Source organism: Balaenoptera ricei, chromosome 3 (assembly GCF_028023285.1).
Source record: "Balaenoptera ricei isolate mBalRic1 chromosome 3, mBalRic1.hap2, whole genome shotgun sequence".
Classification (NCBI taxonomy): domain Eukaryota; kingdom Metazoa; phylum Chordata; class Mammalia; order Artiodactyla; family Balaenopteridae; genus Balaenoptera; species Balaenoptera ricei.
The window spans coordinates 166,351,692-166,419,320 of record NC_082641.1 but is presented as its reverse complement, the minus strand read 5'-3'; the positions used below and the strand labels follow the sequence as shown (position 1 = coordinate 166,419,320).

General features: G+C 54.6%; 6 protein-coding genes across 14 annotated transcripts in view; 2 read left to right on the top strand and 4 right to left on the bottom strand.

Annotated features, from left to right (window-relative positions):
• The window catches only part of IBA57 (iron-sulfur cluster assembly factor IBA57), a 70,059-nt gene extending 57,664 nt beyond the window's left edge, over positions 1 to 12,395 (bottom strand). For 3 of the 4 annotated variants that reach the window (XR_009502509.1, XM_059917950.1, XM_059917952.1), the window contains exons 1-3: positions 12,047 to 12,395; positions 1,877 to 2,220; positions 1,199 to 1,441 (exon numbers count right to left, since the gene is read on the bottom strand). Coding sequence is in view for 3 of the 4 variants with exons in the window: in XM_059917950.1 (XP_059773933.1) it covers positions 1,199 to 1,441; positions 1,877 to 2,220; positions 12,047 to 12,387 (928 nt within the window). In the remaining variant the exon portion in view is untranslated. Of the gene's footprint in view, positions 1 to 61; positions 1,442 to 1,876; positions 2,221 to 12,046 lie in introns of those variants that run through there. The other variant, XM_059917951.1, reaches the window with a different exon arrangement.
• Positions 12,396 to 20,486: 8,091 nt separating this feature from the next.
• Positions 20,487 to 21,791, bottom strand: GJC2 (gap junction protein gamma 2). The gene has a single exon (XM_059919695.1). The coding sequence runs from the start codon at positions 21,774 to 21,776 to the stop codon at positions 20,487 to 20,489; it is 1,290 nt and encodes a 429-aa protein (XP_059775678.1). The 5' UTR covers positions 21,777 to 21,791.
• An 8,262-nt stretch (positions 21,792 to 30,053) lies between these two features.
• Positions 30,054 to 39,545, bottom strand: GUK1 (guanylate kinase 1). Of its 2 annotated transcripts, XM_059917944.1 has the most exons (8): positions 39,066 to 39,542; positions 32,821 to 32,934; positions 32,533 to 32,574; positions 32,324 to 32,420; positions 30,938 to 31,076; positions 30,779 to 30,863; positions 30,509 to 30,594; positions 30,054 to 30,368 (listed from the first exon to the last, which is right to left on the bottom strand). In XM_059917944.1, exons 1-8 carry the CDS (start codon positions 39,124 to 39,126, stop codon positions 30,333 to 30,335), a joined length of 660 nt encoding a protein of 219 aa, XP_059773927.1. In that variant the 5' UTR covers positions 39,127 to 39,542; the 3' UTR covers positions 30,054 to 30,332. The 2 variants fall into 2 exon arrangements, with proteins under 2 accessions (XP_059773927.1, XP_059773928.1); XM_059917945.1 differs by lacking the exon at positions 30,509 to 30,594 and having other exon boundaries at positions 39,066 to 39,545.
• MRPL55 (mitochondrial ribosomal protein L55) lies at positions 39,231 to 43,292 on the top strand. Of its 3 annotated transcripts, none has more exons than XM_059917948.1 (4): positions 39,231 to 39,461; positions 40,211 to 40,291; positions 42,453 to 42,657; positions 43,062 to 43,292. In XM_059917948.1, exons 2-4 carry the CDS (start codon positions 40,266 to 40,268, stop codon positions 43,209 to 43,211), a joined length of 381 nt encoding a protein of 126 aa, XP_059773931.1. In that variant the 5' UTR covers positions 39,231 to 39,461; positions 40,211 to 40,265; the 3' UTR covers positions 43,212 to 43,292. The 3 variants fall into 3 exon arrangements, with proteins under 3 accessions (XP_059773931.1, XP_059773930.1, XP_059773932.1); XM_059917947.1 differs by having other exon boundaries at positions 39,232 to 39,461; positions 40,214 to 40,291; XM_059917949.1 differs by lacking the exon at positions 39,231 to 39,461 and adding an exon at positions 39,500 to 39,883.
• A 1,874-nt stretch (positions 43,293 to 45,166) lies between these two features.
• Positions 45,167 to 47,411, top strand: C3H1orf35 (chromosome 3 C1orf35 homolog). The gene is made up of 8 exons (XM_059919694.1): positions 45,167 to 45,347; positions 45,438 to 45,588; positions 45,724 to 45,769; positions 45,861 to 45,940; positions 46,160 to 46,232; positions 46,416 to 46,501; positions 47,008 to 47,130; positions 47,213 to 47,411. Exons 1-8 carry the CDS (start codon positions 45,254 to 45,256, stop codon positions 47,268 to 47,270), a joined length of 711 nt encoding a protein of 236 aa, XP_059775677.1. The 5' UTR covers positions 45,167 to 45,253; the 3' UTR covers positions 47,271 to 47,411.
• Positions 47,412 to 48,716: 1,305 nt separating this feature from the next.
• ARF1 (ADP ribosylation factor 1) lies at positions 48,717 to 67,069 on the bottom strand. 3 transcript variants are annotated; one of them, XM_059917943.1, is made up of 6 exons: positions 66,963 to 67,035; positions 58,741 to 58,878; positions 50,608 to 50,792; positions 50,422 to 50,532; positions 50,188 to 50,312; positions 48,717 to 50,033 (listed from the first exon to the last, which is right to left on the bottom strand). In XM_059917943.1, exons 3-6 carry the CDS (start codon positions 50,753 to 50,755, stop codon positions 49,872 to 49,874), a joined length of 546 nt encoding a protein of 181 aa, XP_059773926.1. In that variant the 5' UTR covers positions 50,756 to 50,792; positions 58,741 to 58,878; positions 66,963 to 67,035; the 3' UTR covers positions 48,717 to 49,871. The 3 variants fall into 3 exon arrangements, with proteins under 3 accessions (XP_059773926.1, XP_059773924.1, XP_059773925.1); XM_059917941.1 differs by lacking the exon at positions 58,741 to 58,878 and having other exon boundaries at positions 66,963 to 67,069; XM_059917942.1 differs by lacking the exons at positions 58,741 to 58,878; positions 66,963 to 67,035 and adding an exon at positions 66,869 to 66,956.
• Positions 67,070 to 67,629: the final 560 nt, after the last annotated feature.

The following is a 67,629-nucleotide window of genomic DNA, read 5'->3' as shown; positions in this document are numbered from 1 at the left end:
ATAAACAAATAAATAAAGTTAAGGGGTAAAAAAAAAAAAAAAGAAACCAGAGTTCCACATGGGCCAATTGTGGGTCACACTTTAATAGCCACTCTGAGGCATCAGGTAGGACACCCAGTAAGCGTGAGATTCACGTCGCGGTGGGAAAATGGAGGTCAGTGGTTTAAAGTGGGGAAGTAAGTCCTCCCCTTACTGTGAAGACACGACTACATCAGAAAACAGCAGCACGTAAGCCAAGCAGAAACTCTGCACCCTGGGCACTGCCGTCCCAGGGCAGCCACTCCTCCCCTGAGCTCGTGAGGGCTATGGCGGGGAGAGGGGGCTGCCAATGCCATCGTGGGGCCGAAGCTGTGGAGACGTGCTACCCCGGCATAAAATGGTACTGGGGCTCCCCCAGCTGGCACCCCTGAGCACAGAGGTACACTTGGGAGGGCTCAGGTGGGTGTGAGCAGTGCACGTGCCTCCACTCGCAGACACCGCCACTCCACCTGGCCCCAGGAGATTCCCACCCTGAGACATGCCCCCAAGCCAACAGGGTAAGACCATTCCCAGAGCCCACTTGCCCCTTCAGCCACCCCAGACACTGAGAAGCCTCCTTTCTAGGCCTGACCAAGCAGGCTCAGAGGGGTGCGGACAGCCCAGAGGCAGCCTGGAGCATCCTGCCCTTGGGTGATGGATGAACTACCTCTAGATCTATATGGTTTGGAATCTCATCCAGGGCCTGGTGGAAGCTGGGCCTCTGCTCAGCACAGAGGCAGGCGCAGGACTCACCAGTCCTCAGGAGGGCTCCTGATGCTCCAGCCACAAAGCCACCAGGAGAGGACAGCCAGCCTGAGCATAGGACCCTCCACAGGAAGCATGATGGGCTGGGAACACCTGGGCTGCAGCAGCATGCCCCACCATGCCTGCAGCTCTGGGAGGCCCACATATACTTGGGGACCCTCCAAGGGGGTATTCTTTCAACTGGGCCACCCTAGGAAGTGGGGGCTGGCCTACAGGGTGCAGCAGATAAACAGAGGCCCTGTACAGGACTGCAGGGACATCCAGGGCTACTTAGTGGATGTGGGCCACCAGTCTGGCACAGATGCAGTTAGGGCCACAAGGCCACTCTCAGAGGTTCTGATGTGGAGAGGACCCTTGATTTTCTCGGACCGCAACAGAGCCAGACCCACGTCCCCCAGGCCTGCCCTGTACTTGCCGGCTGCCTGCCCCGACTTGGTGAGCACAGAGGTGCCAGGGGCAATGCTGCCCACAGGGAGTGGGCCTGAGAGCTGTACTGGGAAGAGGCGCTTTCGGATGACACCCATGTGGTGGGTGCGAGCCGTCAGCTCCTGGCCGATGTAGCAGCCCTTGGTGAAGCTGATGCCATTCATGAAGGCCAGGTTAGACTCCAGCGGTAGGGCTACTCCTGGGGGCAGGTCGTGGACCCCCTCGGGAACGCCTGTAGAGGTAGAGGGAGGCTTGGTGAGATCTAAGGTGTCCTCCAGAGCTGGGGGCTCAACCAAGAGTGGCCGGGGGTACTGGCCTGTAGGAGTCCCACCATCTGACCCGCCACAATCCTCTGGGTCCCTCCTAGACCCCGTTCTTGTCCCTCCCCATCCTCCAGGTCCCTACTCCAGCCCCCCGCTCTGGTCCCTGGGTGAGCACCTTGGTCTGGCCCTCAATGCTACCCACTAAAGACGAAGACCCTACCCCTGACCCCAGAACTCTGCTCTCTCCCCTGGCTCCTCCCAGTGCCTGGGCTCACCACACAGTTTCCCCAGGGCTCTGTGTCACACCCCTCCGGTCCCTTCCCATCCCACCCTGTCCTTCCCCCCACATCCAGCACCACCCCTCTACCCCCGACCCTTCCCCAGGTCCAACCCCATGTCCATACCTTGCTGGTACCGGTGTCGGTGATAATCCTGGAGGTCCCCAAGACGGCCCCCGGGCACCAGGGCTGAGCCCTCATCCTGGGAGAGGAGCCGCCAGCCCATGCGAGCAGTCCGGGGATCACGGGTGAGGATGGTGGTGCACTCGGCCTTCTCCTGAAGCAGCACAGCCCTGCCGGCCTCCTCAGGGACACAGGGCAGCACGGCCCACACGCGCAGCTCGGGGCAGGGCTCCACGGTGACCCTCCGCCGGATCTTGTGCAGCACCAGGTGCCTCTGCAGCGCACCCAGCACTGAGCTGTCACACTCCAGGAGGAAAGTGGGCTGCTCGTGGGAGCCCTCAGGGAGCCTGCGGGGAGAGGAAGGGGTGCATGGGGGCGGGCAGGGCACACCGTGGGACGCGCACGGAGTCAGGCCGCGGCCACACGTGGCTGTGCCTCCCAAGTGCACCTCGGTCCACCTAGTAAAGCTGCACAGCACAGCACGTGCTGGAGACCTCATGGCCACCACCCCGCCCTGCCCAGGGTGGAAACCCCAGGAAAGTCTGGCAGGTGGAGGAGAGGGCTTGGCCCAACAGGTGGGAAGCAGGGCCCTGGGACCACAGTGGTGTCCGGTGCGCAAGGTGAGGCGGAAAGGCACAGACGGCCACACTGAAGTCCAGGATTTGCCTCCTCCAGCCCTGAGAAGCCACTGAGAAGCCAAGGGTCCTAAGGCAGGGCGCACAATGGATTTCAGGAGGGATGTGGGCAGGCAGGAAGAGCTGGGAGGACAGCAGACAGCTGACGCAGATGAGATGCATGGTGAGGCCACACCCTGCCCAGGCCCACCTCCCACCTCCCCTAGGGAAGCTCCGCAACCTGATCAGGGCACCAGAACCATCCTAACCCTCACTTCAGGCAGCCCACATCCACTGGAATGACCCCAGATCCTGGTGTCATTGACGGATGGATGATGGGGCCCTTACAGACAGATGAGCACAGAGGAGAGGCCAGTGCACCCTCAGACATGGTGGAGGGACCTTAAGTGGAGACGTGCAGGACCCAGAGGAGTACATGGCTGGAGTCCTGGTTATAGATGTGGCTTGAGCAAGGACCCACAGCTGGATGGGAGCTGAGACACAGAAGCGGGTAAGACCTTCCAGGAGCACATATAAGAGAGAAAGGTCATCAGCTGGTACCCCAGACCCCTCTTCCAGAACCCATCAGCTGTGCCCCCAACCCCCTCCCCAGGCAGGAGAGAGTTAAGTGCTGCCCTGGAGCAGCCAGTCACCCCCCGAGGAAAGAGCTACAGAAGCTTGCTTGGTGGGTTCACCTTACAGCACAAACGCTGTCATGTCCATGCACATAACTATCAGCCATGGGTCCAGTAAGGACAGGCACAAGCATGTGGAGAAAGCGGAACACCGCAGGCTGCAGCAGCAAGTCAGGTTAGCGCCTCACCTTCCAAACAGTCCTCAAAGAAGGTCAGAAATGAGATCAGCTGAGGGGTGGGAAAAGGATCATTTACGGACGGAATTAAAATGCCAGAAAAAAACAGAAGAGTTCAAAGGCGCTGCCTCAGATAACCACATGGAAAGAAGTTCAAAGTCACTTATCATGAAACAAAGGCAAATTAAAACCATGATGAGATACCAGGGCACAACTATCAGAAATAAGAACATCCAAGGCAGTGAGGATGCAGAGAAGCTGGGTCACTCAGCCTTGCTGGTGGGCATGTAAATGGAACAGACATTCTGGAAAATGGTTTGCAGTCCTTTATGAAACTAAACATGCAGCTACCACACAACCCAGCCATTGTACTCCTGGGTATTTATCCTAGAAAACACCCCAGGTGTTCACATAAAACCTGTGCATGAACGTTAGAGGCAGTTTTATTCTTAACAGCCAAGAAATGAAACCAAAATATCCTTCAATTGGTGAATGGTTAAACAAACTGTGGTCCATTCCCTCAATGGAATACTACTCAGCAGGGAAAAGGAACAGACTACTGATGAAGCCAAAGGGCATCAAGGTGAGTGAAACCCAATCTCAGAAGACTCTGTTTGTACGATATTCCTGAAATGACACGATCATAAAGATGGAGAGTGAGCAGGGCTGAGGGGATGAGAAGGGCAGTATGGCCACAGAGGGCAGAAGGGAGCCTGATGGTAATGGAACAGCTATGTCTTGATCGAGGTTACACAGCTGTGATCAAATCACAGCTGCATGCATGAGAGCACATGGAAATCTGGGAGAACCTGAGTGCGCCCTGTGGCTGGCCCATGTCCGTCCCCTGATTGTGACCCTGGACTATAGGAGGCAAGATGATGCTACTGAAGGAACTGGGTGAAGGGTATATGGGACATCCCTGTTCATTCTTTTGTGGCTTCCTGTAAATCTATAATTATTTCGAAATAAAAAGTTAAAAAGAAAGAAGAAAAAGGAGCTGTCTCTGGAGAAGATTGGTCCATGCCGGTGAGAAGGAAGACAGCAGTCAGTCAATTTTCATCAAAAGCCTTTTAGGGCCTCCCTGGTGGTGCAGTGGTTGAGAATCTGCCTGCCAATGCAGGGGACACGGGTTCAAGCTCTGGTCTGGGAAGATCCCACATGCCGCGGAGCAGCTGGGCCCGTGAGCCACAACTACTGAGCCTGCGCGTCTGGAGCCTGTGCTCCGTAACAAAAGAGGCCGCGATAGTGAGAGGCCCGCGCACCGCGATGATGAGTGGCCCCCGCTTGCCGCAACTAGAGAAAGCCCTCGCACAGAAACGAAGACCCAACACAGCCAAATATAAAATAATAAATAAATATAAATAAATTTTTTTTAAAAGCCTTTTAATGTTATTAGGTTTTTTAACCATGGGCAGGTACATTTTTATTTTTTAAATCTCCGATAAAGGAAGCAGACAGAAACAGTATGAAATACTGGCAAGGGGAGGAATTGGGCATGGGTGGATAGAATGTGAGGTCGTAGGGGAGAGTAAACCTCGGAGGGAAGAGGGAGAGATGCGGGTAAAGCCATACCCAAGGAGGGAGGAGGCCCAGCATGGGGAGGGCCCCGAGAAGGGCTGGTGAAGGGACCACCAGGATGCCGGGGTAGACAGGCCCCAGGCTGATGCCCCCATCTCACTCATGGGGCGGATGTTCCACGGGATTCAAGACAAATTGGGTGGGGCAGGGCCAGGTTCTGGGCTCAGACACTTTCTGAGCTACCTGTGCAAATGGCCATGTGCCATTCAGCCCCTCAGGACCAACAAAGCTGCAATGCACCCCTGCTCCCCACCACCCCAAATCAGACTGCCTGCTGCCCCTGATGCAGCTGAGTAATGGGGGACAGGTCAGAAGAAGAAGGGGTGAAGTCGGGTGAGCCTATGCTCGGGGCAGCTTTCTTGGCCGGCATGGCCAGTGTGTGGGCTGGAGCACTCTCTGAGGGCCATCCTGGGCACTGCTGAGCGCTGAGAGCACCCCTGGGACCAGCCCACTAGATGCAAGGAGGATCCATGCCTGAATGACAACCACAAATATCCCCAGACGTCGCCAAGTGCCCCTGAGTAGAGCTGCCAGATAAAACGCAGGATGTCCAGCCAAATTTGAATTTCAGAAAACAGTGAATAATGTCTTTAGTATATGTATTTCCCAAACACTGCACAGGTCACCTCCTAAAAAGTCACCCGTGTCTGTTTGAGATTTGCCTGGGGAACCCACAGTTTTATTTGCTAAGCCTGGAAGCCCCTCCTAGGGGCACAACCGCAGCAGCAGGAAAAGGAAGGCCGAGGGGCACCTGCAGCCTCCGCAGCCGGCCTGGCGGGCAGGACCTGGATATAGCATGTGGTGGCAGTGCAGTCCCAGGTGCCCATCCTCACCCTCCCTCCTGCCCAGGACGCAGGCTGTGTGAAAACCCAAAAAGCGAGGGTCAAGCCCACCGAACCCCTCACCCAGAACGCCCAGAGTGCCCTCCTCCAGCAGCCCAATGCCCCGCACAGGACCTGACACCCCGGTACCCACCACCCCCATAAACACAGGGACCTCACTCCTCGAGTGCAGCCCTGGACCCAGCTCTGCCCAGGGCCGGGGTCTTCACACATAAACAGATCCCCTCAGGGGCACTGCAGGTACCAGGTCATGAGGCATGGGCAGGCATGGGGCACAAGGGGGCTAGCAGCTAAGGGACACACAGGTGCACAGAGACCAGACCCAAATGCCTGTCAAGGAGTGGCGACACTCACCAGGGGCCCTGGGCTGCTGCAGGACTGTACATGGAGGACCCTGTCAGGCTGGCATGCTCCAAGTCACCTAGGGGAACAGCCTACAGTGTGCCCATGGGGGACTGAGTACATGGAGCCCTACACGCTCCCCACAAGGCAGGAAGCAGACAATCCAGGGGCCCACAGAGCACGGCCGCAGCAGGAGGGCATTAGAGACGTGGGTTAAATGGAGGCTCAGTGGGGTTGCCATAGGAGCCATGACGTCCTGGGCAGAGATGCACTAGCCCCACTTCCCGCCTTCCCTCTGCTGGGTACACACAGACCAGGAACCTGCCGAGACCAGACTCAGCATGGAGCCAGCTGCGATGAGCACCAGGGGAACCAGGCATGGAGAGAAACAAGGGAGCAGTGGGCCATCCGAATCCTCACCAGGCAACCTGGCGGGATGGCCCCCAGAGACACCCCCCAGAAACCCGCAGACAGAGACTTCAGTGTGTCCCACAAGAGCCAGAGCAGCCCAGGACCAGAACCTGGAGCATCTCCTCTGCAGCCAGCACTTAAGGCCTCCATCATGAAGACAGAGGCCCAGGAAACAAACACATGGTCAGAATGAGGAAAGAGTTTCAAAACACAAAGCCTCAGCTGACAGGATGAGGAGTCAAGCCACAGACTGGGAGAAAAGGTTTGAAAAGTCACATCTGACAAAGGACTGTCACTCAAAATACACAAAACCACTTAAAACTCAAATAAGGAAACAAACAACCTGATTAAAAATGGGCCAAAGACCTCAACAAACACCTCCCCAGAGATAGACAGGTGGCAAACAACATATGAAATGATGCTCCACGTCGTATGTCATCGGGGAAAAGCAAATTAAAAGAACAAGCTACCATTACACACCTATTAGAATGATCAAAATCCAGAACACTGACACCACCAAATGCTGGTGAGGTTATGGAGCAACGGAAAGCCTCCATTCATTGCTGGTGGGAATGCAAAATGGTGCAGCCACTTTGGAAGATACTTTGGTGGTTTCCTACAAAACTACACATATTCTTACCTTACAATCCAGCAATCACACTCCCTGGTATTTACCTAAAGGAGATGAAAACTAACCGCCACACAGAGAAGCCTGTACACAGATGTTTATAGCACCTTTATTCATAATTGCAACAATATGGAAGCAACTGCTGAAGTCCTTCAGTAGATGGATACATAAACTGGTACATCCAAACAATGGACTATTATTCAACACTAAAATGAGCTATCAAGCCCTGAAAAGACATGGAGGACACTTAAATGTATATTACTAAGTGAAAGAAGTCAATCTGAAAAGGCTGCATACTCTAGACTATTATTCAACACTAAAATGAGCTATCAAGCCCTGAAAAGACATGGAGGACACAAATGTATATTACTAAGTGAAAGAAGTCAATCTGAAAAGGCTGCATACTCTATGATTCCAACTACGTGACATTCTGGAAAAAGTGAAACTATGGAGACAGTTCCAGGTCCAAAAAGATCCTTTCAGTGGTTGTGAGGAGTGAGGAGGAAGGGAGGGTTGAATAGGTAGAGCACAGAGGATATTTAGGGGCAGTGAAACTACCATATATATTATAATAGTACATACAAATTATTATACATTTGTCCAATTTGTCCAGCAACAGCAGTGAAACCTAATGTGAATTAAGGACTCTGAGTAATTTTGGTGTTAATGTAGGCTCGTCGATTGTAAATAACATACTACTTTGGAGGAGGAGGTTGATAACGGGGGAGACTATGCATGTGTGGGGGCAGAGAGTATATGAGAAGTCTCTGTACGTTCCCCTAAATTTTGCTATGAACCTAAAATTGGTCTAAAAAGTCTACTTTTTTTTTTCTTTTTTTTTTTTGGCCATGCCACGTGGCTTGCAGGATCTCAGTTCCCTGACTAGAGATTGAACCCAGGCCACGTCAGTGAAAGTTCGGAATCCTAACCACTAGGCCACCAGGGAACTCCCTATAAAGTCTACTCTAAAAACAAAAAGCTTGTTGGTAGGAATGTAAAGTGATACAACTGCTATGGAGAACAGTTGGAGGTTCTGTAAAAAACTAAAAATAGAACTACCATATGACCCAGCAATCCCACTACTGGGCATGTACCCTGAGAAAACCATAATTCAAAAACAGACATGTACCACAACGTTCATTGCAGCGCTATTTACAAGAGCCAGGACATGGAAGCAACCTAAATGTCCACTGACAGATGAACGGATAAAGAAGATGTGGCACATATATACAATGGAATATTACTCAGCCATAAAAAGAAATGAAATTGAGTTATCTGTAGTGAGGTGGATGGACCTAGAGTCTGTCATACAGAGTGAAGTAAGTCAGAAAGAGAAAAACAAATAATGTATGCTAACACATATATATGGAATCTTAAAAAAAAAAAAAAAAGGTCATGAAGAACCTAGGGGCAGGACGGTACGCAGACCTACTAGAGAATGGACTTGAGGACACAGGGAGGGGGAAGGGTAAGCTGAGACAAAGTGAGAGAGTGGCATGGACATATATACACTACCAAACGTAAAATAGATAGCTAGTGGGAAGCAGCTGCATAGCACAGGGAGATCAGCTCGGTGCTTTGTGACCACCTAGAGGGGTGGGATAGGGAGGGTGGGAGGGAAGGAGACGCAAGAGGGAAGAGATATGGGGATATATGTATTTATACATTTATACATGTATAAAGCTGATTCACTTTGTTATAAAGCAGAAACTAACACACCGTTGTAAAGCAATTATACTCCAATATAGATGTTTAAAAATAAAAATAAATAAATAAATAAATAAATAAATAAAATTGAGTAGTTTGAAAAAAAAAAAAGAAACGAAATTGAGTTATTTGTAGTGAGGTGGATGGACCTAGAGTCTGTCATACAGAGTGAAGTCAGAAAGAGAAAAATACCGTATGCTAACACATATATATGGAATCAAAAAGAATGGTACTGATGAACCTAGTGGCAGGGCAGAAATAAAGACACAGACATAGAGAATGGACTTGAGAACACGGAGCGGGGATGGGGAAGCTGGGGCAAAGTGAGAGTAGCATCGACATATATACACTACCGAATGTAAAAATAGTTAGCTAGTGGGAAGCAGCAGCATAGCACAGGGAGATCAGCTCGGTGCTTTGCAATGACCTAGAGAGGTGGGATAGGGAGGGTGGGAGGGAGGCTCAAGAGGGAGGGGATATGGGGATATACATATGCATATGGCTGATTCACTTTGTTGTACAACGGAAACTAACACAGTATTGTGAAGCAATTATACTCCAATAAAGATCTATTAAAAAAAACAAAAACAAAAAGCTAAAGCTTTGTCTGAGAGATGCTCCTACATCCGGACCAGGGTGCACTGAGGAAGGAACAACTCAAGGATGGGAAACTAGAAGCGTGACAGTTTAAATGAAAAATTCCAGGGAGTTCCCTGGTGGCCTAGTGGTTAGGATTCCAGGCTTTCACTGCCGTGGCCTGAGTTCAATCCCCGGTCCGGGAACTGAACTCCCGCAAGCTGCGCAGCATGGCCAAAAAAAAAAAAAGAAAAAAGAAAAATTCCAGAGAGGATGCAGAGAAAACACCAGGAAGAGAGCAAGCACGAAGAAAGCAGGAAGGTCCCAGGCTCCCAGGCGGGACAGCCAGTTGCCAGTGTGTCCCTCTCTTCAGAGAGCAGACCTCAGTGAGATCAGATGGAGGTAAAGGGCCAAGAGCAACCAGGAGGGGAAGGATCACATCCCATGAACTAACAGCAGGCATCAGACCAGAACAGAGGCATAGGGATGGGGTGGAATGCCAGCAGGCTTGGCACCCCATGCCCCAGAGCAGAACTGCGAGAGATAAATCTGGACATTGTTTACCAAGCCCCCAGGCCCAAGAGCAGCCATCTGAGGGAGTGTTCTCATGTCTTCTCTCCTCTAACTGCTCAGGAGAAGTGGGGCCACTAACTCAGGTTGTCTCTTTCTGATGGAATGAAGACCCCACCCCACCCCTCAGGGCGGCACTCCCCACAAAGGACTTTGAGTTGGAATCTCAGAAGAGCACCTAGGGTCAGGGGGCATCATCACAGTGCACTCCAATTCCCTCAGCACACAGAGGGCAAGTGGCACAGCGATACCCCATTCTCAGGAATTAACAGAGAGAGAAAAACAAACTCCTCTATAGGATAAATCAGGGCATACACAATGTGTGGAAAGAGCCACCACATACATGCTTGGTGACAAGAACTGCTGGCCCAGCAGCTAAGCAAAAATGCTTCAGACCTGAGGAAAAGTATGAAGAGAAAAAAAACCCTAGAAACAAAAAAATTTTACACTGTAGAGTGACTCATGAGGATATAAATTCATTATAACAAGAATGCAGAAAGATGTAAAGGCAGACTGGAGACTCAAGTAAGAAAATTTGGGGACCAAAACAACATCATTACAACACTGATAGATTAACTGAAAATTCCTGACACAGAGGGTTTAAGATAATCAAAGAACGCAGTTTCTAAAAGAGATTAAAGCAACTACTGGGAAGGTAATAATTACATAAAACAGATAATGACAACAAACCTTTTCTGTAAAGAACCAGACTGTAAATAATTTAGGTTTGCGGCCACACGGTCTCTACCACATTATTATATTATTAATTATACTTTTGCCATTGGAAAATGAAAGTAGCCACACAGTATACAAACAAATGGGCATGCAGCATTCCAATCAAACTTTACTTATGAAAAGAGTGAGCTGGATCTGCCCAAGGGTCATACTCTACTGACCCCTGTTCCAGAGTCAAACAGCCCACCAAGTGCCCAGCAACATGACGTGAAAGAAGACTCAAAATACAACACATCGTCATAACACTTCAAGACATCAGGATGAAAAAGAGCCCCGAAGAGTGTCCAAAGAAAAAGCAGTCACACACAAAGGCTCACAAATAAAAAGGCACCAGGCTTCTTGACAGCAATGCCAGTTGTGGCTTCAATGTTTTCAGGGACGATTTTCAGCCTAGAGTTTTATGCCCAGCCAAGCTATCAGATGAAACCATCTGAAGGAGTCAAAGGTCCACCTGAAGTATCCTACCTCTCGACAAGCCACTAAAGAGCATACTCCTCCAGCAGGCAGGCACTGAGGAAGATGCAGACAAGAACCCACAATAGAAGAGGGACATTGGAGTTTCCAGGGCGGTTTCAGGCAGAGCAACGACCTGCAACTGCATGAGAGGTTCTAGAAGAACCAAGTCTGAGAAAGCTAAGCAAGTGAAAACCGAAAGCTCTATAGCTCTAAAGGCCACTGACTTGGCTTGTCCTGATAGTCATGATAAAATCAGCCTAGACTCATGTAAAACACCAAACGCTAATAATCACTGAATACGGAGAGATTTCGGAGAGAAATGTGTGTACACTGGAGAACTCGGGAAGTAGTGGCACAAGCCAGTCGCGCAGAGGCTGCTCCCTGCAGTGTGGCTCCAGATGCCACGACCCCTTCTCCGTGCAGTGGGTCTGATCAGGATCAGAGGCCAGGCGCAGGGGCGCCCAGGCCCTCCCATGGGTGAGTGTCGCTGGCCCATCCCTGGGTGCAGGCTCCAGCCCACCTAGGGCTGCCCTGCCCCGGTGCCCTCCCCCAGGTGCCCAACCCCAGCCCACCCTGTGTGCGCGCCTCCCATCCTCAGGTGCCCTCCCCTGGAGGCCCACCTCGGCCCACCCTATGCACAGGTTCCCAGATGTCCCTTCCCCTGGATGCCCTGTCCTGCATGTCCTCTCCTGGATGTCCGTCCTGGGCCATTGGTAGTCCTCCCCTAGGTGCCCCGCCTCTGGGTGTCCTTAGTTCCGCCCCCTGTCCGCCCCTCCCCTGAGAGCCCTCCATGGGAGCCCATCCTCCAAGCCTTCTCATGCCCGCTCCTGGGTGCCCTTCCCCTGGGTGATACCCCCTCCTCTACCCCGGTCCTCCAGAGCCTGTGCCCCAACCCGCTCTCACCCATAGAGAATGACGTCATAGAGGGTGCGTCCCTGGACGTTGAGAAAGTGGGCGTAGCCCGAGCGCGCCGAAGTTGAAGCCTCGCCGGCCGCAGGACCTGGAAGCGGCAGCTCATTGGTCAGCAGACCCAGGAGAAAGGGCGCAGAGTCCGGCCCGCGCACGCGCACCAGGGCGCGCTCGCCCAGTAGAAAGCAGGTCCACGCCGCGCTGCCCGCGGCCTCACCACCCTGACAGCAGGAGCTGTGGGCCAGGCGAAGCCTCGGGGCAGCGCGCAGCCGCCAGCTCCAGGCCCGGCCGCCGCGCCCTGGAGCCGCACCCCTGAGCAGCGCTGCGGCCGCCATCTTGGGGAGGAGTGAGGCGGCGGGAAGGGGCGGCCCGGGCGGCGGCGCGGGCGGGCGCGGGCGGGCGCGGGCGGGCGGGCGCGCGCCACAACACCTTGGAGGCGGGCGAGCGGAGCGTGCGCGGGGGCGGAGGTGGGGGAGAGGGATGGAGGCGGTGCAGGCGGGCCCCAAAACAGCCCCTGGCGGCGGGCGGGCGAAGCGTGCGCGGGGGCGGGGTGTGCGCGAGCATGCGCGGGCTGGTGCCACAGCAATCCCAGGAGGCGAGCGAGCGTTGCTTGCTTGAGTGGCCAGGGTGAGGGTGGGCGGACCTTGCGCGGGGGCGAGGCCTCGGGCTGTCAGTCCCCCGCACACCTATCCTGAGCTGGCTTCTGCTCCTGCAGTTGGACTCCTCCTCGGGTCTCTGAGAAGTTTCTGCTTGCTTTATAGTGGTGAGGCGCTCATAACCTAAACTTTACCACCTTAACCATTTTTAGATGCACATTTCAGGGGCATTAAGCGCGTTCACACTCTTTTGCAGCCATCCCCATCATCCAGAACTTTCTCATCTTCCCATACGGAAACTCCACCCCCATCAAACGCAGATCCCTATCTACCTCCCCAGCCCCTGGGAACCCCATTCCACTCTGTCTCTATGAACCTGACTCCTCTGGGAAACTCATAGAAGTGGAGTCATGCAGTATTTGTCCTTTTGTGACTGGCTCGTGTCTACCAGGTTCCACCATGATGTAGCATGTGTCAACGTTTTTAAGGGCTGAATGATATTCCATTGTATGTATATACCATATTTGGATTATCCATTCACCCACTGATGGACAGTTGTGTTGCTTCCACCCATTGGCTGTTCTGAATAATGCTGCTATGAAGACGGGTGTACAACTTTGCTTTCAGTTCCTTTGTAGAACAGACACTCCTGTGTATCCTATACTCTCACACTACCCTTCACTTCTGATCACTAAATGTGTGTGGGGGGGTTCCCCCACACCACACAATTCTGTGACACCAGCTAGGTGTCTTACAATTTAACTCAATTTTAAATCCATCTACCTGGAGATAGCATGAGATCCCATAAGACTGCCACATACACTCTCTCATACACTCACACTCTCCCCCCCCCCCCAACTTCAGATGCAAGTCGAAGTCCAGGTTGTCACCTGTGCTTCTGACCAACCAGCTATATAGATCAGAGGTTCCAACAGCCCTCTCCTTGGGTTCAATTAATTTATTAGAGTGGCTCACAGAACTCAGAGAAACATTTTACCTGCCAGATTACTGATTTGTTATGAAAGGATATAACTCAGGAACAGCCAGATGGAAGAGAGCAAAGAGCAAGGTATGTGGGAAGGGGCACGGAGCATCCATGCCCTCTGAGCACACCGCACTCTCCCCAAATCTCCATGTGTTCTCCAACCCAGAAGCTCTCCAAACCCAGTCCTTTTGGGATTTTACGGAGGCTTCGTTACCTAGATGTGATCGATTAAATTATTGGCCATTGGCTGTTGATTCAACCTCCAGCCCATCACTCCTCCCCAGAGGTCAAGGGGTGGGGCTGAAAGCTCTAACCCTCTAATCACACGGTTGTTTCTGGCAACCAGCCCCCATCCTTAGGGGCTTTTCAAAAGTCACCTCATTAACATAAACTGGTTGACCAGAACTCCCTAGGGTTTTCCAGGCCCTTGGTCCCCTCCCAGTCGGCTTCCTGGTTGTGAGCAGCCAGGCCTGGAATGCAGTTCCACTGGCCTTTCATGGAAAAGGTCTTCCTCTGTTGGGCCTGTGTTCCTAGGGTGACCCAGCACCTCCCTGCCAGCCCTGTGAGGTCAGGGAGGAAACCATTCAAGGACAACATGGGGTGGGGGGCGGGGTGCATTCCTCCAGCCTCACATCAGCCCATCCCTTGGCCAGCAGAAAACCTGCTTCCCACCAACTCAGCCTGTGGGAAGGGCCAGCAGGCTGACCCAGGGCCACCCGGAACCTTACCTGATGTTCCCAGTCCAGTGCCAAGCCCAGCCCACTTGGTCCAGCAGGGCCGCTGCTGCCACCTGGGGCTGTTTAAATGCAAATTAACTCAAATGAAGTCAAATGAAACTTTTAGCTCCTTACTGAATGGGCCACACTGAAATGTCCAGAGCCACACTCAGCTGGTGGCTGCCTCTTGAACAGAGCAGGCAACACCTCCCACCATTCTAGAGTCTGCCAACCAGCACTGCTTCAGGCTCCCTCCTCCAGGAAGGCTTCCCAGATCTCTGCACCAGCCTGGCCAGCCCGACAGCGGGGACCCCTGCATGTGGGCATGGCCTGGCTACTGCTCCTTCTCAGGTCCTCTCACTGCAGCTTCTCGTGCCTACAGGTCTAGGTGGAGGGAACTGTGGACTGGCCTCAGGATGCTCCCAAGGAACCCCACTCATTGGCCTGGGTCCAGCTGGGGGCATAAGTTGCTGCTGGATCCCATCTGCATCTCCTCCCTCTGAGGCCATGGGCCCTGAAGCTGTCGGGAGGGGTGGGGATCTGAGAGCTGGAAAATCAGCAGACATGGGGGTCCCAGACCCTGTTTCCCAGCTGCTGCCAGGCCAGGGGTTGTTTCCTGTTATTCTCTCCTCATGGCCTCCTCCCTTCCCAAAGCCAGAAGAAGGAAGCTGCCCCCATTCTGGGCACCCCCCTCCCTGAAGCCCTCCACGATCTCCCTGAGCAGCCAGCGAGTTGGCTCCAGCCATGGAAACGGATGAGAATGAGACAAGGCCATTCTGTCTGATCCTTCTCCAGCCACTCCCCTGGCCTGGCCCTGCCCCTATACAGACCTGGGTGGGCCCCACACAGTCCGAGGACCCCACCAGGCAGTGAAGCAGGGATGGGGAGGCCGGGGCTCTACCCACCAGCCTGCTCCAGAGCACAGAAGATGGGGGGCGAGGGTCGATGGCTTTGCACCCCAGTTCAGCTCTCCAGCCTCATGGCCATACAGGCACTGAGAGGATTTTTTCAAGTAGTTAAGTGAGCATTAAGTGCCAAGTTTAGTGGTTGGGTTCCACCTCTGAGAGTTAACAGACTTGAGCATATTAGATACTATGTCATAGGTGGGAGATGGACACCCCATTAGGGTATCGGGGCTCAGGCATGAGATCATGGTTATGGTGGTTGAGAACATCAAGAAATTGGTGTTAGAGGTAGGAACGTGTATGACACAGAGGTTGGCTCCCCTAGCCTGGGATGGCCAGTGACATCAGTTGGGAGGACATGACCGTAAATCCTAAGTCACTGAGGTGGATGGACCTAGAGTCTGTCATACAGAGTGAAGTAAGTCAGAAAGAGAAAAAGAAATACTGTATGCTAACACATATATATGGAATCTAAGGGGAAAAAAAAAAGTCATGAAGAACCTAGGGGCAAGACGGGAATAAAGACACAGACCTACTAGAGAATGGACTTGAGGATACGGGGAGGGGGAAGGGTAAACTGTGACAAAGTGAAAGAGTGTCATGGACATATATACACTACCAAACGTAAAATAGATAGCTGGTGAGAAGCAGCCTCATAGCACAGGGAAATCAGCTTGGTGGTTTGTGACCACCTAGAGGGGTGGGATAGGGAGGGTGGGAGGGAGGGAGACGAAAGAGGGAAGAGATATGGGGATATATGTATATGTATAACTGATTCACTTTGTTATAAAGCAGAAACTAACACACCATTGTAAAGCAAATATACTCCAATAAAGATGTTAAAAAAAAAAATCCTAAGTCACCCCCGTCGAAAGCTCACAAAACATATAGGACCCCAGTGGTGCGTCCAGGCCCCTAAGTTCCTGAGACAGGAGGCTTATGCGTTAGGATCCCCTTCTGTGGTGACTGAGCTTTTAGTTAGGCATCTGCCTTCTAATATGGGTTGTATTGCATCCCCCCAAATTCACATTATGGAGCCCTAATGCCCAGGACCTCAGAATGGGGCTGTATTTGGAGATGGGGTCTTTAAAGAGGTGATTAAGGTCAAATGAGGTCACTGGGGTGGGCCCTAATCCAATAGGACTGGTTTCCTTATAAGAAGAGGAGATGAGGACACAGACTCACACAAAGGGAAGACCATGCGAGGACACAGGGAGAAGACAGCTGTCTACACACCAAGGAGAGTGGCCTCAGGTGCTGACACCTTGGTCTCGGACTTCCAGTTTCCAGTACTATGAGAAATAGATGTCTGTTGTTTGAGCCCCCAGTCTATGGTATTTGTTACACAGGCTGAGCTGACTGAGATACCTCCCAGAATAGAGCCTCCATTTGCAGTTTTCCTCACAGCTGGGATGCCCTTTTAACAACCTCTGGCTGATGGGATGTTGATTAGTTAAGGTTCTTCAGAGAAAGAGAACCAATTCGGTAGAGATTTATTATAAGGAATTGGCTCACTCAACTATGGAGGCTGAGGAGTCCCAAGGTCTGCCATCTACAAGCTAGAGACTCAGGAGAGTTCTAGCCTGAGTCTGAGCCTGAAGACAGGAGACCAGTGTGCTTGCTCAAACTGTCAGGCCGGAGTGCTCTCTTCACCTTTTTGTTCTACTCAAGCCTTCACCTGACTGGCCAAGGCCCACCCGCACTGGGGAGGGCCATCTGCTTTACTCAGTGTGCAGATTCAGTGTGAATCTCATCCAGAATCACCCTCATAGACACACCTAGAATCATGCTTGTTCTGGGCACCCCAGGGCCCAGTCAAGCTGACCCATAAATGTAATCATCACTGGCAGTCTGGAGGGAGAATCACTTCTTCTTTGGGAACCTCAGTCTTTGTTCTTAAGGCCATCACCTGATTGGATGAGGGCAACCCACATTAGGGAGGATGGTCTGCTTTATCAAAGTCCACAGATTGTCAATGTTAATCTCATCTAAAAGCACACCTTCACCCCAACATCTAGATTGGTGTTGGACCAACCCACTGAGCATGGAGACTCACAGCTTGACCCACATCTGACTTCCATGTCACAGACACGCAGCAAATAGATTTCCCCAGGAGCCCCTGGGCAGTGTCCTGCTCCCATTGACGCAGCTGCCTCAAATTGTATCTAAACCAGTTAGGAGTGGAGGGACTGAGATGATAGAAACTGGGCAGGCTAAATAGTATGGGGCGAATTATGGACCGATATCAGAACTGTGGTAAAAGAAGGGGGCAGTGGCTGCAGAGGCCCCAAGATCACGTGCCCCTGTGTGTGTGGGCGGGAGGGGTACTGAAGGGCTTCACACGTGGCTAGGGGGGCCAGCGGACCAAGGCCAACAGAGACTCTCTATTCCACGTGCCCTTAAAATTTGACACTGGCCCATTGAGAGGGATCCTGCAGGCCTGTGACTGCTGTGATGTGAAGCGATATGACTTTAGGGCTGGTGATAAGGGTCAGTTGGCCTTTGCTGGGTCCTCTTGGGCCGCCATGCTACAAGGAGGTCCAAACCACATCGAAGGACCCCAGCATGAACCCCCAGCTTGGTGAGTGAGGAAATCATTGAGCCAGCCCTGGCCCCACCAGACACTCCCAGGCTGCAACTACACCAGGAGCCCAACCCGAGTTATAGAGGGTGAGATCCTAATGTTACTTTGTTCAGGAAGGGCCCAGAGAATGAGGTCCTGACCCCTTGAACTTGACCTAAAGCTCCCTCTCTGTGGATGGGGGGAGGCTTCCCGGGACACTGTCACAGTGAAATCCAGAATGTTCTTCCCCAAACACAAACCTGCCCAGGGTCTCCCTGTCTGCTGGCTTAAGGCTTCTTTTCAGGCAGATGCTGAGGGCCCATGCCCCACCTTCCACCCCTTGTGGGACCCTGTCATCATCAAGTGTGCCTCATGGCCTTGAGATGTGGGAGCACTGACCATCAGAATCGAGGCCAACCTCTGGGCCCTGCTCGGAGTGGACACCTGCCTTCCTCACCAGCCCTCTCCAGCCACTAGGGTGGTTCTGAACCCTAAAGTCTCCCACTATTCCCCACCTGGAATGCTCACTTATCTCCCTGAGGTCCTGATGTCCTCCAGGCCCTCTACTGGCTGCAGGAGGCTGCTCTCAGGGACACGGGAGGCAGGGAGGCTATGGAGGGGCCGCGGCAAGGGTGTCAGCCAACAATAGTGCCTTGCAGATGTCCTTCACCAGCTCTGCCGCTCACTGCACCCAGTCACACTGATGGGAGCCAGGCATGGCTGGACAGCACGTTCCCCACCACAGAAACCCAGTATTCCTCATGACGACACTGCCAGGAGCACAGCCCCAAATGCAGGGATGCCAGTTCCATGGGCTTTCTTCTCTTGGAGAGGCGAGTGGTGAGTCCCTGCTCTGGATCTGGATTGGCTTTCCTTCTGAGGCTCTGCTTCCAGCATTGACATCTGGGACTTCATGGGGGTGGGGCTTACCTGGGGGCAAGGCTCACCTTGGGGTGGGGCTCACCTGGAACCCGGGATCAGCCAGTCAGACCCCACAAAGGAGAGGGACTCAGCCTGCATTTGGCATCTGACCAGAGGCAGGCTGGGTTGGGGTTCACCCAGGCTTGGGGCTTGGCCCTGGGCCCCCAGGGAGGGTTTGCAATCTGGGAGAAGCTCTCAGGGCCTGCGTTGGGCCTGAGGGAAGCTGGGAGACAGCAGGGTGACTGAAGTCTATACCAAGGTGGCTCCTTGATGGCAGCAGCTGTTTCCCCAGCTGTGCTCACCTTTGCTCCCCACCAAAGCTACCACCGCAGGCTTTGGCCAGCATCTGGATAATGCCGGGGCCTGAGACAGGACTGCCCCTCTGTCCTTTGAGGTACCACCTTGGGTTCTAAGCATGCAGGCCTGGCTTCTTTGTTCTCATTCGGCCATATCCCTCCCCTCTTGGCCGAGCCTGTTGCCTGGCACAGAGTGGCACCAGAGTGTCTCCAAGGAGCTGCAGGGGCTCAACCTGGGCCTTGCTCCCCGGATGGTCCCTACAAAGTGGTTTCCTCTCCCAGCCATCCTAGAGCTGAGCCATGTGTCCCCAGAGGCCAGCGGTGGACACGTACACACATGCATATATGTGTACTCACACATATGTGCACACACCACACTCCCACATACATACACAAGCACACACACACGTTCATGCGGACATTCATACACATACACATGTGGTTGTAAACAAAAGTTAGTTTTATTTCACTCCCTTTGGAGGCTGTGTCTGAATTGGAGAGGGGGCTGGAGGGAAGAGGCTGTAGCGGGAGCCTCAGAGTGCCTTCCTCTAGCATGCGCAAAGCCGTAGCCCCTCACCACCATCCTGTTGGTCTGAGTGGCAAGGGGGGCCGATGTCGCTTCAGAACTTCAAGTATGTCCCAGAGGAAGGGGCCACGCCAGGCCAGCACAGGAGCTGGAGAGGGCATGGTCCCATCCACCCCGGGGCCCAAGCGGGGCCTGAGCCCCAGATCTGTCTGGGCAGGGAACAGGAAGCAGGGTGCAGGTCCACCTGGCACTCGAGGCAGCTCATGCTTGGGGCCTAGTGGGGGTGAGGCAGGAGGTGGTACAGACCAGGGCTGGGCGCAGGGGCCTCTGCCCACTGTGGTCTCTGTTTTCCCTTCTGTACAAGGAAGACCTGGCATTGCTTTCAGCTCTGCAAGAACCAGAACCTGGGCTAGAAGAGTGTGGGTGCTAGGAAAAGAGCCCCATTTGCTGGGCAGGGAGTGAGGACAAGCACAGTACTCCCCGAGACCCAGGCCAAGCACCCCTGGGCAGTCACACATGGGCTACTGCGGGGAAAGCGGGGCAGGAGGGGGTGGGGCTCTCTCCTGGAGGGCGGCCTTGTCCTGAGGTGGCCAGCTGGGTGGCTCTGGGAGGGCGGAAATGCCCCAGCCACAGTCCCACCTACCCATCAGGGCTTATGGATCAGAGCTGGGGACCATTCGTGATTCCCAGGCCTACCTTCCCCACCCTATCCTGGATGAAGATGGGGCTCAGGCAGGGCGGGGCAGTGATGCAGAGCAGGCTGGTGCCCTCCGCCCCCTCCCGAGGGGGAGAGCAGCCACCTGAGGGGGAGGAGGAGGGCAGGTTGCGCTCTGCCCCTCAGGCGGTGTCCAGCCCCTGCACTTCCTCCAGAGCCCTCCACCTCGGCCCTGGTGAGGAGGGAGGAGGGACAGCGGCCAAGGCAGGCCTCAGATCCACACGGTGGTCTTACCCTCCCTGCTGCTGCTCCCACTGCCCTTCTCAGAGCCCATCCTGGGTTTGGCCCCTGGCCGGCCCTGGCCCCCGGCAGTGCCCCCCGACGTGGCGCTGCCCGACCCGGAGGCAGGGGCGCCGGCCCTCGGGGGCCCCCGGGCGGTTGCCGGAAGGCCAGGGCCTGGTGGGCTGTCGAGGTCCCCAAGCGACCGCCGGTCCTGCAGCGCCTGCAGTGCCAGGTTGGCCAGGTCCTGATCGTGGGTGCGTGCGCGCTCAGCCGCGCGCACCACCAGGCTGTAGTCTGGCGGGCAGGCCAGGCCCGAAGGCGCGGCGGGCAGAGCACAGGGCTGCTGGCGAGGCATGGGGCCAGGGGTGGTGGGCAGGGGGCGGCGGCTGCGCACAGCGTCTTGCGCGCTGCCCAGGCCCAGGTGCGCCATCTCACAGAGGTTGAGCACCAGGCAGAGGCAGCTGACCACGTACATGACCAGCAGGAAGACTGTCTTCTCAGTGGGTCGTGACACGAAGCAGTCGACCACGTGCGGGCAGGGCTGGCGGCTGCACGCGAAGAAGGGCCGCACCTCGAAACCATACAGCAGGTACTGGCCCACCAGGAAGGCCACCTCGAAGGCGGCCCGCGCCACCAGCTGGGCGACGTACACACGCATTAGGCCCTCGCGCTGGATGCGCCGCCGCCCGTCATGCTGACCTGCCGGGCCTGGGACCCCAGTCGCCTTTGGGTCCCCTCCTGCGCCCTTGGCTGCACCCGCGTCCTCAGCCTCATCATCTTCGCCCAGGCCCTCGGCCGCCCCCGGCTCCTCGTCCTCTTCACCCAGGCCCAGCATGGGCTCCTCTTCGCCCAGGTCTGCGGGCTCGGGCCAGCCCGGGTGGGGCGGTGGGGGCAACGGCAGGGGTGCGCGGGGCGCGAGGCGGCCTGGTCGGCGGCGAGAGGCACGGCGGCGCTCGTCCTGTGAGGCGCGGGCCAGGCGGTGCACGGCATAGCCCAGGTACATTACGGAGGGCGTGGAGATGACCACAATCTGGAAAACCCAGAAGCGCACGTGGGACAGGGGTGCAAAGGCGTCGTAGCAGACGTTGTCGCAGCCCGGCTGCCGTGTGTTGCACGTGAACTTGGTCTGCTCGTCGGAGTAGATGGACTCACCGCCTACCGCCGTGAGCACGATGCGGAAGACCACCAGCACCGTGAGCCATACCTTGCCCACGAACGTGGAGTGGTTGTGGATCTCTTCCAGCAGCCGCGTCAGGAAGCTCCAGCTCATGTTGGTCATAGGGGCGGGGGATGGGACCTGCAGGCCATGAGCAGGAGCTCAACCTGGGGCGAGGGTAATGGGGGCAAGGGCTGGTGGTTTGGGAGGGTGTAGAGTGGCACCTGGAGCCCCTCCAGGAGCGCCGCCCTCACCCAGCGTCCTGACCCTGTCCTAGGAGGGATCAGCAAGAGGCCGGGGCCTCTGCAGCCAGAGGATAGACCCTCCAAGGACAGACGAGGGGTCGCCTTCTCTGGCTGAGCACATGCCCTGGCTCCCCCCAAAACCCGACTCTAGGTCCCTGTGGCCTGGAGCAGGGCCAGCCCTCCTGCCCTCCCCCAGCTCTCTAGGAAAGCCCGGCGCCGTGCAAGCTGTGCCCCTTACCCAGCCTCTGGGGACCTCACCCCAGGCCCTGAGAGCCACAGGGAGTCCACTGGGTGAGCTGCCTTCGTAGGGCCAACCAGAAAACGGACCAGCCTCACTCAGAGTCTGGGCCTCACCTCAGATGCCTGCTCCCACCTTGCAGCACCCGGGTTGCTGGATTCCTATTTCCAGCATGCCAGGGGCCCACCAGGGGCTGGGCCTGCAGCCTGCCTGGCCCCCCAGCTCCTCAGCCACTCCAGTCCCCCATCAGCTCACAGTTCCCCAGGCCCCTAGACCCAGTGGCCCTCAGCCCCCAGCCTCCTAGTCTAGCCTCCTCATCATCCCCTAATCCCATCCATCCCCAGACCCAACGGCTCTGTCAGCTTCCAGCCCCTGAAGCCCCCAGCCCCATCAGTTCCAGACTCCCCAACAGTGGGCTCCCCCTTCCTCCACATCCTGAACAGGGGCTCTGGTCCCTCTGTCTCCACAAAGGACCACTGCCATGCTCCTTTGCGCCCCCCCCCCACCCCCGCCACTGGTCCAGCTGTACCAGGGGCTGAGGCCTACCCTCCAGGCTGCTCCTCCCTCTTGTTCCAGCACTCCCATGTCCTCTGCACATCCTGGCTGGGGGGTGGGGTGAGCCCAGGTGTCTGTTCAGGGTGGCACCATGTGCAGCGAGGCCCACAGATACTGTAAGGCACACACACAACCACACTCGGGCACCTGTGACACTCGGAGACAGCCTTGTGGCCACTTCCCACGTCCCAGACCAGTGCTCCTTCTAGATCAGCTACCCCTGAGTGAGCCTGTATCTAGAAGGGGCTCAGTGGGCAGGACCACACACCCCTGTACCCCTGCACCTCTAGGGAGGGGGCTGCAGCCTCCTAATGCCCACCATCCCTCCTTCACACCAGTACCTGCTCCTGGGTAGTTTGGAGGCAGAAGACCCTTGAGTACCTGATGCTTTTGGCGCCCTCCTTCTGGAACAGGCCTGGGAGGCAGCGTGGGCAGGTGTGGAATGGAACAACAGGGGCATTCAGGGCTCCGGGCCCTCTTTATGGAGCTGGGGCCTCTCCCGGGGCAGGGGGTGGGGGCAGGAAGAGGGGGCAGCCGGGGTTCCTGGGGAAGTGACCCTATTTCCTCACATCTGTGTGCAGCGCCCCTCTCATAGCCACACACATGCAAACACTCACAAGTGCACATGCAAATACGTTCACTCACACATGTGCATACATATGTATACACACACTCACATGTGCAATGCACTCATGCACAGGCACACACATTTACAGGTACACAGACTGGCACATGCCCAGCCCTTCAGGGCCATCTTTGATATACCTCTGCCTCAAAGAGGAATGAGAATGAGGGTCTTGATGTCCTCAGCTGGCTGTGTTTCCTCAGCTCTAACTTCAGCTCTCTTTCAGGACCTGTCCCCAACCCTGACCTCAACAGTCCCACATCCCAGGAGTCTGAGGCCTATAGTCCCACCAGGCAGGAACCCAGAAAACGGATGGCAGAGCAGCCCCCACTTCTCTCCCCTCCAAGATGGAGCCCAGTGGAGAAATGGGAGGGAGGGTGGGGGTGCCAGGGCAGTCCTGACCCCTTGTGTGTGGTATTTAACAACTGGCCCTCGGTGGAAAAGCCTTGGTGTAGTGTTTGCTGATTCCCGTGGCGTAAATGCTCCCACCAGGCCCATGACCAGCTCGAGGAGACACGCACGGGGGGCGGGGCGTGGGGGGTGGGGGCAGGGTTCTTGAGACCAGCTCTAGCATGGCACTGGGTGGACCCTGCCCTGGGGTGGGAAGGATGGCACTTTGCCCTGGGGGGCTGACTTGGGTGCAGTCAGAGCCACCCCAGAGATGAGTCGTGTGGAGAAAAGAGGGTGCAGGCCCTGCAGGCTGTCAGCCGAAGGGGACAGCCTGGGCAGCAGGAAGGGTGAGCAAACCTCCTCTCTTCCTTCCCCCAGTGCCAGTGGGGGAGCTCAGGCACCCTCTGGGTGTGGAGCAGAGGCTCTGGCTCTCCAGACCCAAGGGCCCATGCCTGCGTGCTGCATACACGTGTGTGCAGGGCCTGTGTCACACACGCAGTCACGGCGAGGTCATTCCATGGTCAGGGGGCTGATGCTGACAAGCTATGGCCTGCAGGAGCCCAGGCTCTCAGTGCCATGTGCAGGGGTCCCCCAGATCCAGACTTCTGGTGCCAGCTGCTGGACCGGCACATGGATGCCAGCAGGCACAGCAAACCCCAGAAGACCAGACCCCAAAATTTCCCTCCAAAGCGGCTTCCTCTCAGATGGGCTTATCCTGGACGGCTCTCTGCCCAGCACCCGCTCCGCTTCATCAGCAAAAACCCTGAACTGGACTCCGCCGGGTCCTGCTGCTCCCTGGGCCTGCCTCGCTTCCGCCGAGCACCTTAGGAAGCCCATCGACCTGTGCTCCTGAGACTTCCCCCGACTTTGCGGTAAAATGCCAAGCGCACCTGGTCCCAACGCACCAGCACCCGCATTCCGCTCCCACATAGGCGGAAACCACCCCTGCTGGGGCTTCTGCTACGCGGCAGTCCCACGTGCGTCCACTCCCCGCCCACACTCCCGCTCCACCCCACCCCACGCTGAGCCCTGCCCCCTCGTCCTGTCTCTCCACCCGATTGCCTCTGAGGCCAGCCCACCACCCTGCTATTATAGATTGGTTTATAGATTGTTGCCCAAGGTAGAAAATGTATGAGACCCCACTGATACAAATGATACGATAACTAACTAAATGGGGGAGAAGGGAATTCTGAATAATTCATGTAGTCACTGTGACCTCAAGGAGGGTGCTCTTCCAGAGAGCACAGCAAGGAGGGAGGGAGGAGTACAACCTGACAGACATCACCTCAGGCAGGTGGCCGAGGTCCCCACCTGCAGGGAGGAGCCAAGTTGAGAGCACAGACCTTGCTGCCCCGGAGGCTTCTTCCCAAACCCTCACCCCAGGTGATCATGAGATATATTGACACAAGTTCCAGGAGGGCCTTTTACAAACTACCTGACCTTCAAAATGCCAAGGGCATCAGTAACTAGGGAAGTCTGAGGGAGTCACCCCCAAGAGGGACCAAGGAGACACGAGGACAGTCACCCCTCCCCTTGGGGACCTTGGGACAGCAAAAGGACACATTGAAAAGTGAGGAATCTTTGGCTTATGGCAATGTATCAATATTGGTGCACCAGTTGTGACAAGCACGTCACTGCAGAACTGGGTTTGGGGGCAAATGAGAACTCTCCCTGGTCTCTTTATAGCTTCTCTGTAAATCACAGGTGTTGTAAAATAAAAAACCTTATTTAAAATGGTTTCCTACTCCATCACTTCAAGTTCCCTCTCCCTGTCTTGTCCCATCTGGAACGTATTTCTCTGTGTCTGGAGGCTTCAAGCACAGAGCTGGGAGTTTTGCTCATGACCTGTCCTGGATCTGTGGGGTGCAAGAAGGACCCCAACACAGAGATGGGGCAGTGGGAGGCAAAGGCCAGGCCCACGGGTGCCCAGTGCTGATGGGAGGCAGCCAGTGGGAGCTTGGCTCTGGGCTGGGCCAGCAGGAAAGGAGGGTATGTGAGGGGGTGCTGGCCCCTCAGGGAACAAGGCCCTGGCATTTGCTGGGACCTTTGTTCAGAGGGAATCTCACCCAAAGCTACATGTTAGAGCAAGTGCAGGTGGGGGCCACTCAAGTGGGATCCAGGACGAGGTTTGGGGAGAAGGGGCCCAGGGGCACCTGGGTGTCAAGGTCTGGGAGGGGGCGGGCCTGGGGGTGTTCACTAAAGGGAGTGGGGTCGGGGGAGGGAGGGGTGACTGGTCAGGGTGCAGGGCACACATGGGGGATCCCCATGAAGTGGGCTGCGGTCATCTTCACCAAGAGTTGCCCAAGGAGGCACCCTATTGGGAGGAGGGTGGTAGGCAGGCACCATGGGCTCCAGTGGGCATCAGGATGACCTGTGCTGGGGTGAGCTGGGCCCTGCACACTGGTTCTGGCACCAATGGAGTGGCTCCTGCAGGGGTGGGCAGCTGGGCTCTCCCCGCTTCAAGCCCCTTTCACCCCTGGGTCTGAACAAAGGTCCTGGGCTTGGGCGGGGGGTGGTCAGAGGCTGAGAACCAGAGATGCCCAGTGCCTCCTCCTGTAGTACAGTGAGGTCAGGGCCTGCCCAGCCATTTCCTTCCCATCCCTGGCCCAGCTTCCTCCCATGTGCCCCCTCTCATGGTGGGTGGACTTCCTTTGGCTGAGGTGGGGCTGCCTGGCTGACCCCCCACCCCCCCGGAGTGGAGTGCTCAGCTCACCAAGAGGACTGGTGGAACCCTTCCCTGGGAACCTGGGCATCTCAGGCAACCTCTTCCCCTTCCTGAGGACTCAGATTCCTGCATGCACCTGGCACTGGGTGGTCCCTCCTCTACACATGAGTACCTACAAGTAGCCCAAGGCGGACTCAGCCCTGGGAGACCTGAGGCCTTAGAGCAGGGACCAGGGGCTGCTCCTGCAATCCACCCACCTTCCAGGCTAAGGTCCCCCTCCTGCTGCTTGCCCACCCACCCACTGAAGTGCCCTGTGGGGGACAGTTCTTACTCAGAGAGTGGGGCTGCAGCACTTGCCTTGCTCAGGCCCCAGTGCTGTATGCCAGAAGAAATCTGATTTCTCTCCACCTCCACTAGCCCCCAGGCCTCCCAATGGTGGCCTCCCTCACAGCCTGGCCTTAGGATGCCCACAAAGTCTCCCCCTTGTCAGTTTTGTAGTGGTTCTGTGGGTTGTCTTCCATGTCCCTCCCTCCCTGTGCCCCTTTCCTGGATGCCCCAGTTGTGTCCTGCCTGAACCCCCTGGCCACTGAGAGGTGTGCACCCGCCCCCAACCCAGGTGCCCAAAACCCAGACCCCAGACCTGGGGACCCTCTGCCACATCCATCCGCCCCCAGCAACTCCAGTGCACGCCACAGCCTCCCACACAGTGTAGACACCAGCTAGTGGCCAGGTTCCCTTCCCAGTCCCCTACCCCCATTTCCCCTCCTGCAGGCACTCCAAGGTGCGGACACAGGCCCCACTGGGTTGGGTCCCAGGGAGCCTGGGGCTCTCAGCACAAAACCCATATCCTCACAGGTCCTCAGGAACTTCCTGACCTGCTCCTGCCCACCTCAGAACTGACCATGTCTGGACTCCCTCTCTCTAACAAATGCATACCCACATACTTATACACGCATTTGCAATGCCCACACACTTCATCCTCACGCTCAGACACACACACGCACTGCTTTCTGCCTTGTACCGCTCCAATGGCCTTCCTCTGGGAAGCTCCCTCCACGGCCAGAAAAGTGAGGTGTCCCCACTGCATGCTCAGTGCCCCCAATCACACAAACGCTCAGCAAATGCCAGTGGGATGATTCAATGTCTGAGGCAATGGAGCCCTGCCTGGAAGCTCTGGGGAGGGTTGGTATAAACCTGAGGTGGGAGGCCCCTGCTCCCTCCCAGGGTCTCTGGAGGTGCAGGTGCCTGGGCTGGTAACCGTTTCCCATGGTGACCTTTGGACATGGCACTCTGGGTCTGTGGAGGAACAAGGGGGCCCCCTCTCTGCTCTGCTCCAGCCTGGAATCCGGGAAGTGAGGGGCCTCCTGCAGGAGTGGAGGGTGTGGTGGGGACAGGCCTGGGGAGTGAGTCATGGTAGCGCAGCCTGGACTGCTCCTGCAGCCAGGCCAGGAACTGCTGCTACAGGGAGGCCTGGGCCGTAGAACCCTGGGCTTTGGCAGGGGGAGGTGTCAGGAGGAGCAAGGGTGTGAGGCTGAACCAGGACCCCTGCCCAAGCTCGGTGCCCCCTCAAGGACCTCCCCAGGCATTGCTGGCCAAAGCCAGGACGCTGTGCCCCTCAGACCCCATGGGGTGACATTTTCAACCCCTCCTTCAACCCTCCACCCTGATGCGGCCCAAAACGCCACGTTAAAGCCACCGCAGGCTCTGCCCCCACAGTGTGTGGCAGTGTCACTCTTTCGCTGCCCTGCATACCCCCTTCCTGCCCTGAACACCTGTTGTGTCCACCTGCTCCTCCAACAGCCGAGCATACCACAGGACCAGCTGCCGCCCCTCAGCCGTGCTGCCCCTTGTCGGGACCCCAGCCCAGTCCCCTTCTCCATTCTTGTCCAGCCACCCTGCACGCAATCCGCATCCAGACAACTCACATCTGTGGTGCAATGGGTGCCGCTCCTGGAGAACAGGAGTCTGTTCTGCTCTGCTAACCTCCAGGACCCAGGTCTGAGGACGCAGGACCTAGCAGGCGGCCACAAGGGTTTAGGAGGTGCCCCCGGCCACATAAAGGCTAAACCAAGAGCAGTGTGGACAGCAGGCAGGTGTACCAACTACCGCTCGTCTGCCCGTGTGGAAGAGGTGGGGCTCCCCAACCTCCCCCCAGGGCTGAATAGCCCAAGGCCCCAGCCTCTGGATACACTGCAGCTGCCTAGCTGGCAGGGGCTGGCCAGTCCCACATGGCCTGAGGGGTCCCAGCTGCCCGGGGGCCCACCCCCTTCCCCCCTTGCTCATCAGCTGGCCTGAGCAGCTTCTGCGGGAGGGGGAGGGGCAGACTTCTGCCTCTACCTCCTCCTACCCTTGAGTCTTACCGCAGCTCAATCACCACCCAGACTGATGGCCCTGGGAGGGCAGTGGGCCTGCGATGGACAGACCCCCAGAATGGAGGGCCACCCAGCCAGGCTCAGCACCCGTTCTCTCCTGGGGTTGGCTGTTCCAAGACAGTTGAGTCCAGGCCCCTGAGACCTTGGGCCCAGAGTGAAGAGGGTGCTGCTCAGCCCCAAAGGGCACCCCAAACCTGGTCCCCTGGTGGTACCCTACCTTCTCCAGGCCAGGAAACAAGTCCTTCTGAGCCCTTCCACCTGCTGGCCGGCTGGACACCAGCCCTCCTGAGGGTGTGCACCCGGCTAAGTCCAGGGCCCGACCCAGGGCCACCTCTCACCACCAAGCACAATGTGGGGGGAGGGCCTTGAAGGGCTCCATTGTTCCCCCTGAGGCTCAGGGTCTGAATCCCTGATTGTCCCTGGGGCTGGACGGGTCCCAGAGAGGGAACCAGTCTCTCCCAGGCTGTACAGTAGGTCAGGAGGCAGCCCAGCCCCATCTTACTTGCCCCCAGGCCTAGGGGCTGCCCAGCGCCCCTCTGCCCACTGTCCAGTGTCCAGGCCCAGCTCTCGTCTGCCCTCCGCTGTGCATCTGGGCTTTTGGATGGAGCCCAGCCTTTCTATTTCTGCCCGGGCTCCCTGCCTCCTCCAGGTCTGCATCCACCATCTGTCTGGGTTCCACCGTAGGAGCATGGCCTGGGCATGGACCAGGGCTCAGGCGAGTGCCTCTTGTGCCTAGTACAACTCAGCTGCCCCGACTTCAGATGGGCAGTTTTTGGAGGTATCTTCTGAGACTCCACAGAGCCTGGCACCCTAACAGAGGCCCCCAAGTGTCTTCCCTGGGCTGGCCTCTACAGGAACATTAGGGCCGGCCAGACCCCCAGTGGGCCATGCACAAGGCCCCCAGATGCAGAGGTCCATCCTCTGCAGTCTCAGTCCCTCTTCAGGTATGCAATGTCTGTCCCTCTGCCACCATCAGCCCAGCTCAGGGACCAGGAGGAGTGGTTCATGCAGGATGAGCCCCCAGGACCTTCTGACCCCAGCCTCAATGGCAACTCAAAGAGACAGTGGGGGATGAGGCCCTGCACCCAGCTGGTGGGAGCCCTGGGCAAGTAGCATGCAGCAGCTCAGGAGCAGCCCTCTCTGGGGGCCGGCAGCCCAGAGCAGCAGATGTCAGATGGATGCTGCGGCCCAAGGACCTCCAGGGGCTGGCCAGTTAGGGTGTGGCTGCCAAGAGCAGGGTGGGGAGGGGGTGGGTCTGGAGTGGTGTACTGTGGCCCCACCCACCCAGGGCCATGATCCAAGGGCTCAAGGACACTCTAACCCAGCAGTTCTTTATTTGGATGTTGGCCCAACTTCCATGGGAGGGGGGTTGATAGGGTGGGGTGGGGAGGAAGCCTAGAAATGGACATGGGGAGAGGAGGTGAGAGAAAAGTCCTCCAGTCATGGTGGGGGAGTAAGGGAAGACAGGCAGCACCCCAAACCCTGGGTGCTAGCTGAGGTGAGCAGAGCCACCGCCGGAGACCCTGGCCCGCTGCAGGTGGGTGCCAGGCCCTAGGCCCCACCTGAGGAGTTATAGCCGGTGGACCTCCTCAGGAGTGACCAGTTGCTTGAGCCTTCTTTATTTCCTGCCGGGGAGAAAGGAAGAGAGGCTGGGAAAAGGAAGAGGGTCTCGCCCAGGGCCTGGGGCCGCCATATCACCTGTCCCAGCCTGTTTTCCCCATTTGCCAGACAGAGGTCTGAGGCCCCACCGCCACCCCCAGCCCACCTCGGAGAGCGCCTCCTTCAGGACCCAGTAGGCCTTGTCCAGACTGTCGTTGACGATGATCAGGTCAAACAGGCCGGGCTCCTTGCCTGAGGGTGGGGGCAGGGTCAGTGGAGGCTGTGGTGACAGAGGTGGGGGTCCGGGGACCCTTCACGTGGACCACAGTGCTGGGTGATGGCTCCAGCCCTCCTCTGCCCCTTGCTGGATGGGACTGTTCTACTGTGGGGGTTGGAGAGGGTCCAGGGACACGGAGTGATAGGTGCCCACACTCACTGCTCTCCATGTCGGCCCGGGCAGCAGCCAGACGCTTAGCCAGGCTCTCCTCCGTCTCTGTGTTCCGCTGCCGCAGCCGCTGCTCCTGAGACGAAGTATGAAAGTCAGAAGGTCAGAGCCTCCAGGGCTGCCCCCCCGCCCTCCTCCCTCAGCCCCTACCAGGACATCCAGTGAGGGTGGCTGCACAAAGATGTAGATGGGCCGCAGGTCGGTCTTCTTGATGTTGCGCACGCCCTGCAGGTCCACATCCAGCACGCAGATGCGGTTCATGGCCTGCACGGCCCGCACAGCTGCTTTGCTGGGGGATGATAGGAGGGGGGCTGCTCAGCTGTGGGCTCCTGAGGCCCTAGCAGCCCCCATGGCCTCGAAGAGCCTCAGTGGGACCATCACTGCCCATCCCTTGCTCTGGGCCTCTCTGGGGGTGCCCACAGGGGCCCAGCCTAACTGTGGCATCTGTTCCCTCTTTCTGGAAGTATTCCCTGAGCAACCCTTGGACGAGGGGGCCCTCTGCTGGTCTGCTGTGGTGGTAGGGAGGGGCACCTTCAGACCCTGGCCCAGGGCCTCTCCTTCTCCTGGCACCTGCTCCCAGGCCCCACACCACTCCATCACCCCAATCAGTCCCACCCACCAATCATGCCTCCAGAAGCTTCTGGCATCACCCCCTGGATCGTGCCCTCAGGCTAGCGATGGCGACCACCCTCCCATATCCTGCATGCTGGGGCCCTGCTTGGAGAAGGATGCCCTGGCTATGGCCCCCATAGCACTACACGGCACGCCCTTGGGCTTCCTCATCCCCTGGCCACCTTTGCAGGCCTTGGCCCCCTCACCCTAGGGTCACCACGTACCATGTGCTCCTCATCCACTGGGGGGACTGCCCCTCAGCAGGCATTGTGTGTCCCAACAGTGGCCAAATGACCCCACTTGGCAGCCCACTGCTCTTCCCATCTGCACCTGGGGCAGAGTATGCTGGGTCCTGTGGGGTCCTGGCCTCGCCCAGCTAGGTGGCTCAGGGACAGGCTATGCACAGAGGCATGCCTGGCCCTGCCTGCCTGTGTCAAGGCACTGTTTCCAGGCCTTGCAAGTCAGGTGTGAGGAGCCAGCAAAGACCCCGCTCTGGTGGGTTGTTGGGAGGGGCAGCCGCTGTTGTGCCAGGGACCCTCTCAGGCTACCCCACGGGTTGGAGGGGGGGTGCACAGTGCAACCTGCAGACCTATGAGACCTAGGTCCTCCGAGTCCTCATTGCATACCAGTCCCTTGTGTGGCCCACTGTTCTCACAGCAGCCTGGCCAGGTAGACATAAGTAGGGCTGGGCCAGGAGCGGGTGGCCTAGAGAGCCCTGACTGTGGTTGCATCTTGACCCCTGGGGGGCTGGGTCCCTTGCCCCAACTGCCCAGACGGCCCATAGAAAGAAATCCCCCACCTGGGGCCCAGTCAAGGGGAGACCCCCTGCCCAGGGCCCACAGAGAGAGAGATACCCCTGCCTGGGCTGCCCACTCTAGGTTCCTGAGAGAACTGGAGGAAGGGAGGGCCCCAAGCATGGCCCACCTGGTCCCATACAAGTTCCCTGAGAACTCAGCATGCTCGATGAAGTCTCCGGCGGCAATGTCCCGCTGCATCACCTCCCTGGTCACAAAGTAGTAATCTGCAAAGGAGGAAGAGCTGATGGGGAGACTGAGGCCTCATGCATCACTCTGACAAATGGAGGGCTGCTCCAGTCCTGTGCTGGAGCACTGAGGCCAGCTGGCTGAGCTCACCTTTGCCGTTCTCCTCTCCTGGCCTCGGGTCCCTTGTGGTGTCTAGGAACAAGTACCAGTGACTGACTTGGGACACCTGGAGCCCCAGGCATCCCATCCCCAGGGCCTTGCCCACAGGGCCTGGCTCAGCCCATCTGGGGGTGTGGGAGAGGAGGCTCCAGGTTAGGGTCAGCAGTGCGGGGGCTTCCGCCCCACCGTGTGGGAGTGTGGGGGGCTTCAGGGCATGTCAGCAGGGGTCCCCGCCCCCAGCTTCCTTGAGACCCTCCCCCACCTCCCCTGGGGCCTCACGGGACACGCTGAAGCCGAAGATACTGCTGTGTTCCTGCAGGAGTCTCTTCAGTAGGGTGCTCTTCCCAGCCCCTGAGGGTCCGCTCAGGACAACGGGCCTTGGTCCTGACATCCCTGTAGAGGGACAGGGGAGGCAAATATCAGCAGGGCCTTGCTCCCTATGGAAGTGGGCGAGGTGGCTGCAGTGCCCCCACCTCTGCCCCAAGTGAATTCACCCCAGAAATTGGGCAGAGTTGTGGGCAGTCACTCAGAGCCATGCTCAAACCCTGGCTATGCCTCCCTTTGGGCGTGCTACCTGGTAATCCATGCACTGACCACAAATGTGTGGCCTCCCCAGTTGTCCACTCCTATCCCACCCTCAAGGAGCTCCTGGGAGGGGCATGTCCGGGTCCCAATTCCTGTGTCTCCTGGCACCACAACCCAGAGGTGCCCTTGGTCAAGGTCAGTGGAACCCAAGCCCTGTTCTGGGAACTTCCACTGAAAAGCAAGGGGTTGACCCCAAACGACCACAGCTTCCTGACTCCCCTCTCTGATACTTGGGTCTCATGAAGCCAGCAGAAGAGCAATGGGTGCCACCCTCCCAGCTCATAGCACACGGCTCAGACACCTGCCACAGGTGAAAACGCCAAGGGCAGGAATAGTGGGGGAGCTCTGGAAGCATCAGCTTAGCCTGCTCTGTGCCCCTCGGATCATCCCAGCACCCCTCATACAGGACCTACCTTCTGCGTGGGGTGCGGCCTCCGTGCTCACCTTGGGGCTGCTCGGGATAAGCTGAGAGGAGAGTGGTAATCCTTGGCTGCTCCCCACCCTCTAAGCACTAAATCCCTCCCAGGGCAGCCAGCACCACCTGCTCAGCAGAGGGCAAAGGCCGCTCCTCACCCTAGAGATGCGCACTTGCCCACCCAGCCACGTGAGCAAGATGGGCTGAGGAAGGTCAGGTGCATCGGGAGCCTCAGAAGACACGAATCGAGGCAGGCACTGAGCTAGGGGGCTGGGAGGCTATGTGTTGCCCCAGAGGGAGACCCTGGGAGGGCGTGTGGTGAGCTGGCCTACCCCAGCAGGGCTCTGTCTGTGGGGTGCCTGGTAAGGTGTGGAGGAGCAGTTAGTGGCCAGCACACCAGCGATGAGGCCCAGGAGGGACAGGCCACTCTGCTTGGGGATACCCAGTCATCTAGCCCAGGGCAGACCTCCAGCAGGGCCCCAGGTGGGCACTGCTTTCCTAATCCGCAATGAGGACAACCTGGGTAATCTGGCTAAAGCATAGCTAGCTATTCTGGGACCATCATGCCATATGCAAACACCCCGGAGAAGGAGTCGGGAAACAGATACGCTCCCCTGCTGCAGAGAGATAGAAGAAATGGACCCAGAGGAGCTCATCAATTATCTGTCACTTCTAAGTGGCCAGTTCTTAGTTCCTTTGTCTCTTCCAAGTTTCCTATTACAATAGTACACCGTTTTTATCTAGCAACGGTCCCATTGGACTCCCAACTCCTTTCTGGTGTCTTGACTTTCCCACCCAGACATAGTGCCACCATACAAATGCCCACACGTGTGTGTGTCCGACTCCAAGCCCACTGCTGTTGCTGCCCAATAGAGCGCAGCCCCCTCCCTACCCTAAGGACTGGTGCATGGGAAGGTCTCATCTCTGGCTCACCGTTGGCCTTCACAAAGTTCCTTCCTTTGCAGAATGAACGCCCTGTGCGCAACCCAGCCCACCCCCCTGGGTCTGTCCTGACTTCTAGACAGTGAGTGACCAGGGTTGTGGGGAGAGCTATGTCGGGGTGGAGGAGCGTAGGGGAACAGAGGAGATACCGGGGGCCAGTCGGTCCCCGAGCAAGGTTGCTGCTCCTAGAGGAGTCCTGCAGAGAGAAAGGCTATGGAGGCTGGGGTCTGCCACCACACTGCCTGGCCTCTGGACTGTGCCGAGTCACCACCGCACACACACTGCCTCCCCACCTTGCAAGCAGGGCAGCTGTGGTTGTTCAGCAGCATAGGTCTTCCCAGGACCTGGCAGCATGTAGGCGCCACAGGAATGTGAGTTTCTCCAGGGCGGGGGCAACATCAAGTGGACACATGGCAATGCTCACAAGAGATGGACCAGAAAGCCTACCTGGGCCTTGCTCACAGCAACAAACCCTCAACTCAGTGGATGCAGCTGGTGCCTTCTGGACCCAACTTGGGGTATCCACCTCCAGGGAGGGGAGGGCCCATCGTGCCTCTCTATGAAGAAGCCCCTCAGGAACACTATGCTCCTTTGCCATGTGTCCAACTTGAACAGGAGCCCCGCCCTCACATCCCACAGCCCCCAACTGTAAACCTGCCAGCAACACCCAGAGGCTACATGGTCTTGACCTGCCCTGTGCCTCCAGGCCAGCACACAGGCCCCTAACATGCTTCCCCGGCAGTTCCTGCCCTGCTCCCCATGCCTGCAATCATGGCCAGATGTTGTGGTCATAAGCTCTAACATCTGGACACTGCAAACCTACATAGGAAAGACATGTCTTCAATCAGGACCAAACACTACACATGGAAGTCCCAACGCCTGAAACCCTGAAGGAGCACGTTGTGCACAGTCTTACTCATCATCTTACCTCAAAACACTGGTTTCTATCTGGCTTTCTATGCCATGTCATGAACCCTGGGGGCATGGGCACAGCACCTGCATCCCACTGAGACCTCCCATCCCCCAGCCCAACAACCACTGGCAGTAAGCAGCAGGTATGTATGCACGCATGGGGACTTGCTGATGGCTGCAAAGTTCACTCCCTGCCTGGGTCCAAATCATCACCCTACCCTGCCAGCCCACTCCTCACAGGGTATCCTCCTGAGCCCCAACCTGCCCCTCAAGTCCAGGCCCCAGGCCTTCCCAGTGCTGGCCATCCATCGTGCCCTCCTTCAAAGGTTACACTATTGATGACAAGGGGAGGGGGCACCCACCTAGCACCATTGCCTTGAGGTGGGTGGGATCCAGAGTCCTTCCTCTTGTGGGGCTCTTCCCTGAGGTCACCTCCTCTTAGTACGAGGGCCCGAACCACAAAGACCACGTTGGAGTGGCCTAGCCCTGCAGAAGGCACTTGGGGAGTCGCTGGGTACTGGGCTCCACCCAGTGATCATGGTGATAAGAGCGCTCACTAAAGCCACCTTTGACAGGAGCACACTCAGTGTGGGACAGACCTCAAGGCCTCTCAGTCCCAGTGATCAAGTGTGCCAGATACCCCTGAGCCTGATTTTGGCCCCAGCAGCTGGTAGAACTGATTGGCAGTTAGGAATGTTCTGTATCCTCTACTCCTTGACCATTCCACAATTCTGAACCCCAGCTTCCTGGCAAGAAACTGGAAATTTCACAAGGACAGCAATAAGGATCAGGGATGCAATTTCTGTAGGAGTCGCTGGTGCAAGCCTGTGCATTCTGGAATGCTCTCTGCTGGAACCCCTCATGAGGAGCTCCTCAGGCAGCCCTGGAAGGCTTGCCTTGAGAAGCATTTCCTGCTCTCCTTCCTGCTTCCACCTGCCTTCCCGCCCTGTCCCAAGGGCTGGGCATGGCCACCACCCCACTTCCCTCCCCACTCCTCCATGCGACACTAAGACAAGGTACAACCCTCTGAGGATACAGAGAAGGGAAGTCAAACCCCACCAGCCCTCTTGCAAAACACAAGCCACAAGACATGAGTTGATCTGGGTTAGGATAGCTGGTCATGCCCTATCCCCCAAACAGGCTGTGTGGGACAGGAGAACTACCCTGGCCTTGGCCTCAGGTGCTCCGTGTGTGGGACATGTCCTGGCCCAATGACCTTAAGAAACCATTTAACTTTCAAGAACCTGACTTGAAGTGGGAGAGCCACAACGCAGCCAGCGATTTTCTTCTCACTTCCTCTCCCGGCAGTGGGGTGAGACCATGCCTTCCCTGAGAGGAAGCTTGTCCTTCAAAAGTGTTAGCAAGAAGCCACACTGTGGAGGACTCAGGCCTGTTGTGGCACTACACAGCTGCATCTGGATCTCTTTCCATCAAGGAGAAGAACGGGGATTCAGTCCCACATGAGATCCTCAGTTCTAGCCCTAAGGGAAGGCAGAGGGAGCATGAAAGGGAAAGGGGTCCAGGACATACAAATCATGGAGCAAGAAAAAGCCCAAGCCCTTCTGGTTGGGGCAGGGTTCACTCTCACAGAGAGGGGAACAAAGGTCAAGCACACCCAGGGTCAGCCAGGGACCAGGGGAAATCAAGGCCCAGCACGCACAGGATCAGAGAAGGACCCAGGGGGAACAGAGGCCTGCTACACAGGTTCAGCCAGGGGTCAGAGCCCGACTGAAGGGCACCTGCCTGCATACCAGGGCCCCAGCAGCTCACCCTCTGTGCTTTCCCTTTTCTCCTTGAGGACTGGGGTCACTTCCTTCCACCCCCAACCACATCATAATACCTTCCTTCTTGCTCTTCCTCAAATCCTCTGAACGTGTTTCTTGGGCTATGGTAAATGTGACGCAAAAGATGGAGATCAACGGTTCAAGTGTTTAAAAAAAAAAAGTTTGGGTGTGGCTGAAGAAAAATGTACAACTTCAGAACTTGTAGAATCTTCTACTCAAACTGTTGATCTTACCAGTTCCAGACAAAGGTCAAGGGCTGGATCAATGTGTTCTCGGAATCTAAAGGAAAGCCCAAGCAAACTACACTTATCACAGGCGTGGCACCAACCCTGATCACAAGCTGGCCTGGTGTGTGCAGGCAAGTGTGTGGCATTCTTACAAGAAGAGGGCAGAGTGGGGGCTCACGTGGCAGGAAATTCAGCTTATCAATGATAAGACAGGAAGCCACGCCCAGCCCACATCCCTCCTGGTGGTGAAGGTGAAGGTTTTCCTGGGTCCCTCACAAGTCATGGTCTGGGAAGTGAAAGAGTGACAGAAAAGTCCAGAAAAGACCACATTTGGCCAGGCATGCTGCCAAGGGGCACTCACAGGGGACTCGTGCAAGGCCGACCATGAAATGCACATCTTGGCCTCCCTCCTCCTGTCCCCGTGGGCCTCATCCCACACTGGCCAATCATCACCTGAGCTTCCACCTCCTCCACCCCTATCAAAAGACACTGATAACATGTGAGGTGGCACACCTCACTGTTCCTCCTCAAACCAGCATCTGGGTGGAGACTCACTCCCTCTCACTGCTCCCCAAAGAATGTCTAAAATCAGCAGATGGGCAGCTCCAGCAACCTAGACTTGAGGTGTCTTGCCCTGAGGGAAGCTGAACCCCAGCTACCATGCCCACGAGGCAGGAAGGCCTGGCCACCAACAACCTGCTCCTGCGTGGAGTACCCATATCTGCAATGTCCAGCAGCGCTGGGCTGTGGTGCTGGCCAGGAGCCTGCAGCAGTCCCAGGGGCCCTCTTGGCTGGGAGTCCTTGGAGCAGTCAGCTCCGCCCACCTAGGACGCCCCTGCGTTTGCAATATTTGGGAACCAAACATAGCACCAAAGCTGGACCACAGGGAGGGTTTCCCAACTGTTATCTGTGCTGCTCCTCTTGAGCTCGGGGTAGACTACATACTTCTACAGGCCGGGTGAGCTAATCGGGACTTCTGCGGCAACCTAAGGTCCTTCAAAACCCTGATCTCGCAGGGTTTTCGGCTCTGCTGTGTGGCCCACCTTGGAGAGGGGTGTCAGGCTGCTTCCCCTCTCTGCCCCTCCGCATCCTGCAGGGTCCACAATGGCATCCAGCATGAAGTCCTCAAGCTGCAGGGGTTTTACAAGCTGTTTGGAGCTTCCCATGCCAGGAGAATTTCCTCCTCCATTTTGAGGACTGACACAGGGGAACCAGCTTTTAATTTGTCTAAGTAAAATAGTAACTACCAAAAGCAATGCTAAAACACAAGACACACGGAATACAACTTCAAAGCGAAGGAAAGCCTCCCTGAATTTGCCTCCGTGAGAAGACGCACTACCCTCTCTCCTCGTCTACCCCGCTTTGCTCGCCCCGAGACGGAACTCTGGGAACCACTGAGGACCGCCGAGGGCAATTTCGGTGGCTGGCGGGATGACAGAATTCACGAGCACAGCCTCAGGAGTCCCTCAGGCAGGTCCACGACACCGGCGCTCAGCACGGGCTCTGGCGGCCCCTCGCACGCAATCAGCGGCGGTTCCCGCCTCTTCTCCGCGGATTCATACAGCGACACGCGAGCCCGGGGCCGGACTCCCCAGGAAGGCCCTCCCGGGGCCTGCGCTCGCCCGGACCTCCGCCCCTCTGCGAGGGGTCGCCACTCACCGTCCGAGGGGACCCGGCGCAGGGCGGCCGCCGCCAGCCCGGCCAGCGGGCGCCGCAGCATGAAGGGCCGCCGCCACCGCCCGCGGGGACGTACGTCACAAGAGCAGCGCCGCGCCGGCCCGGCCTCTCTCCGCCCCTCAGAGAAGCACTTCAGCGCGGCGCTGGACCCGCCTCAGCCAGCGGGCAAGTTGGTCAGAGCTGCGCCGGCCTCGCCCCGCCTTTAAAGGCCGTACGTCAGCGCCGCACGACGCTGCGCCCGCCGGATGACGTTATGGCGGTGCCGCAGGAGGACTGAAAGCTAAGTTTACAGTGATTGTGGATTGGGCTCTGGCCAGTCCCGCACCCGATTGGCCAGTGGCGGCCGGGCCGCTGGTCCTCGAGGCCGCTCCGGAGGCGGTGAGGGTGGCAAGTTGGTGCCGTAAAGGCGCCGCGTCGCGCGTGCTTGGAGGGCTTCCCCCAAGGGAGGGTCCGGGCCCCGCCGCAAGCCGCCCTCGAGGGCGAGAGAATGGGCGGGTATCGCTTGGGAGGTTTATAGCATTTCGTTGTCCTGCTGAGTCACGTCCTAAGGCGGAAGGAAGCCTGCAGATGCCCTGCCCTGACAGGGGATAGCGAGGCAAACCTTCTCATCTCTGCCGGGAGGGCTCTTTTCTTGGGGTCTGAATGTCTGATACATCAGGTCTTCGACATTTGAAACAACTGGTTTGTCACCGCGGAAACCTCAGTTTCCCTGGGACTCAAGGTTTAGTAAGCCGCGGCTGCCCTTTTGTAATCTTTACCTCGCTGGATTTTGTGAGAATGCAATGACCTTGGAAAACAAGGTATGAGCTAGTCTTCTCCGTTTACGTTGCATTCCATCCTCAGAGTGGCTTCCCTGACTCAGCAACCCACCAGAATGGGCCCGGGCCCTGCTGCAGACGTACTAAGTCAGAGTTTTGGGGAGTAGGACTGGGGCATCTCCAGGTCAAAAACGTTCCACGGGTGATTCTAATGCCAGGTCAGGGCTGGAAGCCTGATAGGTTACTGGGCAAGACTGGCACTGACCTGGTAATGTCTCGGAGACTGCTTTGTTCCTGGCTGGGATTTGGTGAGAATCAGTTAGGTGGTAAAGGCAGCCTTTTAAAAAGATCTCTCATTTCTTTGCCTAGCAGGTCACACACTGGGCCAGTGACTGACCCTGGGCCTTCACGTGCTGCAGGAGGAATGGTGGCCAAGGGCAGACTGCTTGGGTAAGCATGGACTTCCAGGCCTCTTGGGACTGCTGTAATGGGGCCACCCAAAGAATGCCAACTCAAGAGCCTTAGGCTCTGCTGCCTCAGGAAAACCTCCAGAGCCAGTGTGTTTATCTGGAGAATACATACAAGTACATATGTGTGGACACCTTAACAGTGTTGAAGGAGGAATGGAAGTGACTTGTGAGTACCTGGCACCAAACAGATGTGATGGTGGCCACTGTCCTATTCAGAGCCTGCGGGCCAGCCATGGAGAAGATCATGGCCTTCCTTCTCTTACCACCAGAACTGCCTCCCCGTCTGTGTGTTCCTCTCACTCCCTGGTCTCCCCCAAGTGAGCAGTATTGATGGAGGAGAAAATGAATGCAGGTTTTGAATTGTTTCTGTGGAATCTAGGGAGAGGGATGTGGCACCTGAAGCTGTGGGTTAGTATGAAGATGGAGAAGGGACTCTGGCTGCAGCGTTCCCAGGAGGGCCCTCATGCTGGAGAAGGTTCATGTTGCAACTGCAACTGCTGTTTGGTGGGAAAACATCCACTCTTTCCCCTCAAGGGTTGACTCCAGCCCCTTCCAGAAGCCTCCTGAGTCACCAACCCCAGGTTCTCCAGAGCGGCTGTGTCCTGGGCTCCCTGGTGCTGCTTAGGTACAGGCCCTGCCCAACTGACTGCAGGTTCCTCTGCTGCTGGAGTTTACCCACCACCTCCTTTCTCCAGTCTTGCACTTCTGGAGGCAGGGACTGGATTCATTTTGCCAAAATTTACGAGCACTTAGCTAGGGAGGGTCTGGGACTTGGTAGCAAATAAGATGCAGTTCTTGCCCCAGGCTATCAGACTAGTGGAGGAGATGGGCCCTCAGCCTGAGGTGTCAGCTGGGGAGTGCAGGGGCTGGTGGGAACCACAACCAAAGCAGAGGCTGCCGTACTGTGGCTGTGCATGGCCCATGTGCTCATGCTGGCTGCTTTGTGGAGAGAGAAGTCCTGAAAGTCTGGTGGGAGCTACTGACGTTATGTGAATATCAGGTTTTTAGAATCACTACCCGCAAAGCAGGGGAACTTAATTGGAATTGAAATGGGGACCAGGTGGGAGGCTGTTGGGAAGGTTTGCATTGATGTGACTGCCCATGCAGTGAGGGAGTTGGGAAAAGGCACATGGTGAGTGTGCAGGATGCCAGGAGAAGAAGGTCACTTCCAGAGTACCCGACAATTCCAGGAAATTCTGGCACTTGTTTGAACGCATTCTTCCTCAAACCTATGAGGAAACGGAGGGACTGAGGCACAGCCTGGGGCTCTGAATTCAAGTTTGCATGAAAGCCAGCCTGGAAGGGACTTTGGGGCGGGGGGTCACAGGGAAAGGCTGGGACAGGGAAGTCGAGGTCCCGAGTGGGTGAGACAAATGTGGGGTCACGTAGCTGGGTAGAGTGGGGCATGAAGAGTACCTAGCCCTTTTCTGTCACCTTGGAGCATGTGCTCTGCTGTGTGCGGGAGGGCTGAGCGCCCACCACACTCAGAAGCCAAGTGGACCAGGTGTCTCGGTCTGCTTGGGCTGACCTAGCAGAACACCACAGACCAGGCAGCTTATGAAAGCTGGAAGTCTGAGATTAGGGTGCCATCAGGGTTCTGGTGAAGTCTCTCTTCCTGGTTCAGAGATGGCTGCCTTCTTGCATATGGAGGAGAGAGTTAGCTCTCTGGTCTCTTCCTCTTATAAGGGCACCAATCCTACTGGGGGGACCCCACCCTCACGACCTCATCTAATCCTAAACACCACCCAAAGGTCCCACCTCCTGACACCATCTCACGGGGGGTTAGGGCTTCGATGTGTGAATGGGGAAGGGGGCGTGGGATGGACTCAAATGGTCAGTCCACAGCACCAGGTTTGCAGTCCCCTGGAAGTCAGCTTCCCACTCAATGCTGTAGTCCAGCACCCTAGCCATGGGGCCAGGCCTCACCAGAGACACCCACCAGGGTCCTGGCTGTGGACTCTGTCCTCACCCATCTGAGAGCCTTGTGGGCTCACCCCTGCAGCCTCTTTCTGGATGTGGGGTGGAGCTACTCTGACCACATCCTGCCCTGGTGCGGTTTGCTGTGTGCCCCCATAGGAGCTGGGCTGCGTGGCCACTCTGGTCCTGGCACCAACCGCTGACCAGCTCGTGTGTGTCTGCAGCCTGCTCTGGCAGCGTGTGGTGACAGGGGCTGCCCTTGAGAGCCACCGCCAACTGTATATGTCCTCCCGGCGGGCTGATTGCAACAGAGCCTCGCTCACTCGAGTGCACCGGCAGACCTACGCACGCCTCTACCCTGTGCTCCTGGTCAAGCAGGATGGTTCCACCATCCACATCCGCTACCGGGAGCCTCGACGGATGCTCACAGTAAGCTTCCTTCCCCGACACTCCCCTGGGGTGCAGGTCTCGGAGGACTTAGCCTGTAGAAACTGCTCCTCCAGGGGTTCATGGGGTCAGAACCCACCATCGCTGGACTGGGGAGGGAGGGCAAGTCATGGGTCAGAATTGTTTGAGGAGAGGGAGGAGGGTGACCTGGAGCTCACTCCACACACCAAGATGAGAAAGCAGTAGTGAGCTGTGTGTTCGAAAAAATATCATGTCTTGGGAAAACAAGCAGAAAAAGTTTTTTAACAAAGCTTCAAAGGGAGAGAAAACCCAACAGAACACATAAGACCTAAACTGTGTGGTAGATAACAAGGTGAAGTGGAGACCCTGGAGAACATCCTCGTACCCTCCACCTGAGCCATGTACACATCCCTTCCTCCCCGCAGATGCCCGTGGACCTGGACTCTCTGTCCCCAGAGGAGAGGCGTGCACGGTTCCGGAAACGAGAGGCCCAGGTCAAAGAGAAGGAGGAGGAACCAGAGCTCGGTGACGACTTTGATGTGGAGCAGTACAAGCAGTTTTGGACCAAAAAGTGATGGTGCCTGGAAGCTGCTCTGACCGAGGGGGATGTTATGGAGCAGGGAGGGGCATGTGTCTTTAAACCATGTGTTCACGAAGCTGTGTCCATCTTGTCTTTCCTTTTCATGTGCCCTAGCCTGGAGGGTCTCTACAACTGAGCTGAACAGAGGACTTAGAATCAGGTCAGTTTTGGTTTTAGGATGAGGTCCAAAGGGCATGTGATCCTTCAACAGTACCGAGGTCATGGGTGCTCTTCCTACTGCAGGGAAGCCTGGCCACTGCTGTACCTGCCCCTCTGGGTCCTGGAGCCCCCTTGGTTCTAGCGCTGCCTTCAGCCTCAGGGCACCAGGGACTCTCCTGGGGGAGCACAGTGGCCACCAAGAGTAGGTGGGAGGAGCAGGGTGTCTGGGATCCAAGGACATCTGCACCTAGCCTACAGCTGGCCTGCCCTACCCCTCACCAGGGCTCCCTCAGCCCTACCCAGCACGCAGTGGGAAGGTGCTCCCCATCAAAGGGGCCAAAGGGACTGGCCGCTCCCCTTTGTTAACGCCACTGAGGTCTGCAGTGCATTGTAGCTACAATCTGCTAGGCCTTCCAGTTGACTGCTGCCTTTCTGCTCCAGGGGTTGATTTTACCCTGGCAGCCTTCCTACAAGACCCAAGGGAGCAATTCCCAGCCTTTTAAAAGCAGCTGACCCGGCCCAGGCCTGGGGCTGCTTCTCCTTAGGTCCTAGGGTTCAATCACAGGACCTTGGTTGTCAGGCTCCTTCTCATAAACCTGAGGGCCAGTTGTAGAGCACTGTCATGTAGTAGATGGGGACGGCATTCTGTTCATGACCTGGGAGGCAGGAGCCAGCAGCCTGTGGGAGATGAACTCTGTACCTTATCTCTAGATCAGAAGGCCAACCCCTTCTGGTCCACTCACCACACCAGCACTGTGCAGCTGCACGGGGACATCCACTGCACTGCACCACCCCCCGGCCCCCACGGTGGCTGTCCACTCCAGGCCCTGCCAACCTTGCTTGCTCAAGGATGCCCCCGGCAGCCGTCAGGCAAGTGAGGGAGCCCCGAGAAAGCAGGTTCAGAGGAAGGCCAGGTGAAAGGCCTCTTCTCACTTAATTCCCTGCCAGCCCATCAGGTGAACTCACTGAGTAACCTGCAGGAGGGCAGTGTCTTGTGAAAGGACTAATACAAAGGGCATGCAGAATAACACTCTTGACGCCTTGTTGTAAATTCCTCAGAGAACGTTTGTTCACCCTACGGGTTCAATTCAGCAGGGGTTGGCTAATAGAGTGGCACCCCTCCACTCACTAGCACCGTTATCACTGAATCTAATCTGGTTCGCTGTGGTGATAAACGGAACGCGCTTGCACTACGACTAGCTCAATTTACTTCGGATACTGAGCCATCACCTGACAGCAGCAATGACCGAAACGGTGCCGAATGAGAAGCGTCTGCCAACACTTTGTGGGTGACTGAGGCGTTCTCTGCGCTGTCACGGGAACGAACGCGATGAGGTGTGCTTGAATGCTTCCTTGGGAACTGGACACAGCCGGTACCCCCGAGGGCGGAGAACGAGCGGTGCAGGCGCGACCTGACCTTGGCGGCTCCCTGTCTCTGGGGCAGCCTGCTACCTGATAGAAACCTCAAGCAGCTATAGCCGGGAAACTTAGTGCGGGTTTGCAGACGTCTCTCCAGTGCCTGCCCCTCTGCCGGCACAGCCAAGGGAACACGGCACACAATGGGAACAGTGACTCTGGGGCGTCACCCACATAACGTGACTTCTAATAACGGCTGTCCTGTCATTGGGGTGCCCGGGTCCAGCCTCCGCACCTTTGCCAGTGCCACCGCTGGGGCCGCGGCAGTGCGCAGGCGCTCGGGGCCGGCACTGAGGCACAGGCGCGCCAGGGCGGGACACCTTCGGGAGGTGAGGGGGAACAGAGCGCAAGCGCACGGGTTTGGCGCAGGCGTGACGTCACAGCGTGCGCCGCGTGAGTGGGAGCGGGGACCTGTGGGGCCTGGGTACCGGGAAGTCCGGAGGTAGAGGGCTGCCTGCTACCATGTTCGGCTCCAGCCGGGGCGGCGTGCGCGGCGGGCAGGACCAGTTCAGCTGGGAGGATGTGAAGACTGATAAGCAGAGGGAGAACTACCTGGGTGAGCGGGGCGCAGGGACCGGGGGCTCGCGGGCTGGGGGTGCGCCGACCCGCGGGCCGTGCCGAGCACTCGGCGTTCCGTTCCCCGCAGGCAACTCGCTGATGGCCCCGGTGGGCCGCTGGCAGAAGGGCCGTGACCTCACCTGGTACGCCAAGGGCCGGGCGCACAGCGCGGGTCTGAGCCGGGAGCAGGAGCTGGCGGCTGTGAGGCAGGCGGAGCAGGAGGCGCTCATGGCAGCGCTGTGAGTGCGCCTTGAGAGCTTGGGCCGGGGTGGGGGCGGGGAGGGTGTTGGTTTACCTCCGGGTGGGGGCGCGGCAGGGGCAGGGGCCGAGGCGAGGCCCGCAGCTCCCTGAAGCTCACGCGCGGCCCCCCGCAGAGGCTACAAGAACGTAAGGAAGCAGCCCACCGGCCTGAGCAAGGAGGTGAGAGGTGGGCCCTCCTGGAGTGCGGGGGCGGGATTGGGAGGGGGCTGACCCCGCGCTGTGGTGAGCACTTGCATTACCCCCCCAACAGGACTTTGTCGAAGTCTGTAAGCGGGAAGGAGGTGACCCCGAGAAGGGAGTGGACCGGCTCCTGGGCCTGGGGAGCTCCAGGTGAGGGGCCGGAGGGTCCTTGGGGGCCCCAGAAATCGCGAGGGCGTGGCTCCTCGGGGCTCCGCACTGTCAGCCACCCAGGTGGACGCTAGCACTGGTCGTCTGGGCGCACCACTTTTCTAGGGAGGCCTGGGGATGGGGGGCGGTCCTCGCCGTGGGTGTGTGTGTGTGGGGGGGGGGTGGTCTCACCATGGGGGGATCTCACCCACGTCCCCGTAGTGGCTCTGCAGGGCGAGTGGCGCTGTCCCGGGAAGACAAAGAGGCTGCTAAGCTGGGACTTTCAGTGTTCACGGTAACTACCCCCAAACATCCTGGGATCCCATGGTGGGGTGGGGGGCGGTCTGAGTGTCTCTTCCTGTTGAGGGCCATGGGGGCAGGCCGTCTCTCCTTGGGGATACCCTCCCAGCTTCTGGCTGGTTCTCGCCGGTCGGTATGCCGGGGTGCCCCGCACACCCCGAGTGGCTTTTCTCGGCAGCACCACCGCGTGGAGAGCAGTCGGACAGGGACCTCCCCGGCCTCGGCCAAAAAGAAGCCTCGGTCAGAGGAGAAGGTGGAGCCGGGGTAAGGCCTCCCAGGGCACAGAACTGTTTTCTCAGCATGTTGGCTGCTTCTCCAGTCAGTGAACTCCCCAGCTCCAGCCCCTTTTTTCTTTTGAGGAGCCTCTGGAGATCCTGAGCCCTGGGGCAGTCTCATGACTGCCTACCGACCCCCAGCAGGGTCAGGGGCCCTGGAGGAGGATGCTCAGAGATGGGCCACTTGTGTGAGGGTCTGGGGAGCACAGGAGGGGGTCACCACCCGGCCCCAAAAGTGCAGGGGCATCCCAATGGGAGGGCTGGAAGGAGCCATGAGATTGTCAGGTGCTGCCCTGCAGACCTTTCTGCCGTGGTTGGAATGTGTCTGTGATGCCCACCATGGTAGCCACTGGCCACACATGGTACTGAGGAGTTTCCTTGAGTGATTTGAGGTTGAAATGGCTACACACGGTCAGTGGCTACTGTGGTGGCCCCACCCCTGGCTAGACCCCCAAAACCCCAGAGGCTCCTGGCACTCCGTATCACCCTTTGCAGCCCTGAAAGCCACAAGAAGAGCAGGAAAGAGAAGAAAAAGAAGAAGAGGCACAAGAAAGAGAAGAGGAAAGAAAAGGAGCACGGGAGGGGACCGGATTCCTCACAGCCCCCTGCTCCCATCCAGTAGGTACAGCTGCCTGGGGATGGAGACAGAATGCTGGGCAGGCAGGGGCCCTCACGCCAGGTGTCCCCTGGTCTCCCTTAGGCATGACTCAGACTCCTCGACTTGCTGCAAGAGGAAGCACAGGCATGACAGCGACTGAGGCCCAGGGATCTGGAGGGCTGGCCTGTGGGGGTCACCCCAGGTCCCCAAAGAGGCTTAGTTGTGGCCAAGTATGGCTACTTCTATTCTTCTTTGTGTTGACTCATTCTTTGTACTTAAATAAACTTATTTTACGTGGAAAGTGTCTCATACTAAAGGGAAGGTTGTTGTCATGTGTCACAATAGAAAGTGATGTGTGAAAATGTGGTAAATCTCTTGAGTTCCAGCAAGACTACCTGCAAGCCCATTTGGAGGGGCACTGTCCTTTTGGAGGTGAGCATCCTGGGGTCCCATGTTGGCCTGGTCCCCTGCATCAACTTCAGGTGTACCAAGAGTCCTGGGTAATGTATGGCCAGCAGGGAGAGCAGAGGGGCCAAAGGGTGCTCAGCTGCAGGTAGGTGAGCATGCTAGAAGGGGCAGCCTGGGCATTTAGATCATGGGGAGCTGGACTTGGACTTGTACCTGGAGCCACCCTTGTCTCCCCAGGCCACCAAGGGACCTCTTAACCACTGTCTCACCCCCTCCCCCTTTGCGTGCTCCAACAGCACTGGCTCCCTCCACCCGGCCCCCCATCTCCAAGGCTGGGAGGCATACATACAACCTGGCCCTCCACAGAAAAAGTGAAAACTTAACATCTTACAACCACATTGGAATAAAGACAAAACCCAGACTGGATTCATTATTGAGGTTCTTGTTTTGCTTCTGATTTTCAAAGAAATGAGAGCTAAAGGCAATTCTGTCTTCAGAGCACTCAGCACTGGTTTTCAACCTGTTAGAGCAGATCATTATTTATGGTGGGGCAGCCTGCCTCCTGGGGGAAAGGACAACTGGACCTTCGCCTGCCAAATGCCTGCACCCAGTGAGGGGAACAAGGGTGCCAAGAAGGGCTCCAAGTCAGAGGGACAACCCCTGCAAAAGTGGGACGGGGTCTGGCACAGGTGCACAAAGCACCCAGCCAGGCATAGGTAAATCACTGTGGCAGTGACGTGGAGCTTGGCCAGGGGTTCCCGCCCCTCCAGAGGATAAGCTGGCTGGCTTGGGGGGTACCACAGAGGGTGGATGTTGGGAAGGGTGGCGGGTTTCCTCCACATACCACCTGGCCCTAGCCTTTTGGGGATACTCCATGTGGTGACCCTGCTGTCCCTTTCACAACCAAGCATTGCTAAGACTGGGACCAGGGGGCTGGACTGCCAGCATGAGACCAATGAGGTGGTCACCACAAGGGCACTGGGACATACCCACACCCACCCATGGGAAAGTGAAGCAGTGGGGGAGGGGGGGGCAGGGAGACAAGGGTGGGGTGGCAAGGAAGGGATGGGCAGAGAGAGGGAACGGGGCAAGTCAGAGCAATGCTGCCCTCCCTAAGTGAGGAGGAAGCAGCTGTCCCTGCCCAGCTTCCAAGAGGCAGACTGTCAGTCAGGGGCACCCAAAAATGGGAGAGCCATGAAATAGTTAAGAGATTTTATTCTAATAGCTGTAATTACAGTGCTTGTTTGTCGAAATGAAAACTGAAAACAAGTATACAAAACAGTTGATTACTAATTGTGTATTGAAAGCAGTAAGAGGTTCCACGACACCAAATAAACCAGTTCTGAGGTTTTCCCCAAGATAAAGTTTAACAGCTCCAGCTTCTTCAGTGTTTATCAAAATACAAAAGAAAAAAGTAGAGGTTATCATTTTTCGATGGCAAATCTGACCCTTGCAGGCTGAGGGAGTGAAAGCACACGTAGACAGGGGCTCCGAGGGGCTGGGGCTCAAGGATGACCACCCGCGCTCCTGCTGGTGAGACCCCAGAGAGCCCGGAGCAGGCAAGCAAGGGGACTGCAGGGCTCCCGCTCAAACCAGAGCGTTCCAACCAAAGTGCCCATGCTGACCCAAGAAAAGGCTGGGGTTCCTCCAAGGGGTCTGAGAGCGGTGGCTGCAGCCTCCAGCCCATCTCCTGGGCAGCCACGTAAGCACAGATACAAGCACAAACGCTATGGGGTGTGGGATGACCCAAGACAGCAAATCACAGGGACCCTATTGTGACCATGCAGAATGGATCATAGCTGGTTCTGCCCCGTTTCACGTTCCCAACGGGAAACAGACCACTGGTGGACTGGACTCAGGCCATTACTGCAGAACCTACACTAGGCACATTTCTCCCTTCTGTGTGTTCAAGTGTTCTCCTTATCTTGTATTTGTAACTATTTTAAAAAATGCACTGAGTTTGGGTTAAAAACCAACCACCAAAATGGATCTCAACACAGATGTAAAGCCCAGAAGAGGAACATCGGGCTTTTCTGACACAGCGACGCCTGGATGACCCGTGTGCCTAAAATCCCTTCTCAGTACTAAACAGTGGGTTGATTCTCTTTTTACAATAAAAAAAGCTGAGTAATATTGCATAGGAGTACCAGAAACTGCCTCATTGGAAACAAAAACTATTTACATTAAATAAAAACCCAGTTGCAGGCTGCGTCTGCACATTTACAGCATGGTGAAGCACACTGTGACCGACCATGGAGACAGCTTCTGGCACTCACACCACAGGGGCACGTTTGCCACATGAGAGTAAAGCGAGGGTAGAAGGAGGGAGTGTGAGGGGAGGAGAGAGTACAGCTCACTTCTGGTTCCGGAGCTGATTGGACAGCCAGTCCAGTCCCTCATAGAGCCCGTCCCCGCTGGTGGCACAGGTGGCCTGAATGTACCAGTTCCTGTGGCGCAGAGAGTGCAGACCCAGCTTGTCCGTGATCTCAGCTGCATTCATGGCATTGGGGAGGTCCTGGGGGGAGGGTAGCAAAGCGGGCGTGGGTCAAGGGGACTGCATGGAACCCTCTCCACCTGACCTGTGACCCCCGTCAGACCTCCATCGCTGAGAGGCTGGCTGCCTAACATGCACCCACCACCAGCACACAGGGTGGCTCAGTCATGCGTACCTGTTTGTTAGCAAACACGAGCAGAACGGCGTCCCTGAGCTCGTCTTCTGCCAGCATCCTCATAAGCTCCTCTCGGGCCTCATTCACACGCTCTCTGTCATTGCTGTCGACCACGAAGATGAGACCTGCATAGGGAACAGTAAGCATTAGTGCAGGCAGCCGGGACACCCCCAACCTCTCCCAAAGGCCACAGCCCCCCTCCTGAGGGGTTGTAATGGGGTGGCCCACCCTCACCTTGTGTGTTCTGGAAGTAGTGGCGCCACAGAGGCCGGATCTTGTCCTGGCCGCCCACGTCCCACACAGTGAAGCTGATGTTCTTGTATTCCACGGTTTCCACGTTGAAGCCTGGAGGAGACCCAGTGTGAGGCTCTCCCCAGGGCTACCACTACCCCCTAGCCTCCCGAGGCCCAGCCTCCTCACCTATAGTGGGAATGGTGGTCACGATTTCACCCAGCTTCAGTTTGTACAGGATGGTGGTCTTTCCCGCAGCATCTAGGCCCACCATGAGAATGCGCATTTCTTTTTTGCCAAAAAGGCCCTTGAAGAGGTTTGCAAAGATATTCCCCATGCTGTAGACTGGTGGGAGCAACACTGGCCAGAGAAACCTGCAGATACAAGGAGTCCTTGTGTCTCTTTCTGTGCTGCCCAGGGCCAGCAAAGCAGGAGCAGCTCAGAGACAGACAGACTCACCCACAGACAGACAGATGGACATCCTATCTCTCCTGAAAACTCACAAGGCATAAGCTGATGAAATTCTGGTTCCTATCCAAAAGAAAAAAGAGTCCTGCCTGCCTGCCTCTTGAGCCCTGAAATCACCCTTAGAAGGGAGAGAATGGGAATCTTAGAACAGGGCTGACCGGATTTTGAAGCAGCTGCTGCCATTATCTCAGGAAGTGATGCCCAAGGCCTCAGGGTAACTTACCTCTAAGTCCTACAACCTGCCACTGTGGGGTGCAATGTCCAACATGCGTGGAGAGGTGTGGCTTTCAAATGAATGCTAGATTCTCCATAATCTAATACAGAGCTTTTCAAGGGGCCAGAAATAACCACTCCAAGGCCCTACCATGTCTCCCAACTGCTCCAAGTCTCAATGAAAAACAGTCCAATGTTAAGGCAACTAACACACGAGAAGCTAGGAGGGCCCATGGCAGAGACCAAAAGCCAACCTTTCCCAACACGCTGAGAGCTTAGCACACCCTGCAGGCAGGACCGGTGGAGTGAGAACACCTGGGCTCTAGGGCAGCACACCAGAGCATTCAGTCTAAGGGTGAGCCCACAGCAATGACCCTGGGGAGCCTGTCAGGGGACACTTTCCCAAGAGCTGTGGTCAGTGCTGTCCCAGAGAGGAGAAGGCCTGTGTGGTGCAGCAACATGCTTGTATGAGAACACACGTGCTGTGTTTGGGCTCCTGCCAGGCTCTCCTCACTCAGCAGCGCAGAGCACTAGGATACCACTGAGCTGGCTGGACCCAAGGTCAGAGACCAGGCCCAGACACTCAGACCTGTAGGAAGGGACATGTGACCGCAGCTGTGGGAGAGTGAGGCTCACGGAGGACGGGATCTCCTGTCCCAAAAGGCGCCCAAGGCACCAGAGCTGCCCAGGCCTGGCCTCTCCATGCTCAGTACTCTCCTCCTTCAACTGTTTTATTTCCAAACAAGGCCTTAGGAGAAAAACGGTCACTTTCTCAAATGCTTAGGAATCTGGACTTTAAAAAAAAAAAAAATTAATTAATTAATGGCTGAGGTGGGTCTTTGTGGCTGTGTGCGGGCTTCTCACTGTGGTGGCTTCTCTTGTTGCAGAGCACGGGCTCTAGGCACGTGGGCTTCAGTAGTTGTGGCGCACAGGCTTAGCTGCTCCGTGGCATGTGGGATCTTCCTGGACCAGGGCTCGAACCCATGTCCCCTGCATTGGCAGGCGGATTCTTAACCACTGCGCCACCAGGGAAGCCAGAAATCTGGACTTTTGGCACTTAAGGTGAAGCCAAGCTGTGGCGAGCTGGGCAGCCTTCAACTGGGAAGAATTCTGTGTGAGTGTTGACAGAAAACCAAATGAACCACAGAGAACTTGTTCCAAGCAGGCAGGAGCTGCTTGCACCTGACCTCTGAGAGGGTGTTGGTGGAAGCCACTGTCAAGGCTTGGAAGGAGCCTTGCCCTGCATACCTGACCCCCCTAGAAGTAACAATGAGCTCCCCAGTCTTTGGACTTTGGATGGACACTGCTGCGGTCAGAGGCCAGACCCATGAAGGACACAGATATGGGCCTGCCACAGGCACGCCCCACTGCACCCCACCTGGGGGGCGGTGCCCCAGATCCCCACCATTCCTTATCACCTCTGATGACAGGCTCAGGTGGAGTCGCCAGGCCTCCACTGCAAGTTACTTTCTGCCTTAGTCATCAGTGAGTATTGAGTGACTAAGTCCATGTCCTGCTCCTCATCCAACTTCCACCTTCTAGTTTTAGCACTCTGACATTTCCTGGCTGAATTATTGCCATGAGGACTGTCAAATGGTGATTTTCTATTGAGTCATTCCTTCCAGCTATTAGTTAGTTAGCATTCTACTGCAAGGAACCACTTCTCCATATACTGATATAGTGTGAACTTGTGCATTCCTAGTTTACTCAGTAGGTCAGAATCACCACCCCACTGTGACTTAGATGCTCCAGTGGTCCTAGAGGTGTCCAGTGGAGGCCCTTCCAGCAGGCTTCAGTGCACTTTCAACACTTTTTAATTCTTTTTGGTTTTGAATAATATTACCTAGTTATAAAATCAAAATTTAAAAATATCTTTACTATATTTCCTTTTCTGCAGCCATTTTTCCTAAATATAAACGATGATAAATTATGGAAGACAGAATAAACTGAACACACACATTTATCTCAGCTTACTCCTGAAATCGTTACCAATAAAGAAATAAGTGATGACTGACTCAAGAGAGAAACGTGGGGGGAGGTGGAAAGAGGTGACAGAAGACAGCAAATTTTGGTGAGGTCTGACCCTGACCGAGTACTCATCCTCAGCTCCGCAGGAGAGCCAAGGGACCTTTTTGGAGCAACTGAACCAGGGGCCCTGACTCTGCTATCCAGGCAGAGGAGGGCATGGGGTGCACTGTACTGGAAACAGACGGATACGGCAAAATCAACAGGGAGGCACACTGCCCTGCAGACCCTCACATGTAACCCAGAGGCCTCAAAGCAAGGACCTATGGATTCTTGCACCTGGAGGCCCTCAAACAGCCATGCCCCTATCTCCCTTTAAGAAGCCCCCAATGCAAGTGACTGAAACAAAGAATTTGGAGAGAAGACAGAAGACATTTAAAAAGAAAAAAACAGGGCTTCCCTGGTGGCGCAGTGGTTAAGAATCCACCTGCCATCGCAGGGGACACGGGTTCAAGCCCTGGGCCGGGAAGATCCCACATGCCGTGGAGGAGCTAAGGCTATGCACCACAACTACTGAGCCTGCACTCTAGAGCCTGCGAACCACAACTACTGAGCCTACATGCCACAACTACTGAAGCCCGTGTGCCTAGAGTCTGTGCTCCGCAACAAGAAGCCACCCCAGTGAGAAGCCTGTGCACCACAATAAAGAGTAGCCACCACTCGCCGCAACTAGAGAAAGCCCGCGTGCAGCAACGAAGACCCAACGCAGTCAAAAATAAATAGATAAATTTTAAAAAAAGAAAAAAAAAAAGAAAAAAACAATAAAAAACAAACAAAATCCCCAACCCACACACAGCCTTGGCATCAACATGGTGGGGACCTGGTGCCCACAAAACAAGAACAGGGCATTAGGACACAGAGAACAGCAAACCTCACAACCAAAGTGAAAAAAATCCACACACACACACACACACACAAGATTTAAAAAAGAGGAAACTGGGACTTCCCTGGTGGTCCAGTGGCTAGAGCCCTGAGCTTCCAATGCAGGGGGCCCGGGTTCGATCCCTGATCAGGGAACTGGGTCCTGCGTGCAGCAACTAAGACCCAACGCAGCCAAATAAATAAATATTAAAAAAAAAAAAAAAAAAGGCAGGGGGAAACGAGGAGCAATTTAAAAGACCAACATCTACCTTGCGTATGGTGATGACTTTTTAGACACAACACCAAAGACATGATCCCATGAAAGAAATATCTGATAAACTGAACTTCATTAAAATGACAAACTTCTGCTCTGTGAAAGACAAAAACCAGACTGGGAGACTATATCTGCAAGAGATACATCTGATAAAGGATTGTCATCCAAAATATACAAAGACCACTTATAACTCAACAATAACAAATTTAAATTTAATTTTAAAATTTAAAAAATGGGCCAAAGATCTTAATGAAAACCTCATTAAAGATTTACAGAAGGCAAGTAAGCAATGAAAAGATGCTCATCATATGTCCTCAGAGAAATGCAACTTAAAACAATGAGCTATTACTGCACACCTATTAGAATGACCAAAAGCCAAAATCCAGAACACACGCTGGCAATGGCAAGAATGTGGAGCAACAGGAACTCTCCTTCATTACCTGAGGGAATGCAAAATGGTACAGCTATTCGGCAGTTTGGAGGTTTCTTACAAAACATACTCTGAACATATAATTCAGCAATCATGCTCCCAAAGGAGCTGAAAACTAACATCCACACAGACACCTGCACACTGATGTTTACAGAAGTTTTATTCATTCCAAAAAGTTTTATTCATTCCAAATTTTGCCACAATTTGGAAGCAACCATGATGTCTTTCAGTAGGTGAATGGATAAGCCTTGGTACATCCAAACAGTATAATATTATTCAACACTAAAAAGAAAGGCACTATCAAGACATGAAAAGACATGGAGGAGCATACATGTGCATTACTAAGTGAAAGAAGCCAATCTAAGAATACTACACACCTATGATTGCAACTATGTGACATTCTGGAAAAGGCAAAACTGTGGAGACAGTAAAAAGATCCTTTCAGTGGTTGTGAGGGGTTAGGTGGAAGGGAGGGATGAATAGGTGGAGCACAAAGGATTTTTAGGACAGTGAAACTATTCTGTGTGAAACTGCGATGGTAGATACGTGTCATGATGCATTTCTCCAAACCTACAGAACACACAATATCAAGAGTGAACCCTAAGGTAAACTATGGGCTCTGGATGATGATATATCAATGTAGGTTCATCAACTGTAACAAATGCACCACTCTAGTGGGGGATATAGTGAGGAGGCTATGTAGGTATTGGAAATCTCCACGCCTTTCCCTCAATTAAGTGGTGAACCTCAAACTGTTCCCCCAAAAGAGAGACATAACCAGCACTTTCAGTCTGTAATTCTGTATCAGCCAAAGGGCAGAACAGAGCTCAGAAATGCAAGGCTTCACACATGCCTTCTTCTCCAGGTTGCCACAGGCAGGGGGAGCCCCCAAGGTGATGGAGGGAGACACAGAGACAGGCCTGAACAGCAGCCAGCCCGGGCTGCAGCAGGAAGGAGGAGAATTCCAGGAAAAGAGGAACAGTTACCTATGTGGTTTAAACATGGGGTTTGGCAATTCTAGGGGAATTGGGAAAAACTAATGACAGGTACACAGAAAAAAACCCAAGGATGAAAATGCAAAGAAATCATTTAAGATTTCCTGAGGGAAACCATAAGCCAGTCACCACTTGACTCAGCAGTGAGCAATATTTACTCAGTCACGATACTTTGACTGTCATTGCTGGGTATTGGAAAGCTGAGGCCAGAACTTGTGGTCTCAAGGGCCAACCCTCACCGTCCAAAGCTGACACACTGAGAAACAGTATTAGCACACTATTTAGTACAGTGAGGCATGAAAGGGGCTATCCCTGGGAGGCAGGATGGAAGACTGCTGTTTATACCTGTTTTAGTGTTATGTTCCTACAAATTGACACAAAAGCCTGGGCACTAAGGGGTGAAAAGGTTATGTGTACTCTCCCAACTCCCACATGGGACTGATGGAACATTCCAGGTAAACTGGGCCCAGCAGCAGGCCCACACCCGCATGTCAGCCTCAAAATGCAGTCAGTCACAGCCATGGCAGTCCAAGAGCCTCCTCCTCCTGTCACGCCCTTTTCACCACCCTCCCCTCCCCACCCCAGCGTGTCTGCCCACTCACCCCTGGCCTGCCTTGGCCGTGCAGTCTGCTGAGCCCTGATCATCAGTGTGGTCCCTGCCTTCCACACACAGTTTTTTAACTTACTCAAGTCCTGAAGCCCTAAAGGGGAAGTGGGCCATATATTTGGTGGCTGAACCTGGATGGGGATGAGCACAAACCTAGGATTTAAGACGCTACACACAGCACTTGGTCTCTCCCACTATACAAGCATCTATCTATACCCGCCCTGCACCTGGTCCAGGGACCCTGGCAGCTCCTGACCGAACACAGTATCACAATGGAAAGGTTCAACAGTGACCACAAGAGTGGCCTCTCCACACAGGTTCTAACTTGTAGGATGCCCAGCCTAGGCCTATTTCACCCTTTCCTCCACCAGGATCCCTAGCACTAAGGTCAAAACCTGTTTTTCAGGTTCATGGTAATGATCGTGAGTATTTGTAAGCAGTGAAGACGCTGATTTTCTTAAAAGAGCACTTCCCTGCACCTACCTGAGTTTGCATCTTCGAGTTGGCTCATAAGAAGATGCAACAACAGCACGTCTCTTTCCTGAGACAGAAAGCTCTGAGCGGACACAGCCCCTTAAGAATGGTTTTTTCCTTTTTCTGGTTAGGACCAGAAACAATGATAGGGTGGCAGTTCAACATTATAGCAAAGAACAAGACACAACTGGCTGCCTACACTCCTGCATGCAAAGACCTACTACGCTACAGGCCAAGGCCAACCAAAGGCCTCACTGGGAAAGCCAGTGCAGGGAGGAAAAAACGTAGCGTGAGTTTACACCCGTTCCACTCCAGTAAATGAATCCAGAGTGACTGGTTTAGCTGCTGAAGAGAAATATATGTACCCACAACCTCTACCTGTGCCTGCTGCATCTCCTAACAAGCCTCAGAGGATTCAGGATAAGCAAGGGACAGCCCTCCCCTACAGAGCTGTGCAGCTTACTTCTGCAGAAGGAAAGTTTGTCACATTTTCTGAAACTGTTAGAGCTGGTTTACTTAACAAAATCTCTGTATCCATATCAAGATGACCCAAACTGTTGGGAATCAGTAGGAAGAATAAACCACTAACCTAGAGCATGTCTTGGGAAACAAAAATGTGACCCAGGGAGGCAAAAAACAAGGGTTTGGATTCTATTCTGTGCTTCAGATGTGATGGGCTGTTCTGGTCCCTCTGTAAATGAGAGATCACATGGATGAATCCCCTATTCAAATGAACAGCTAGGTGACATCAGAACTTTTTTCTTTTTGCTCTTTTTAAAAAAACTGAAGTTTATTAGGTGTAAATTACATATAGTAAAATGTACAGCTCAACAGTTCATAATGTCAGTTTTAATATCTAATTTGAGAGAAATTAACAAAGTGAAGATCTTCCTGAGGAATTGATATACATTATAAAACATTTTCTTTAAGGGTTTCATTCATTCTTCAAGCAGTCAAATATGTGCTTAGATTATCAACCACTCAAAAGCCTAATTCATCCCTGACATGTAGGATTTAATTTTAAGGGGTGGGGGTCCTCTACTTTCATAGGCAATATGATCACATAATATAATCTGCTACAAACTGCTTTTTGTACATCAACTTGTAGCTCCACCCCATCAGCTAAATAAAGCCTTAAGTCATTACTCTATTAGTCCAACATTCCATTTCTGTAGCTCTAACATTTTTCTGCAATTGAGTAGAGCGTTACATGTTGTCACTTTTTCATAAAAATTATCATAAGAAGAATACTGAACGTGCCAATACTAGTGATAGGCAGATACACCTCACAGGCCTAACACAATTGTGATGAAGATAAGAATCAACAACACGCTCAGAAGGAAGAATATTCAGCCTGAGACACTCAAAGGATGTAATTAAGTTGACTGAACTTTTTTTTTCCTTTCAGTTTTATTCAGATATAACTGACATACTGTATTATTTTCAGGTGTACAAAATAATGACTTGGTATGTGAATATATTGTGAAATGATCACCACAAAAGGTCTAGTTAACTCCCATCACCTCACACAGTCACCCTTTTTTTCCTTGTGATGAGAACTTTTAAGATTTCCTCTCTAGCAACTTTCAAATATAATACAGTACGGTAAACTACAGTCACCATACTGTACCTCATATTACAGGATTTATTTATCTTATGACCGGAAGTTTGTACCTTTTGACCACCTCCACCCATTTCATCTACCCTGATTCCCAACTTTCAATACAAAGAAGAAGAATAAATGAAAGAACATGCAAAAACATTCTAGAACTGTATAGTTCAGGTCTGCTTCTAAAGATGAAGTCCAATGAGAGACTGTTTTTTGTTTTTCACAACAAAACTTTTAGGATGTTTTGCAGGAATCAGTTAGGCACTAGACCTGGCCTCTATGCAGCAGTCCCGTTCCCAACACCCCCCCCCCCCCCCCGCCCCAGAGGAGGATGAGTGCCAGAAATCCAGAGGCTAGTACACTAACCCTGGTCTCCAGATGCCCTGCAAGTTGCCTCCCAAAGCTGAAGGAAGGGGTTTCCGGTCAGGTCTGATTCTTAGGAGGAGCAACCAGTGAAATTCAATTTAGGTCCCTCTTGGCCAGCTTAAGATTCAAGGTGAAATCCTTAAAATGACAACAAGAAATGAGTTTCATTCATGAACGTAGCTCTTGGTCTATACTAACATGAATATCCAAGAGTCACTGTCCATTGTCTAATGGAACAAGCATACCAACCACAAGGCAAGCGTGGAAACAGTGTAACTGCAATTAATCCTACTTAACCAATAACTACAAAATCCAAAGCATTTAACTGATGAATAGATTTATTTATGTTTTGCAATTCTCCCTTATTCATAGTCTTAAAGTTTTACTTACTATTTTTTAACATAACTGTTCTCAAAGCCCATTACCAAAGATACTTACACTGACGTGAAATCTACAGATGGGAGCAAATAACCAGAGGGTCTACCCCAAATGAAAACAATATCCATGTAGGACCTCTGAACACAAATGTCACGTGGCCTCCAACTGGAGTGAAACAAAGAGTGGATGATACCCACAAGTTGAGGCCTCACTCGGATGCTACTTCAGGAGCATCTCTCACAGTTCTGTGCATTCGTCCTGGTGGCAGACGCTGGCTGCTCCTTGGTATTTTCTTCTCCCAGATTTGTCCCTGGGCTCGAGGCCTTCCAGAGTAAACCTACATTCCTGGCCCCCTGTAGCTATGCAGGACCATCTGAGTATGCTAGCCCATGGGATGGGGCAACAGTGATGGAATGGCTTCCTGGTCCTGCAGACCTGGTGGTGGGCGCCTGGGCCCCCCACTGTGGTGGGTGGGGCCAGTGCCATGGACCCTAATGAGCACTTCTACTCCAGAAGTCAGGGCATATACACCCTCCATCTGACTCTAAACACACTTAAGTCTAAAGAAATTGTTACTGGAAAAATAAATTAAAAGACTGAAAAAACAAAACCAAAAACAAATTTGCATCAACCTCAGAACATTAAAATGTACAACAAATTAAACTGAAAATGGAGGAAACAAAGCAATTTATGACTAAAATGCAAAGCAGGATTAGAGAAACTACAGGCAACTCTAAACCACCCAGATACCCTGAAAAGTGTCATACCACCAACTCCTTACTAATTCTGCACATCGGTGGTCCTTTGGAAATCAATTAGAATTGTATTTCAACCCATCCCAGTGGCAAACAGAGAACCATTGGTTTGGAACTCCTCAGCAAGTCACTCAGGCCCACATTCTGACCTTGGCTGTGCTCCCTGTCCCGTCTCCATACTGATTTTGTATGCCATGCCCACCAAGCCCTTCACTCAACCTCTGAAGCCAAGTTCAGATGCCACCTTCCACCGGGAAGAGTCCTTTCCTTTTTATTGTTCTCAGCATACCCTCGACACACTGTGGGGCTAACAGTCACCACACTCATGTAAGGAGTAGTTGTGTGATGAGCACAGCCCTGGGCACACATAAGCTCAACAGTACTCAATGAATCCAACTGACAGATGGTGAAACAGAAGTGGAACAGCGACTGTGCTCATCCTTCCAACCTCACCTCAATGGTAAATTAGTTCTTAGAGACTCTGGGCCAAGCAATGTCAAAGACTGATCCACAGTTACACTATAGTCCTCTCAGTGCAGCTAAAAGCTTCAACATGAGCGTGGACACACACACACACACACACTCACACAGCTCCAGCTGCTGAAGTCTCAGTCCCCGTGATCCTGACAGAAAGGGCAGGCACACCTGTCAAATAACACAGTCCTACGTTTCAGTTCCAGTAGTGAGAACAAGGAAGAGAAGGCAATTCAGGATTCTGATTTCTGTTGTGAAGTATATCACATTAATTTGTTTTTGTCACTCCACTTCTTTAATTATATGATCACCACAAACATGCTAAAGCCCCTATGGTTTCTGTTCTGGTGCCTTCTCAAGGAGGCCACCTGCACCCATGGTGCAGACATAGGACCCTCTCCTGGCACGAGGGTGGGGCTCTGGAGAAGCCAGTGTTGCTCAGACCCCTTTCCACACCCTTGAAGAAAAAGGGAACTGCAACCAACCATGAGCTGTCAGAGTGCCCAGTTCTTCCTCCTCAAACTTCTCAGAGTGGCAGGTGGCCCCCTGAGGCTTTTTCAGCACAAGGGGACTTTGTGATTAAAATGATTAAACCAATCTCCAAAACTTGATTTTTGCCTGCAGAGAACTTTCATTTTGAAAACAAAATGTAAAAATAAACTACAGCCCCACCTCTTTTTCTGAGTGATGGGCTTCCCAGAGGACAAAGAATAGCAAAGTGCAGCAGTGGTTGAGAGCCTCTGTTAGATCCCCCTACCTCTGAAGCAAGCCCCCTGCCAGATCTGCCCTCCTGAGACCCTTGTTAGGAGCACCCAGAGGTGCACCAGCTCAGAGCACTCAGGGTAACCTCTGCCTCACTCTCCAAGCAGCTGGTCTTGCCTGGGAGGCCAATGTCCTTGTGGGAACTTCTCGTGTTTGGCCTGAACAGCCACAGCAACCTCTCAATAGGCCTCTTCTCACCTCTGCTCACATTTCAAACCCTGGGCAGCCCTGGACTCAGGGGAATTTCATTCATATACCTGCTCCTGCCATCCTCTGCCTAAAACCTCCCAGCAGTCCCCGTCACCCCCCTCAGGTGACCAGCAGTCCCATCGCACTCAGTGTCTTGCACTTTCACTCCCTAGTACTGCCCCTATCCAGCCACTCACTCCCAGAGGAACGCAGTCCCCTACATGGGACCCCAGGTGAAGCTTCCTCTCACCTCCAGACTTCTCTCCTACTACCCCCTTAACACATGGGTCTCCCATCAAAATCTAATCCTCAAATATAAAGGACCCACTCTTTCCCACTTTAACCCTCTGCAACTTCCTCCCAGTTCTTCAGACCCAAACCCCGGAGACACTCACAATTCCTCTCTCTGTCCCTCTCATCCCCAAATCTGTTTACTTTACTGGCAAGTCCCATCACCTCTCCCTTTGAAAGGTGCTTCCCCATCACTATCCACCTGGTCCCGGCCACCTCATCTCTCCTCTGGCATTCCCAAAGCCTGTAGCTTCCACTCCGCAAGGTGTTCTCAATGCCAGCAGGAGGGGCCTGTTAGGAAAGGTCAGACTAAGTCAGGTTCCTTAAGAAGATCAGAGCCGACACCCCCATGGCATTTCGCAGCACCTCTGCAATCCAGAAAGGAAGCTAGCAGACAATACAACCAACATACACACCAGACTGCAAAAAACCCATGTTGCCCCAACTAAAATGTAACAGGGAAATGAAAGATGGTGTCATATAATATAAAACATGACCTTCAGTATTGGTCATGACTACACTATAAGTTCAAGGGAGGTAGTCAGAGAACCACCAAATGAAGACTGCCACAAATACACCAGCATCTCAGATACTGAGGGCCTGCTGTGTCCATGAAATGTCCCCCCACCCCCACCCCAGAAACCAAACACACACACACACACACACACACACACACGTTGACTCTGTACATAAACAGAATTAGGTTTAAGATATAAACAGATTTTTCACCTACATGAAAGTCATGCAGAATGCATTCTTGCTGCTAAACGTACTAAATATCAGTATTGCCTCCCACCATTGAGAGAGCCCAAAATCCTCCCACAAGTTCCCAAAATACCCTTTCTGTGGGGCTACCCCTCCAAGGACCACTGGTACACACCAGCAGGCTTCTCTCCCCTCCTGTGCTCCTGGCAGGTCTCCAAAACCACTAAGTGCACTCCCACCTAAGGGCCTTTGCACTTACTGTTCCCCTGCCTGGGAGAAGCTTCTTGTTTCTCCCAAAGACCCACAGGACCCCCACTCCCTTATACCTCTACTCAAATGGCACCTCCTCCCCTATCCTCCTGATAGGTCTAACTCAGTGCCCACTCCTTTTACTGTGTCCTGTTGGCCTGCTTTTCCATTCCATTCACTGCCATGGCCCTGCGTCTCCACCCAGCCTTATACTCTGCCAGTGAGGCCTCCTCTGCCCAGAGCTCACCCACCTTCCTCCACCCATCTCTCTATCTCCACCTGTCTTTCTCTACTGGCCACCTCCCTGGGCACCCAAGAGATTCACTGTCAAGAAGGAGAAAAGAATCATAAAAGAACATTTATCAGGGCCTTAAGTATGAAAAAGTAGAAAGATTAATCATACACATATGCTTTTCTGAAAAATTAGTTTGTCAGGAAAAAAAAAACCCTATCAACTCAATGATGAATTTCACACTGGTTTAAAAGTATACATGAGTGTGGTGGAATCTGAACATTCCTTTGACATTCCAGTGAGGAGGAAATCTGGGCTGTAGTGACACAGTTAACTACTCAGGGCAAACACGTCCATCTCAGCAAAGTTCAATACCACAGGAGAGGTGTGTACACAATCTGCTTCCTAAACCTGCTCTCAGATACCTGCAACTAGTGACTAAAAATATATTTTCAGTGATCTCCCCAGGAATCTGCAAGATCTCCTATCACTTTGACAAAAGAGAAATGCTAAAAGCTATAATTATTTTAAGCAAAGTTACATCACCAAAATTGACAAAAGATACAGTATTTTAAATATAAATTAATAGATTCAATCAGCTAGGAACTGCACGCTCATCTACAGATAATAGAATACTTCACAGGAAAACACACTCTTAACAGCAATTTTTAAAGACATCCTTTATTCTGAAACCTGTGATCAAAACACTGGCACATCTAACTTTGCCTTCATTCCTACTCTTCACATATGAGTCTAGACAGAATCTTGAAATTGTTTTCTTGGCCATTTGTCCCTAAGTCAGACTGATAGGATACTTAAAAACTTCACGTTAAAAATTTCCAGGACCTCAGAGACCTAGTACTATTAAGCTTTCTGTTTAGCTCCCACATACATCACTGCAAAAATAATTTGATGTACAATACAAACTAAAAGATGCTGGCTATTTTACATATGACTTGCTCTTTGGAGACAAACTCTTCTAGCTTGCTAGCATCCCTCTGAGGAGCAAAACTTACTAAATTCTGATTAAACATTAATTAATGTTTCTAAAATATACTGTACATCTCTAACTTCTGAAAATGTGCATGGATCATAACTGGGGCTTCTGTTAATTTATGCTGTATACTAACAGTCACCCCTGTAGCCTCAGGTGTGTAAAAATGTTTGCCTCCTAAAGAGAATCGCTCCCGATTGCTATGTGTGTAAAATCTGCCTGTCTTGTATGCTTTTTTCTGTCTCTTCTTGTTCAGTGAGTGATAAGTCTCACTCTTCCCTTTCTATGTGCTGATGCCAGGCTGCCAAGCTCTTGTCTCCAATGTACGCAAAACCCAGGAAACATGGGTTTGTTAGGAATATGGAGGTTAGTCCCTGCAACAGATAGCTTCACCATTTCCTCCCACTCATATAAGGAAGCTTGGGTGAAAGAACTGGGTGAGGGCCTAACAGATTCTCCTAGAAATAAGGAGCTTTGATGTTTTTGTGTTAAATTCTGCCACATTTTTTCTAGCTAATCAGGCCATCTGATCCATCTGAGAATGTTGAACTACCTTCCAGAATAGTGATAGAGCTGTATAGCTATAACAGATGCTATATTTTAAAGACTTTATAACAATCACAAGAGGATAAGAACCTAAGGATGAAGTAACCCCCTCACCCTGGCTCACACTCTGAAATTAACCCCACCCCCATTCTTTCACACTCACACATTCCCAAGCCCTCCTTTACCTGCCAGTAGGAAGTGTTACACTCAACCCACTATTAGGTCAAAAACGTTTCCAAAAGACCACTTCAGATGGTGCTGGGAGGACATCTCTAACACCATCCACACCAATGATGAGCAGACAGACCACAAAAGAGGTAAGTTCTTATTTAATGTTAAGATCCCAACTGAAAGGAATTTTTCATGTTTCTTTCCCAACCACCTCTGACAGATGTACATTTTATTTCCTTCATTCTCCTAATCCTACAAAAGTTGGAAGGTCAAAGGGGAGAATATCTATGGGACAATGTGTACAGAGACCAGTCATAAATGCTATGGCAAGCACAGGCTAGCTGGCTCTGAACACCAGCTCAGTAAGTGATCACAACCCTCAGGAAGGCTGCAGAAATGCTTGGTGAGCCTGAACTGTGATAAGGAGCAGATTTAAATTCATATACCTCAAGGCAACACTGAATTTGAAGAATCTGAAGGAAACTGATTTAACTCTCTCAAACCACGTTAATATACTATTTATGAACTTGCACAAAGGTTGTTCCCCTATGTTAGATTTATTCCTACAGCCATTCGACCCTGGAGATCACCTCAGTGGCTGATGGTCCATACTGAATTCTACTAAAGTAAACAGAAAAGTCCAGGTGTACCTTCCTGTAGTTTCAACCCCGTCTGATCTTTGGTAGAGGTGGCTTAGCAGGTTTGAACGCCCTTTTCACATTGTGCAAGAGGCAAAGCAAATAGCTAAACCACATGATTTAAAAACCAGAACTGTGAGAAGCAGAGAACCAGTTTTTGCTTTCTACTAACTTTCTTACAATGAGCAGACAGCATGTGAGTCAGCTATTATCCAAACCAACTATTGTAAATCTTTCTAAAGTAGCAATTTTGAATACCTGTATCTGAAGTTAACCCTCACGGGAAACAGCAGGTTTCTAATGCCCAAGTGACAAGGATTTGTTTCAACAGGACACGCCCAGTGAAGAGGCACACTACGTTCTACCAGTTAACTAGAGAAAACCTTTATGGCACACTCTAACAATGTGGCCAGATTTGTGGTAAACACATACACACTCAATTCCTCATAATTTTGGACCCAGCTAACAACACCATGCATTCAAAGTTCTTCCAGTTTTGGCTACTCTTGACAGCTTCTGAAAACTCCAAGGACGCCACACACAGCATGCGCCATGGCATCTCACACTCCTTCAGACACACACACACTGCCAGCAATGCAGGAGCAACCATGCAAACAGCCAGCAGAAAAAAACGCTGACCACTAGTTCTGAAACAAGAACTAGAGCTGACTACTCCAACACCAACTACATCAGCTACAACTACATCAACTACACAGCTCTCAACAGTGACTTCCGGGGCCACCCCAAATCGTCTGAATTGCCTGTCTCCTGCAAATGATTTCTTGTGCATTTTTGCTTGATTCATTTAAAACAGCAACTTGGTGTTTTGAGGAGCTCAGAAGTGCTCAGTTGATTAGCTAGTATTTTAAGGACTTTATAATTAATTGCCAAGCCTTATTAACAAAGCTACCGTTTTACCTCCCGTAACCACTTGGACTGGGCAATAAGAAAGCTTTAGGACGTTCTGCTAGGGAGGCCGCCTCAACCCTGGACAGGTCGTTCCAAAGGTAGGTTAAAGATTCACCAGCTCGGAAGTGTGTTCCAATCCATGCCAAAGGCACCCAGGAAGCAATCTTGGGGTTGCAGCCAGCTTGGATAAAGGGGCCCTACAGTGCCGCCAGCGCGTCCATCGGGGGCTTCCTTGGGCCGCAGGCACTCCCACTCAGACCCCAGCTCCACAGCACCCGCCCAGGAACCCGGACGCCGAACCCCGCCCCGCCTCGCCGGCTCCGTGCTCGGAACAGACAGGAACTGGGCTCAAACCCTGGCCATCGTGTGACCTTGGCCGCGTCCCGGGCTGCGGGCCTCAGTTTCCTGGTCCTCGCGACCCCGAGGCAGGAGGCCTCGCAGGCGGAGCAGGAAGCGAGACTTCCTGGAGAGCCCGCGTTGCGGGCCGGACTTCCGGACGCCCGCCCCGGCGGCTCTGGGGGGCTTGGGGAGAGGGTTGCGCGACCGACCCCCTCCCCGGCCTCGACTTGGCTCCCGACCCAGCTCGGCCCCTACTCGACACCCATCCCAGCCTAGACCCCTGGCCCAGCACACAGCACCCACCCTGCCCCGCCCCGCCTCGGTCCCAGGCCCGGCCTCAACCCCCAGACCGGCCCAGCCTCTCCTCAGCCCCCGGCCTCTATTCGACCCTGGCCCCTGCCGGGCCTCGGCTCCCCGCCTCTACCCACCTCACTTCGGCTCCCCGCCTCGACCCACGGCCCGGCCTCACCTCAACCCTCGCCCGGCCCGGCCTCACCTTGGACCTGTCTCGGCTCTCACCGCCCCGGCCCAGCCTCACGCCGGGCCTCAACTCAGCCCCCGCCCCCGCCTCGGCCCGGGCCCAGCCTCACCCTCGGCGGCCGCGGCGCAGCTGCTGCTCGGAGGCAGGCGTTGGTTTCGCTCCCACAAGATGGCGGCTCTGACGGCGGCCACGTCAGTGCCTGCTGCCGCGGGGGACGCTGGGGAACGGGGCGGTCCCGCCCGCAGTCCCACCCACTCCCCCGCTGCGGCGTGCACACGCAGACTCCGGGCGGGCGGTGGGGACAGGACCGCGGACAAGCGCGGGGCTCAGGGACGACGCCTCTCTCACCGCTGCGCTTGCGCGCACCCCTCCTTCCCCCCGCCCCCCTCTCCCTCAGCCCTGGCAGAGTCCGGCTGCGTCTGCGCGCGCCTTCTCAGTGGTCGGCCGTGGAGGGAGCTCTCGCGTCCGTTTCGCAGATGCAGCGGTTGAGTCCCGTGTGGGCCCTGCGGTCCCGGGGCGGCGGTGCCCAGGTGCCAGCTCCCCTCCCCAGCCTCAGCCCGGGTGACTGCAGTGACCCACGCAGCCCCGTGCGCGCCCGAGGAGCCGACCTGAAGAAGCAAGACCCAAGATCAAATAAAGCTGGCGTCTAGTAGCACGGACGGAGCAGGGAGCCAAGCTGGGCAGGGAACAGCGCTCCCCCGAGGTAGCCACCGAGGCGGGTTCCAGGTGACAGACGGGGGAGCCCTCTCCTCTGGGAAGCCTCCCTGAGCTGATCA

Bases quoted from the DNA above. Each gene is read 5' to 3' on its own strand.
- GJC2 (XM_059919695.1), bottom strand. From the start codon at position 21,776: ATGACCAACATGAGCTGGAGCTTCCTGACGCGGCTGCTGGAAGAGATC.
- GUK1 (XM_059917944.1), bottom strand. From the start codon at position 39,126: ATGCTGCGGCGCCCGCTGGCCGGGCTGGCGGCGGCCGCCCTGCGCCGG. The intron at 31,077-32,323 runs GTGGGCCATGCT...ATCATCCCCCAG, and splicing joins GGGAACTTGTATGGGACCAG to CAAAGCAGCTGTGCGGGCCG. The intron at 30,369-30,508 runs GTGGGCTGGGGG...TCTCCCCGGCAG, and splicing joins TGAAGGAGGCGCTCTCCGAG to GAAATAAAGAAGGCTCAAGC.
- MRPL55 (XM_059917948.1), top strand. From the start codon at position 40,266: ATGGTGGCCAAGGGCAGACTGCTTGG. The intron at 40,292-42,452 runs GTAAGCATGGAC...GTGTGTCTGCAG, and splicing joins GCCAAGGGCAGACTGCTTGG to CCTGCTCTGGCAGCGTGTGG. The intron at 42,658-43,061 runs GTAAGCTTCCTT...TCCTCCCCGCAG, and splicing joins AGCCTCGACGGATGCTCACA to ATGCCCGTGGACCTGGACTC.
- C3H1orf35 (XM_059919694.1), top strand. From the start codon at position 45,254: ATGTTCGGCTCCAGCCGGGGCGGCGTGCGCGGCGGGCAGGACCAGTTC. The intron at 45,770-45,860 runs GTGAGAGGTGGG...CCCCCCCAACAG, and splicing joins CCACCGGCCTGAGCAAGGAG to GACTTTGTCGAAGTCTGTAA. The intron at 47,131-47,212 runs GTAGGTACAGCT...GGTCTCCCTTAG, and splicing joins CAGCCCCCTGCTCCCATCCA to GCATGACTCAGACTCCTCGA.
- ARF1 (XM_059917941.1), bottom strand. From the start codon at position 50,755: ATGGGGAATATCTTTGCAAACCTCTTCAAGGGCCTTTTTGGCAAAAAA. The intron at 50,533-50,607 runs GTGAGGAGGCTG...GGTCTCCTCCAG, and splicing joins GACCACCATTCCCACTATAG to GCTTCAACGTGGAAACCGTG. The intron at 50,034-50,187 runs GTACGCATGACT...CCCTCCCCCCAG, and splicing joins TCGTGTTTGCTAACAAACAG to GACCTCCCCAATGCCATGAA.